At 36.0% G+C, this 53,943-nt stretch overlaps 1 protein-coding gene, 1 long non-coding RNA gene and 1 other non-coding gene across 4 annotated transcripts; 2 read left to right on the forward strand and 1 right to left on the reverse strand.

Moving 5' to 3' along the window:
* The first annotated feature begins 19,358 nt into the window (after positions 1–19,358).
* On the forward strand, positions 19,359–21,587 carry LOC108292708. The gene is made up of 2 exons (XR_001820387.2): positions 19,359–19,451; positions 21,404–21,587. It is a non-coding gene; the product is annotated as an uncharacterized LOC108292708 (long non-coding RNA).
* On the reverse strand, positions 19,806–48,532 carry MNS1 (meiosis specific nuclear structural 1). Of its 2 annotated transcripts, XM_017513768.2 has the most exons (10): positions 48,364–48,530; positions 47,445–47,666; positions 40,458–40,585; positions 33,023–33,125; positions 30,719–30,948; positions 29,921–30,137; positions 29,713–29,820; positions 23,416–23,673; positions 22,320–22,445; positions 19,806–20,228 (listed from the first exon to the last, which is right to left on the reverse strand). In XM_017513768.2, the coding sequence occupies exons 1-10, from the start codon at positions 48,364–48,366 to the stop codon at positions 20,136–20,138; spliced, it is 1,488 nt and encodes a 495-aa protein (XP_017369257.1). In that variant the 5' UTR covers positions 48,367–48,530; the 3' UTR covers positions 19,806–20,135. The 2 variants fall into 2 exon arrangements, with proteins under 2 accessions (XP_017369257.1, XP_037589143.1); XM_037733215.1 differs by lacking the exons at positions 33,023–33,125; positions 40,458–40,585 and having other exon boundaries at positions 19,875–20,228; positions 48,364–48,532.
* LOC119468834 lies at positions 40,250–40,389 on the forward strand. The gene has a single exon (XR_005197606.1). It is a non-coding gene; the product is annotated as a U4 spliceosomal RNA (small nuclear RNA).
* Positions 48,533–53,943: the final 5,411 nt, after the last annotated feature.

A 53,943-nucleotide genomic window follows, 5' to 3' on the forward strand; every position in this document is an offset into this window, starting at 1 on the left:
TTATTCTCTCTTTTCTTTTTTATTAATCTGGCTAGTGGTCTGTCTATTTTGTTGATCTTTTCAGAAAACCAGCTCCTGGATTTATTGATTTTTTTTGAAGGGTTTTTTGTGTTTCTATCTCCTTCAGTTCTGCTCTGATCTTAGTTATTTCTTGTCTTCTGCTAGGTTTTCAGTTTTTTTGATCGTGCTCCTCTAGCTCTTTAAATTTTGATGCTAGGGTTTCAATTTTAGATCTCTTCTTGCTTCTCATGTGGGCACTTATTGTTATATATTTTCCTCTAGAGACTGCTTTAAATGTGTCCCAGAGATTCTGGTATGTTGTGTCTTCGTTCTCGTTGGTTTCAAAGAACATCTTTATTTCTGCCTTCATTTCATTGTTTATCCAGTCAACATTCAAAAGCCAGTTGTTCAGTTTCCATGAATCTGTGCCGTTCTGAGTTAGTTTCTGCATTCTGAGTTCTAACTCAATTGCACTGTGGTCTGAGAGACTGTTTGTTGTGATTTCCATTCTTTTGCATTTGCTGAGGAGTGATTTATTTCCAATTATGTAGTCAATTTTAGAGTAGATGTGATGTGGTGCTGAGAAGAATGTATATCCTGTGGATTTAGGGTGGAGAGTTCTGTAAATATCTATTAGGTTTGCTTGGTCCAGGTCTGAGTTCAAGTCCTGGATATCCTTGTTAATTTTCTGTCTGGTTTCTCTGTCTAATATTGACAATGGGGTGTTAAAGTCTCCCACTATAATTGTGTGGGAGTCTAAGTCTCTTTGTAAGTCATTAAGAACTTGCCTTATGTATCTGGGTGCTCCTGTGTTGGGTGCATGTATATTTAGGATCGTTAGCTCTTCTTGTTGCATTGATCCTTTTACCATTATGTAGTGTCCTTCTTTGTCTCTTTTGATCTTTGTTGGTTTAAAGTCTGTTTTATCAGAGATGAGAATTGCAACACCTCCTTTTTTTTACTGTCCATTTGCTTGGTAAATCTTCCTCCATCCCTTTATTTTGAGCCTTTGTGTATCTTTGCATGTGAGATGGGTTTCCTGGATACAGCACACTGATGTGTTTTGGCTTTTTATCCAATTTGCCAGTCTGTGTCTTTTGATTGGGGCATTTAGTCCATTTATATTTAGGGATAATATTGTTATGTGTGAATTTGATACTGCCATTTTGATGCTAGCTGGCTGTTTTGTTCGTTAGCTGATGCAGATTCTTGATTGTGTTGATGCGTTTTACCATTTGGTATGTTTTTGGAGTGGCTGGTACCGGTCGTTCCTTTATATGTGTAGAGCCTCTTTCAGGAGCTCTTGTAAAGCAGGTCTGGTGGTGATGAAATCTCTGAGTACTTGCTTGTTCGCAAAGGATTTTATTTTTCCTTCACTTATGAAGCTTAGTTTGGCTGGATAGCAGATTCTGGGTTGAAAGTTCTTTTCTTTAAGGATGTTGGAATATTGGCCCCTACTCTCTTCTGGCTTGTAGGGTTTCTGCTGAGAGATCTGCTGTGAGTCTGATGGGTTTCCCTTTGTGGGTAACCCGACCTTTCTTTCTGGCTGCCCTTAGCATTTTCTCCTTCATTTCAACCCTGGGGAATCTGAAGATTATATGCCTTGGGGTTGCTCTTCTTGAGGAATATCTTTGTAGTGTTCTCTGTATTTCCTGGACTTGAATATTGGCCTGCCTTGCTAGGTTGGGGAAGTTTTCCTGGATAATATCCTGAAGAGTATTTTCCAGCTTGGATTCATTCTCTTTTGTCACATTCAGGTACACCTATCAGACATAGATTAGGTCTTTTCACGTAGTCCTACATTTCTTGGAGACCTTGTTCATTCCTTTTTACCCTTTTTTCTCTATTCTTGCCTTCTTGTTTTATTTCATTGAGTTGATCTTCNATATCCTTTCTTCTGCTTGGTCAATTCGGCTGCTGAAACTTGTGCATACTTTGCGAAGTTCTCGTGTTGTGTTTTTCAGCTCCATCAATTCACTTATATTCCTCTCTATGTTGTCTATTCTCGTTAGCATTTCATCAAATCTTTTTTCAAGGGTCATAGTTTCTTTGCATTGGGTTAGAACATGTTCTTTTAGCTCACTGTAGTTTCTTATTACCCACCTTCTGAAGTCTGATTCTGTCATTTCATCACACTCCTTCTCCATCCACCCTTGTTCCCTTGCTGGTGAGGAGTTGTGATCCCTTTTAGGAGGACAGGTGTTCTGGTTTCGGGTGTTTTCATCCTTTTTGTGCTGGTTTCTTCCCATCTTTGTGAGTTTATCCACCTGTTGTCTTTGTAGTTACTGACTTTCAGATTGGGTCTCTGAGTGAACTTCCAGTTTGTGGATGCTGAAGTTACTTCTTTTTCTTAGCTTTCCTTCTAACAGTCTGGCCCCTCTGCTGTAGGACTGCTGAGGTCCACTCCAGGCCCTGCTTGCCAGGGGATCACCTGCAGCAGCTGCAGAACAGTAAGGGTTGCTACCAGTTTCCTCTTCTGCTATCTTTGTCCCAGTAGGATGCCTGCCAAATGCCAGTCTGTTCTCTCCTTTATGAGGTGACTCTTTGGATATACGGGGGTCAGGGAGCTGCTTCAGGAAACAGTCTGTCCTTTATTGGACCTCAAGTCCTGAGCTGTGAGCTCCATTGTTCATTCAGAGTTGCTGGGCAGGTACATTTAGGTCTGCTGCAGCAGAACTCATAAACTCTTTTTTTTTTTTCCCCCCAGGTGCTCTGCCCAGGGAGTTAGGGCTTTATTTATGAGTTTCTATTGTGCTGCTGCCTTTTTTTTTTTTCTTTCAGGGCTGCCCTGCCCAATGAGGAGGCAGCCTAGTCACTGTCGGCCAGTAGAGGCTTTGCTGAGCTGCTGTGGGCTCCGCCCCGCTGCCGAGTGAACTTCCCTGCAGTCCTGTTTATATGGGTGTAGTTAGAACTGCCTTGGCAATGGTGGCCCACCTCTATTATGGCGGACTCTCTCTGTAGTGGCAGATTGCCTCGGCAATGGCGGGTTGCCTCAGCAACGGCGGGCTGCCTCAGCAATGGTCAGACTGCCTCCGTAGTGGTGGAGTGTCTCAGTAATGGCGGACGCCCCTCCCCCACAGAGCTGGACGGTCCCAGGTTCAGCTGTGCTTGCTGTGAAACTCTCAACCCAGAGTGTTTTCATTTACTGTTTTTTTTTTTTTTTTTTTTTTTTTTGTGGGCGGGGGTGGGACCAGCCGAGCCTGATCACCTGGCTCCCTGACTCAGAGTCTTCTTTTGTTGTTGTTGTTGAATGGTCGACTGTTTCCCAGTGTTCCAGTCACCTGCTGAAAAGGCGCCAGGATCTCCCGTGCTGCGACTCACTGAGCCGGCTGAAATAGCGGCGCCGAGATTCCTGGCAGTTTTTTTGCCTAGGAATCTCCTGGCCTGGCTCGCTATTTCAGATGAATTGGCGACTCTGCCGTCTCAGGGCTCCAATCACCAGCTAAGAGGGCACCCGGACCAGTGTCTTTTGTACGGAGAACCGCCGTGCCAGGGCGCGGGCAAAGCAGCCGCGTGGGCCGAAACAGCCGCGCTGGTGACCCGTGGGGCTCCTGCGCCTGGGAATCTCCTGGTCTGTGGGCAATAAAAATCCATCTGGAAATGCGGCCTCCACTCACCCTCTGCACTTTCACTGGGAGCTGCAATCCGGAGCTGTTCCTAGTCGGCCATCTTCCCCCGATTCCCCTATAGCTGTTTTTAACATTCTTTCAACTTTGGAAAATCTGACAATTATGTGTCTTGGGGATGATCTTCTTGTGTAGAATCTTGCAGTAATTCTCTGTATTTCTTGAATTTGACTGTTGGCCTCTCTAGCAAGGTTGGGTAAGTTTTCATGGACAATATCCTGAAATATGTTTTCCAAGTTGTTTGCTTTCTCCACTCCCTTTCAGTGATGCCAGTGATTCATAGATTTGGCCTCTTCACATAATCCCATACTTCTTGGAGGCTTTGTTCATTTGTATTCTTTTTTCTTTTTGTCTGACTTCAGAGAAACAGTCTTCAAGTTCTGAAATTCTTTCCTCAGCTTGGTTTATTCTGCTGTTAATACTTGTGATTGCATTGGGAAGTTCTTGGATTGTGTTGTTCAGCTCTGTCAGACCCATTAGGTTCATTTTTATACTGACTATTTCATCCTTCAGCTCCTCTATCACTTTATTGTGATTCTTACTTTCCTTGGATTGAGTTTTGCATCTTCCTGAATCTCAATGATCTTTTTTCCTTTACATATTCTGAATTTTATTTCTGTCATTCCAGCCAGTTCAGCCTGCTTAAGAACTTTTGTTGGAGAACTGCTGTGGTTGTTTGGAGGGCATATGTCACTCTGGCCATTTGAGTTACTGCAGTTCCTGCATTGGTTCTTTCTCATGTGTATGTGTGGGTGTTCCTTTAACTGCAATGTAGATTGAGTACAGTCAATACATTTCTTTTCTGGATGCTTTCACTGGGCCGATGTTATCCAGGGTGTTTATTTGAAGTTGACTTCTTGTCTCTGGTTTCACAAGAGGGTATGTTTCAGGTATTTTTGGTGTTGAAGCTTTGGGGAATATGATCCTGTAGGTGGCACTTAGGTTCACTGGTCGGTTGGTAGACTCTTGCTTGGTTGTGTGGCTCCCATATGTTTCTTCACAGTTACAGCCATCTTCCTTGTCAATGCTCTGAAAGTGTGGGTTCCTCTCCCCTTGAGTGCTGGCTGTAGATCACAATGTGGCACTTCTGGGTTGCCCACTGCAGCTCTGGAGCTCAGTGTTTATCTTCCTTCCCCAACTTGAAGGGAGCAGAGGAAAGAATCTTAGTAGTGGTTATAAACAAAGGTTGTTTGCTTGTCTCCTGGGAGCTCCACCCCAAAGAGATGGAGGTTAGCAATTGCTCAATGCAATCAGCCCGGGATGGAGGGTCTGTGCTGTAGGCCCAAGCCAGGAGGTCCCTGTCTGGTGATGAGCAGTGGGGGTTAGGGGGTTGTCAGACTCATGGGAGAGAGACTGGCCCCCTCTCCTTGAGTATACTACAGCTTGTTGGAGGTGTGGATAAGTCACTTAGGCTCTTTGTTCCTTCATTAGTCTGAGGGTGGCGGGGCAGTTCCACTGGAGAGGCAGTGGCGGAGAGGCAGTGGCAGAGAGGCATTCATTTGCCCCTGGAGGCTCTGTCTACGGAGTTGCCAAGTTGCTACTGGCTTGATAGCTCTTATGGCGGGTGGCTAGATGCCTAGGCCTGGAGGACCTTCCTGGTGAGGCCGTATGGGAATAGGCATACACATAACAGTCTAGCCACTTTTCTGTAGGGCTGCTGTGGTATGCTGGGGGCCTGCTCCAGTTCGTAATGACCTAGGATTTTCCAGAACTTGGAGGTATCACCAGTGAAGACTGCGAAACAGCCAAGATTATGGCCTGTCACTCCTTCTGGGAGCTTCATCCCAGGGAGGTATGGGCCTGTTGCCAGTCCTAAAGCACCTGTAGGAGGTAGCTGGAGACCCTGGTTGGGAGGTAAAGAGTAATGGGATTGGGGACCTGCTCAAAAAAGCAGTCTGGCTATATTTTGGTACAGTAGCTGTGCTGTGCTGTGCTGTACTGTACTGTATTATACTTTAGTCCCTGGTCACCTCAGCCACTCTGAAGCTCAAAGGTTGGATCGGCTAAGTTGCCCAAAGAGCAGACAGTGGCCTGCCTCTCTTCCTCTGAGAGCACTGTCTCAGCAGGAATTCAGATCTGTTGGCCGGAGAACTCGGTCGGGGTGGTTAGAGGTTCTGGTAAGTCCTGCCTGGTGAGGAGGAGTGGGATCACAGACCTGCTTAAAGCAGTCTGGCCACGTTTTGGTAGAGGGGCTCTGCTGTACTAGGAGATCCCTTCTGCCCCTGCTTGGCTCAGACTCTCCAAAGCCAGATGGCTGGAATAGCTAAGTTGCCCAACAGCAAAGATGGCAGCCCACCACATCCCTCCTTTAAGAAGCTCCCTTTCCACCCCTGGAGCTCCTTCTTGGGGAGGTGCAATGCCACTACCAGTGCCTGGCTGGAGCTCTAAGCCAGTGGGTCTTATGAGGTGCCGTCGAAGTGGGGCCTGCAGGCTATCCCTGCTCAGCCCCCTAGATTCAACCTCTCTTTCCTAAGGGTATGTATATGGGTGTAACCTCCCACTTTGCAGGAGCTACAGTTACTTTTGCCAGAAAGCCTGCATAGCTAAGCTCCAGGGACTCCACACATGCCTGAGTGGCTACTCTGCCAAGACTTCAGATTTGTCTGTCAGACTGAAGGATCTGGTGGGGTACGTTCACAAAGAAATCTCCTAACTCGAGTTTACAAAGATCCCTGGGAGAAGCATGGTTTCCCCGGGGCTATATAATCACTCACTGCTTCCCCGGGCAGGGGAGGATCCCCTGGCTCTATGTTGCTCCTGAGTGGGCTCTTGTCCTGTCTTTTCTTCATTCTCCATGGGTCAAGTTGTTTCCTTGATTAGTCCCCCATTTTGAAATTTAAGTAATGAGGACTTGGTATGTGAACAATTCAGAATAGAACCATCGGTACTATAAAAACAACCTAGAGGTGTTCAAGATACAAATTTCTGACTCCAGCTCTTCACTATGGGTGATTGATTTAAACACAGTAAGGGATAACATTTTGTGTATATATTGCATTACTATTCATCATATTTAAAATTTTATTTTTAAATTTATTTTTTATAGAACAGGGGTGGGTCTCACTTTGTTGTTCAGGCTGGTTTTGAACACCTGAGCTCAAGTAAGCTTCTGCCGTGGCCTTACAAAGTGCTGGGATTACAGGTGTGAGCAACTATGCCCAGAACACTATTTAGTATAAAGTAGACTTTTGATGTCATAATTGTGTGTGTGTGTGTCAGTGTCAGAGTCATGCTCTTTTGCCCAAGCTGGAGTGCAGTAGTGTGAGCTCTGCTCACTGCAACCTCCATCTCCTAGGTTCAAGCAATTCTCTTGCCTCAGCCTCCCAAGTACTTGGGACCACAGGCGTCTGCCACCAAGCCCAGCTAATTTTTGTATTTTTAGTAGAGGTGGGGTTTCACCATGTTGGCCAGGCTGGCCTCCCAAATTGTTGGGATTACAGGCATGAGCCACTGCACCCCACCTGATGTCAGAATTCTTAAATGTAACTTATTTTAAATTTTTAAAAAACTATGTGTCTCAGACTTTTGATTTTTTAATTATTTTGCCAATTTTTTTTTTTTTTGAGACAAAGTCACACTTTGTCGCCTGGGCTGGAGTGCAGTCATGCCATCTAAGCTCACTACAACCTCCGCCTCCAGGGTTCAAGAGATGCTCCTGCCTCAGCCTTCCAAGTAAGTGTGATTACAGGCGCCCGCCACTAAAGCCAGCTAATTTTTTGTATTTTTAGTAGAGATGGGGTTTCACCATGTTGGCCAGGCTGGTCTCGAACAACTGACCTTGTGATTTGCCCACCTCCCAAAGTGCTGGGATTACAGGCATTGAGCCACTGCACCTGGCCTATTTTGCCTGTTTCTAAGCTTTATCTTTGAGAGACATTTTTGGGATATGCAATAACTTTTTCCTGGGAGTGTCTAATCTGTAGATAAATTTTATTTTGTGAGCAGTTGTATTTTTTCCATTTTAATTCTTCGTATTTCTCATTCTGAATAGACATATAATAGTTAAGAGGCAAGTAAAATTATTCAAGTCTATAAATTTAAGAAAATATGACAGGAAATAGCAAGGTTTCCAAAAACTGAACAAGATTACCTCATCATCATCAGAAAGTTAAAGATCTACCTTAAAAAATGATAAAATTATTCTCCACAGAGGTTAGAAAATAAGTGATTATGCTTTAAAACAAGAGTAGCTTTTGAAATTAAACATCAGTCAACTTAAACCAGGTGCTGTAGGAGTGCAGGGACTCTAACTGTCTCATTCACTATCATGTCCTCAGTGCCTGGCACATAGTAATTGCCTCTGAAACACACTGAAGGAAGGAATGATGAAAGTATAGTTTAACTGGAATTCTACCTAAAAACATCGCATTTGGTTAGATGGTTGCTTGAAATCCATTTAAAATATGACACCAGCGTTCATGTTACTTCATTTAGGAATAGGTAATTTCTAATTCTTTAATAATTCACTTAGAAATATTTATGAGGGCCTGCTAGTTACCTGCCAGATCTCTGGTAAAGGCTAAAGATATAAAAATCATTTAAAAAATAGATGTGGTCCTTGTAGCTGTGCACCTTATAATGAAGTTGAATGTTTAGATAATCCATGAAGCAAAACCTAGATAAATATCTAATTTAGATAATCTTATCAAAGCTAAGGTGCAACTATAATAAATGCTCTGGAAAGTACATGGTGCTTTGAACAAGTAACCAAGCCAATAAATGCCCCCTCCTTTTTTTTTTTAAGATCCAATGAGCATTTATTACAATACAACTGGCTGTTCTATTCTTTTGCATTTCCATGTAAGGTTTAGAATCACATTAGCTGTTTGTATTAAAAAAAAAAAAAATTCTCCTGGAGGTTTGATTGGCATTGCAGTGAATCTATAGATTTGAGAAAATTGACATCTTAATAGTGTCTTTTAAATCATGAATAGAGAATATCTGTTTATTTAAGCCTTCTTCAGCTTCTGTAAGCAGTTTCTTTTTAATAGTTTTCAGAATACTGGTCTTGCATATTTTTTCCTAACTTATCTCTTAGTATTTCCTTTTTTTTGATGTTGTAAATTTTCTTTAAATTCCAGTGTCCCATTGTTTGTTGCTATAATGGAGAAATATTATTTATTTTTGCAAATTGAGTCTGTATCCGGAACTTTGCCAAACTCACTTATTTTAGAAGACTTAGGATTTCCTACAGACTTGTTCTGTAAAGGACACCAGAAAATGCTTTGGCTTTGTGGGCTACCTATGGTCCCTTGTGTATTCTTCACTGGTTTTTTAAAAAATTTATTTAATCCCGTCAAAATAAATCATTTTTAGTTGCACTGTTTTTTTAAAAAATTTATTTAACCCCTTCAAAATAAATCATTTTTAGTTCACAAGTTTTAGAAAAACTGACTGCAGTTTCCTGAGAGATCTTATCAGGAATGAATGTAGAATTTTGTCAAATGCTTTCTGTATCTATTGAAATTACACATATATATATTTTAGTCTGTAAATATGACAAATTACATTCGTTTGTCTTTCAAATGTTAAAACAACCTTATATTCCTGGGATATACCCTACTTGGTGATGGTGTTTCATTATCCCTTTTATATATTATTGGTTCCTTTTTTGTGAATGTATGTATACATGGAAACATAATTTTAGTCTGTTTAGTCTGTAGGCTTCTTGTTTTAGTTTTCTTATAAATTATTTTAATCTTTACGTTTTTTGGTTTGAGTTTGTTTTGGTTTCAGTGTAATAGTGTCTTTATTAAATGAATTTCCAAATCATTCTATTGGAGAAGCTCCACTATCAGAGAACTTTTTGTAGGGTTGGTATTATTTTTTCTTTGAATGTCTGGTAGAGTCCACAGGTGAAGCCATCTGGGCCTGAGGTTTCCTTGTGGAAAGAGTTTATACTTCAAATTCAATTTCTTTTTTTTTCATCCCACTACAGATACTGTCACCTGACAGTTACCTGAGTTCAGGTTTGTCTTAGGAAAATTTGTATTTGCCTCCCTGGCAATCCAACTCCTTTTGTTTTTTTCTATTCCAGACATTGTTCAAAATTCCTGGTTCATGGATGTCACTTTGCTTTTTTTTTTAATAGTTTTTAAAGGGAAAGCTCTCAGAATTTTATCATTAAGTCTGATAATAGATTCATGATTTTTCTTTTTTTTTGAAGAAAGAAGAAAGAGAGAAAGAGAAAGAATAATAAAAAAAAAAGAATGAAGGAGAAGAAGAAAGAGGAAGAGGGAGAGAGAACAGGGGTGTTGCTTTATTGCCTGGGCTAGAATGCAGTCTAAAAATGGGTATGCCTGTAATTCTGTTTAATAATAGAGACATGAAAAAAAAAATGAGGGAAGAAAATAACTAACAAGCAGCCAACCAATATTTCATTTAAACCTGTAAATAGGTGTGATGTGGTACTGATAAGTGTATATTTTGTGTATTTAAAGTGGAAAGTTCTATAAATATTAATTAAGTCTACTTGTTCCGGATCTGAGTTCAAGTCCTGGATATCGATGTTAACTTTCTGTCTCATTGATCTGTCTAATATTGATGTTGAAGTCTCCCACTATTATTGTGTGGGAGTCTAAGTCTCTTTATAAGTCTTATATATCTGGGTATTCCTGTATTGGGTGTGTAAATATTTAGGATCTTTAGCTCTTCTTGTTACATTGATCCTTTTATCATTATGTAATATCCTTCTTTGCTTCTTTTGATCTTTGTTGCTTTAAAGTCTATTTTATCAGCAAAAATTGCAACTCCTGCTTTCTATTTATTTTTGCTCCCCATTTGGTTGGTAAATTTTTCTCCATCCCTTTGTTTTGAGTCTTTGTGTATCCTTGCATGTGAGATGGATCTGGATGTCGCATACCAATGGGTCTTGGCTTTTTTTGCCTGTCTGTGTCTTTGGATTGGGGGATTTAGTTGATTTAAATTTAGAATTAATAATAATATATGTGAGTTTGATATTGCCATTTAATGTTAGCTGGCTGTTTTGCCCATCAGTTGATGCAACTTCTTAATTATGTTGATGTTCTTTATTTTTTGCTATATTTTAGAAAGGCTGATACTGGTTGTTCCTTTTTATTTGTAGTGGTTCTTTCAGAAGCTCTTGTAAAGCAGGCCTGGTGGTGATGAAATCTCTGAGTGCTTGCTTGTTTACAAAAGATTTTATTTTTCCTTCACTTATGAAGCTTAGTTTGGCTGGATGTAAATTCTGGGTTGAAAGTTCTTTTCTTTAAGGATGTTGAATATTGGCCCCCACTCTCTTCTGGCTTGTAGGGTTTCTGCTGAGAGATCTGCTGTGTCTGATAGGCTTCCCTTCCTGGGTAACCTGACCTTTCTCTCTGGCTGCCCTCAGTATTTTCTCTTTCATTTCAACCCTGGTGAATCTGGCAATTATGTGCCTTGAGGCTGGTCTACTTGAGGAATATCTTTGTGGTGTTCTCTGTATTACATGGAGTTGAATAGTGTCCTCCTTGCTAGGTTGGGAAAGTTTTCCTGAATAATATCCTGAAGCGTATTTTCCAGCTTGTATTGATTCTCTTCATCACATTCAGGTACACCTATCAAACGTAGATTAGGTCTTTTCACATAGTCCCATATTTCTTGGAGACTTTGCTCGTTCCTTTTTATCCTTTTTTCTCTAATCTTGTCTTCTCGTTTTATTTCATTAAGTTGGTCTTCGACCTCTGATATCTTTTCTTCTGCCTGATCAATTCGGCTGTTAAAACTTGTGCATATTTTGCGAAGTTCTCGTGTTGTTTTTCAGCTCCATTACTTCACTTATATTCCTCTCTAAATTGTGTATTAATGTTAACATTTCGTCAAACCTGTTTTCAAAGTTCTTAGTTTCTTTACATTGGGTTAGAACAAGTTCTTTTAATTCCCAGAGGTTTCTTATCCACTTTTTAAAGCCTGCTTCTGTTAGTGGAACACAGTCTTTCTCCATCAGGCCTTGTTCCGTTGCTGATGAGGAACTGTGATCCCCTGTAGAGGGAGAGGCATTCTGATTTTTGGGTATTCTCAGCCTTTTAAGGCTGGTTTCTTCCCTTCATTATAGATTTATCCATCTGTGGTCTTTATAATTACCGTCTTTATAGTTGGGTTTCTGAATGGACATCCAACTTGTTGATTCCCAGCGCTAAAATCTGAGCAACCCACTGCGCCAGCCAAAACAGCAGCGTTAAGATTGATGGTGCTTTTCTGACTCTGTGCCAAGAACCGCCGCACCAAGGCAGCGGCAAAACCGTCTCGCTGGCCACAAGAGTTGCATTGGCAACCCGTGGGGCTCCTCCGCTGGGAATCTCCTGGTGCATGAGCAACAAAAATCGATCTGAAAGTGTGGCGTCCTCTCGTTCTCTGCGCTTTCAGTGGGAGATACAATCCCGAGTGATCAGCCATCTTGGATCTCTCCTCTGGTGTTAGAACTTGATGGCATTTGCTTGCATCAATTTCTTTAATAAATATAGAAGTATTCTTTTTAGAGGCTAAATTTCATTGTGTTTTGGGTTGTATCTGTCAAAGAATCTGTCTATTTCATTTATGTTGTAAAATTTACTGGCATCCAGTTATTTACACTATTTCATTATTGTCCTTTGAATATTCCTCCTACATTCCTTTGGGTCATTCCCCCCTCTCATTCTCGTATTGGTAATTTGTGTCTTCTTTACTTTTTCTGATCAGTCTCACTAGAGGCTGGCTTACTAATGCTGGTTTTACTGAATTTCCTCTACTAATTTTTTAATTTTTCTTTTATTGATTTCTGGTCTTCTCTTAATTCTTTCCCTCTCCTTACTTTGGGATTCTATTTGTTTTCTATTTGTTAATTTCTTAAAATGGAAGTGGAGATGGTTGATTTGTACCCTTTCTTCTTTTCTAACATAAGCATTTAAACACTGTAAATGTTTCTTTATATTCATTCTCTTCAGAATGCTTTCTGATTTTCTTTATTTCTTCTTTGAGCAATGATGAACTTTAGACTAAATTTATGGATACTCTTTTTTGGCTTAGAATATGGTTTAAATTGGTAAATATTTCATGTGCCCTTGATAGGAATGTACATTCTGTATTTGTTAGGTGGAGTATTCTATAAATGTCAGTTATGTCAAATTGCTTAATAGTGTTGTTCAGGACTTCTGTATCTTTATGTTTTTCCTGTGTCCTTGTTCTATCAGTGTTAAGAGAGGAGTACTAAGCTCTGAATAGAACTGTGAGTTTGTCATTTTTCCCTTTCAGTCTTACCAATTTTTGTACTATATACTTTGAAACTCAGTTATTAGTTATATTAATGTCCCATGCCTAAGAAGATTGTTATATCCTCTTGAATGAATTGACCTATTATTATTAAAGCTATGTTTATTTATTTATATTTATTTTGGTTCTTGCATTCTCATACAAGTTGAAGCCCCTTGTCAGAAATGCTTGGGACCAGAAGTGTTTTAGAAATGCTCCAGTGAACATTTCATCTTTGAGCATCAGCATTCAAAAAGTTTTAGCCTTTAGAGCATTTTAGATTTCAGACTTTTGGATTAGGGATACTCAAATTGTATTACTTTGTTTGATATTCATGTGACTCAAGCTTTATTTTAGTGTTAGCACTGTTTTACCTTTTTCCATTCTTTACTTGTAACTCCTTAGCATCTTCTAGTAAGCAGCATCTAGTTGAGTTTTGCTTTTTTAAAAAAATTCAATCTGATGGTCTCTTTTTAACTGAGGTGTTTACACCATTACATTTAAAATAATTATTAATATGGTTGGGATTAAGTCTGTTATTACCTGTTGTTTTTATTTGGCCCATACGTTTCTTTCTTTCCGTTAATTTTGAATTGCCTTTTTAAAGATTCCATTTTATCTCCTTTATTAGTTCATTATCTGTAATTCTTTGTGTGCATTTCAGCATTTGTTTTATATATATGTTTATCACTCTGTCCCTTCAAGTAATATAGTATTATTTTATGAATAATGTAAGAACATTTTAGCAGTATACTTGTATTACCCTCTGCCACCCTTTCTTCTGTTGTCCTGTTTTATCTACAAACTCTACAGTACATTATTAATTTAATTTTTTTTATTGTGGTAAACTATACATAAAATTTACCTTCTTAAACATTTTATGCATGTAGTTCAATAGTGTGACAAACATTCACATTGTTATACAACCTATCCATGAACTCTTTTCATCATGCAAAAACTGAAACTCTATCAATTAAGTCACTTCCCATTTCCACCTACCTGTAGACCCTGGCAGCCACCATTGTACTTTCTGTCTCTATAAATTTGACTGCTCTAGGTAAGACGTAAGAGTAGAATTATACCATATTTGTCTTTAACTGGCTTATTTCATTTAACATAATGTTCTCAAGGTTGATCAAAGTTGTAGCATGTGTCAGAATTTCATTCCTTTCTAATGCTGAATAATAATCCTTTGTATTTATTTACCACATTTTGTTTATTCATCCATTAGTGGACACTTGAGTTGCTTCCACCTATTGGCTAGTATGAGTTGCACTGCTCTGAACAAAGGTATACAGATATTAGTATCTCCTAGAGAGAAATAAAGGACCATAGGTAATCCATTTTCAGGTTTTTTTTTTTTTTTTTTTTTAGCTCCTTGATGTGTAAAGTCAGGTTGATTTGAGATCTTCTTTTCTAATGTAAGCATTGACAACTATAAATTTTCCTCTTAGCACTGCTTATATTCTGTCCTATAAGTTTTTGGTATATTGTAGCTTTGTTTTCATTTGTCTTATGATATTTTCCAGTTTCCTTTGTGATTTCTTCTTTGACCCCTTGGTAGTTTGAATGTGCTGTTCAATCCCCACATATTTGTGGGTTTTGCAGTTTTCCTTCTGCTGTTGATTTCCAGTTTGAATCAACTGTGATTGGAAAATATACTTTCTATGCTTTCAGTCTTTTAAAATGTGGGGAATGTTCCATGTGCACTTGAGAAAACTGTATTCTTTTTCATTCTAAAAATAACATCTTTATTGAACTATAATTCATGTACCATACAACTCACTTAAAATATACAAATCAGTTGTTTTTAGTAGTCACAAAGTTGTACAACCATCACACATAATCAATTTTGCAATTTTATCACCCCCAAAAGAACCTCTGTACCCATTCATAGCCACTCTATTCTCCCCCAACACCCTGCACCACATTCTACCCCTAGCCCTAGGCAACCACTAATCTACTTCCTGTCTTTACATATATGTAAATTTTGGTATATGATTCTATTTTTCCTTTATTATTATTTCAATTGTTTTTGGGAAACAGGTGGTGGTGGTTTCACGAATAAGTTCTTTAGTGGTGATTTCTGAGATTTTGGTGAACCCAATATGTAGTCTTTTATTGCTCACCTCCCTCCCACCCTTCCTTCACAAGTTCCCAGAGTCCATTATATCCTTGTTACACCTTTGCATTAGAGGAGTATTCTTTATGTCTGTTAAATCTAACTGGTCTGTAATGTTGATCAAGTCTCTTATTTATTTATTGGTCTTCTACCTGGTGGTTTTACCGATTATTGAAAGTGGGGCATTGAAGTCTACTTTTATTGTAGAGTGGTCTATTTCTCCAAGTCTGTCAATGCTTGCTTCATATATTTAGTCACTTTAATGTTTGGTACATATATAATTGTATCAATTTTCTTACTAAACTGGCCCTTTTGTTTGGCCTGTATGTTCTTATATAATGTCCTTCTTGGTATGTTTCAAGAGTTTTGACTTAAAGTCTATTTTGTCAGATATTACTATAGTCATTGCTGTTTTCTTTTGGTTACAAAATTTCACAGATTATCTTTTTCCATCCTTTTACTTTTAACCTGTGCATATCTCTAGATCTAAAGTTAGTTGCTTGCAGAGTACACATAGTTGGATTCCTGTTTTTTAAAATCCATTCTTCCATTCAGTGTATTTTGGTTAGGGAGCTTTGTCCATTTAAAGTTATTGGAAGGCCTGTTGCTATGTATTCATTGTTTTCTGGATGTCTGGAGGATTTTTAGCCTCTCATTTCTTCCCTTATTGCCTTCCTTAGTGTTTGGTTGATTTTATGTAATGGTATAACTTCAGTCATATATAAAGACCACTTCATTTTGGCCCCTCCCTACCTTGTGGTATTGATGTCACAAATTATGTCTTTATGTTACATACCCATTAACAAAGATTTACAACATTGTTAATGCTTTTGTCTGTTACTTCTATAAAAGAATGAAAAGTGAGTTGCCAATGAAAATTAAGATACAGGCCTTTATATTTGTCCAATTATTTTTCCAAATATTTATGTTTACTGGAGAATTTCATATTTGCATATAGCTTTGAGTTACTGTCTGGTATGCTTTTGTTTCAACTTTTGCAGGATTCTCTTTAGGATTTTGTAAGGAAGATATGGTGGTAATGAATTTCTTCAGCTTTTATGTAGGGATGTCTTAATTTCTTCTTCATTTTTGAAGGACACTTTGCTGGATATATTATTCTTCCTGATATGATTTTTTTCTTTCAGCACTTTAAATTTATCATCTTACTGACTTCTGGCCTGCAAAGTTTCTGCTGAAAAATATGCTTATAATCTTACAGATGCTCCCTTGCATGGGATAAGTCATTTTGTCTTGTTGATATCAAGCTTTTCTCTTTGATGCTTGACCGATTAAAATGTGTCTTGCTGTGGGTCTCTTTGGGTTTATCCTACTTGGAGTTCATGGAGCTTTTTGTATTTGTATATCCATTTCTTTCCTTAAATTTGGGAATTTTTCACCTATTACTTCAAATAAGTTCTTTGTACCCGTTCTTTCTCTCTTCTAAGATTACACTGTTATACATATTGGCCCACTTGATGGTGTCCCTTAGCTGCTGTTCAGTTTTCTTCATTCTTTTACTTTTGGCGCCTCTTACCTGCCCATTCCAAATGACCTGTCTCAAAGTTCCCTCATTCGTTCTTATACCTGTTCAACTCTGCTGTTGAACCCTTCAAGTGTATTTTTCAATTCAGTTACTGTATTTTTCAGCTTTAGAATTTGTTTGGTTCTTTTTTGTAATTTTTGTTGATAGTCTTGTTTTATTCATATATAGGTTTCCTGACTTCAGTTAGTTGTCAGTATTCTCCTTCAGCTCATGGAGCATATTTATAGCAGTTGTTTTAAAGTCCTTGTCAAATAAGTGAGAAGCCTTTGTTTCTTTTGGATACATTCTGGATATTAATTTTGTTCCTTTAATATGGTCCATGTTTCCCTGTTTCTTTGAATGCCTTGTGATCTTATGTAGAAAAATGGGTGTTTGAACAAACAGCCACTTCTCCCAGTGTTGCAGACTGGCTGCGTGCAAGAAAAGACCTTCACTACTCAGCATGGCATAAAGTCTTGAGGTCCTCTCAAACCTTTTCTGTGGCTGTGTCTTTCATGGGCCTTTGTGTTTTAATTCCAGTTTTCCATACACATGGCTTTTTTAAAATATCCTAATTACCTAAAAGTGTCACTCCTCCTTACCACAGTTTTAGATGCTATATTGTATTCCATTGCCCGTAAGTTCTTGCCACCAGGTTCCTGCAGTTCTCTGGACTCACTGCACCTCTCACATGCAGTGGTACCCGGCATCCATTTCCGCTGCTTCCAACTGGATATCCAAATGATGCAGCTGTTCCCGTCAGTGCTGAGTCAAGCAAGACAGATACCAGTCCCTCAGGGAGGCTCCATAAAAGTCTGAATGGTGCAAGCACGTCTACTCTTTTCCTTCCATTCCAAGGGAGGAACTGGGAATTGGGTAGCTGGGTGGCTTATTCCTGACTGTGCTGTGCCAAGGAGGATGTGGGGAAGGGTTGAGCCAAAACTATGACATTTCCTACCATATTGAGCATGGCTTTTTCTTAGTTAGGCATTCTCTTGGTTGCTGCTGCTGACTGACTGGTTTTCTAGAGCTCTCCCAAAGCTACTTTGGTCTATGTATCATATATTCAGTCTTTTAATGGGGGAGCAAAGGCCCGGAGCTTCCTAATCCATGATCTTGCTGACATCACTCTTAGTTATCTTTTAAAGATTTTTTATTTTTTATTTTTTTTAGAAAAAAATACACAGACACTGATAAATAGATATCACATTACTCTTGCAGGTTTTTCTCCTTTTCCATCTTTTTCTGTGTGTACAGAGATTCAGATTTCCTTTAACATTTCAAGTATAGATCTTCCTATACTTAATGATTTCTGCTTACCTAAATAATATTCACTGATCCTTTTTCTGCATTGTCCAAATTGCCACAGAGCTTATCCAATCCATTTTTACCAAGATTACAAACTTGGTCTCCCCCTTGTCCTGGAAAGCAGGTAAATTCTCTGCTTAGCTAAAGACCACAACCATTTCCTTTCACAGATGCCTAGGAGTCTCACTCTTGTAAATGGTATTTAGATGTCTGCCAAGCATTTGAGGGAAATACGTATACATATTTTGAGGGCTTTCTTGTTCTAGAATTTCCTACTTAAAAACTTGCACCACCCTGCCAGCCCTGCTCTCCGACTCCTCAGTCCAGTAAGACTACTACTTTTTGCCTGTGTTCTAGCTCTGTGAACCCACAAACTGGAAAGTGCTTTCAGGAGAAGCCAGTTGACTGTGGATCTCAACCAGTATTTCTGTTCTTTCAAGAGTCATATCACTTCCAGTTTCTACTTATTAATGATTACGCATCTATGCTTTTAAAATTCATAATTCCAGAGTTTATGTTGGTTCAATACAAGCTACTTTGCCGTTACTGGAATTAGAATTATTTTTAAAACGTTTTTTTAAAATGTGAAAGACCTGAGCATGACTAAAAGCTATTAAATTCCAGTAAGTTGGTAATGGAAAGCAATTTTATCTACAAAAAAATTTGTATTTCAGTTTTAAAAAGTACTTTTTATTACTGTCGTGATGATAGTCTATAATTCTTTCCATTGAAAGGCTATATATTAAAAAAGAATATATGGCACTTTTTTTTCTTTTTGTAGGACATAACAAATGAAGACCACAAAAAAATTGAAGTGTTAAAATCAGAAAACAAGAAGCTAGAAAAACAAAAAGGAGAATTAATCATAGGGTTCAAGAAACAGTTAAAATTAATTGATGTTTTAAAAAGGCAGAAGGTGAGTCTGTCATTAAAGTTAAATCATACTATTTGTACCTTTCTTACTAAAAAATTTAGCATTTTTCACTTTAGGTATGTTTAATTTTTGACATCTTTAGGCACCAAACTTCATACAAAAATGCATTATATATACATAAATCTCACTATATATGTTAGATTTCGTATGTATGATGTGTCATCTAAGCTAGTGGATATTTTTACGTAAGTAAATTATTGTAGAAAATGGGACTGGAAAATACAGTATAGGTACTTCTCAACTACAGAAGGTACCAAACTAAAGAATGACTATTATCTTAGGGGACTGACTGCTTCCAAACCACTATTGCTGCTTTCTCTAAAAGTTCATAGTTCTGACACTTTCCTTCTTTGCAAAGGTCAGTTATTACAGTATCACTGAATTACCCTAAAAGTAAGTTGGTTAAATACTACTGTTGGGAACAAAGTCTTTTATAGGTTGGTCCTTGAATGTAATTACCATTTTAAGTATCATGCTTATTGGAATTAAGAGTGTACGTTACTACAACAGAAATTACATGCTGACAATATATTACTCACACATTTTTACAAATTTCCTGTTGTTTGGTGGCCTACTCTTTTAAATCAGACAATACTGATTTTTTTTTTTTTATCAGATGCATTTTGAAGCTGCCAAGATGCTGTCTTTCACTGAGGAGGAATTTATGAAAGCACTTGAATGGAATGGGGAAATAAATAAGTGATCTACACTTAAGTGAGTCTCTATGACAGTATGTGACGGATACCCATTTTACTTGCTCTAATGGTTTGAATTATTTTTATTCTTAAGAAATGAAGTTCTGGGATTATGAAATTGAAATAATTTCAAAGAATTCCCTGTTTAGATTTGAGAGATACAAAACTGATGCATTATTCTGATATGTAGTTATTAGAAAAAATTTTTAAAACAAAGCAACAAAAATTTAACTTCTGACTCGCTATCTTATGACCTTTTATGTTCTTTTGAGTTTGTTTTCTAAGTTCTTACTTAATGTGACAATTAGATAATAAAATTCTTCATTCTTTTCATTTACAGTTCTCTTCCCTTACAGTAGAACGAAAAAGATGCTTTATAACAAAATTCCAAACATTTATTTCCCTGGCCAAATCAAGTAAAGTTCCAAAACACAGAAGTTAGTTCACTGTGTAGAGAATTGTATGTTAGTATAGCTAAATAAGGATGGGGATGCAAACAATCCTCTGGAATGCTGTAATTTCAAATTATCAATACAAAAATAACAGTTTGATTTTTATCTGATAATTCTTTACAAGTTATGAAATTCAGTGATGATTTACAAAATCCAAATAGACAATGGATACCTAGTGCCACTGAACTATAAAACAAAAGTTATGCTGACATCTAGTGGTAACATACAAAATTTACCCAATTTTGATGATATCATTTCTCTTCACAAATTTCACTTCTTTGCTGATACGCTTTCCTAAACTCTTCACCAAGCAGATCAATATCATCCTCTTTTTTAAATACTCCCTACAAGAAAAATATTTTGTGGGTTACTTTTGTACCAGAATATTTCACTAAATGTTTTTAAGACTGACAAAGACATGATGTTAGTAAAGTTAGTTACCTCCAAGGTAATGAAATCTATTCAACAGATTAATGAAACTTTTAAATAAAAAATCAATCCTTTCCAAAAAGTGACTTGACATATATATTGAATATTCTTAGACTGGCCCAATTTTCTGATTTATCAGTTCTCCTGTGGGAGATTGTCATAGGAAGCTGAGCTCTTCTACAAGTTCTACTGCGCTTGGCTTGCCTAAGTACTTCTGCTTGGATTACCTAGACAGGAAGGAACTTAATCTATACTGTAACCTACCCGTCGCTTAAAATAGCTTTATAATATAAGAGAGCATCGATAGACTTATACATGGGATCAGTTCTTTATGCCTCAGTTCTATGGCTAAACAATCAATCTTGCAGAAAAGAATCAAGGTTTAGAGTTAAGCCATTTAAGCAAACCCTTTGGAATTCTTCACTCTTACATTTTTCTTTTCTTCTACAGTATACAACAAAAGGTTCTTTAAAACAAAATTATTTACTTATCTTGCAAGCTAAAGAATTTTAAGGATAACTAACTGAGAACATTTGGGGCCATTAGGACCTAAAGGATAATGGCCATTTTTGGGTATCAGGTTTATTAATCCCTCCTCCTGCCTCCACAATTATTTCACCTATGAAAATATCAAATCCCAAAGACATTCCTAGAATTTATAATTTATGAAATTTAGTAATTACATATGGATTTTATCATTAACACATAATTTTGTATTCCTTAATCCTGTCTAACCAATTTAGACTATCAAGTCCTGTGACCAGACAATAATTACCTATATATTTATCTTTTTCCTTCCTTAGCACGAGACTGAATATAAAATATGCACTTGATTTTACTGAATAAAATATGAAATGGCATTTCTATAGCTGAAAGATGGTGATCCTATATGAGTCTAGATGTTTATGTAGCCTATCAAACATTTTTTTGAGACAGGGTCTCACTCTGTTGCCCAGGCTGGAGTGCAGTGGCAAGATCATGGGTCACTGCAGCCTTAGGTTTCCAGATCAAGCAATCCTCCCACCTCAACCTCCAGTGTAGCTGGGAATACAGGCATGCATTACTACATTTTATTTTATTTTTTTTGTAGTGATGCAATCTCCCTATGTTGCCCATGGTGGTCTTCAACTCCTGGGCTCAAGCGATCCTCCTGCCTCAGCCTCCCAAAGTGCTGGGATTATAGGCATGAATCACTGTGCCCAGCCAGTTATTATTTTATTTGCAGTCACGACGTGTGTCGGGTATACATTAAAATTCACTATCTTCTAGAATTTAAAAAATCAAGTTTAACTAGTTATACTTCCTACTATAAAGCAGATATGTCTCAAACTCAGTTCAAGCACATGCCTGTTACTGGTGTTACCAATTACGATGTTTTCAAATATAATCTTTGGCATGTAAGTATTACAGTTGTTCTAGAGTAGCTTTAGATTTCCTATACTAAAAGAAAAGAAAAGGGCCTCTAAAATACAAATTCAGGCCAAGCATGGTGGCTCAGGCCTGTAATCCCAGCACTTCGGGAGGCCACAGAAGGTGGATCACCTGAGGTCAGGAGCTTGAGACCAACCTGGCCAACATGGTGAAACCCTGTCTCTACTAAAAATACAAAATTAGCTGGGTTTGGTGGCAAACGCCTGTGATCCCAGCTACTCGGGAGGCTTAAGCAGGAGAATGGTCTGAACCCAGGAAGCAGGAGAATCACCTGAATCTAGGAGGCAGAGGTTGCAGTGAGCCGAGATCATGCCACTGTATGCCAGCCTGGGTGATAAAATAACTAATAAAATACAAATTCAATTTAAAAAGCTCATAATGTGCCAAGACCAACTCGCTCATTTTAGACAGAGTGAAATGGGCCCAGAGAGGGTCAGTGCCCGGCCAGGATCCCACTGCTGCTTCGTAACAGAGCAAGAAGTGAGCAAAACCTAGGCCCTCTGAAATCCAAATACCATAGTTTTTTTCACTATTAGAGGTCATGAAGATTACAACTTGAGATAAATCTCACTTACTTTAGGGAGATAGCCTAGTAAGTTTGTAGCATGCTCTTTGAGAAGTTTCAGTCTTTCTTCTTCAATAATTGCATTAATAAATCCTTGCCGCCTTTGCTGCAACTGCCACTCTTCCAGTTCACGTTGCTGGAAATGCAAATCAAATTTTGTCACCACAAACTACATTAATCTCTTATGAAGTTTTCAAATAAACTACTCATGCAATGAATTTGATAAAACTGATGAAATATTTATGACACTTAAAAAGATTCTAGATAATATATATTTTAAAATATATATTTTATGTCTGTATACTTATCTGTATATCTTTTTACTATCATTATTCCTTTAAAATGGGCAAACAAATACTTTCAGGCAAGTATCTTCATTACCAAGGGAAAAAATATTCAACGGAGTGACTGCCTAATACAGTAAATATTTGCTGAATACTTACCATATGCCAGATGCTGAAGAGTTTACAGTGTAAAACAAACAAATACAAAATACTGAATAAAGAAGATCAAAGTTATCTGAAGGATAAATATTTTCATATATAGGTATATATCTTTTAAAAGATGATATGAGGCATGAGAGTTCTATTAGTATTTCTTAGGAAAGAGCTCTTGACTACTCTTAAATAATTACATCAAAATTCTGGGCCATATGGAAAAAATGACTTGAGCTGTGTGACACAACAGTGAACTATCTACTAAGCCACTGTTAATTTGAAACTGTACTTGCATTCAAACCTCATTCTATCTTAATTCATCCATTCCTTTTAAAGGGGACCACAGCTCTATAACCTATCATGTATATGACATATTTATAATTACTTTTTATATATTTTTCTTAACCAAGATCATAAATTCATAGATAGCATGGACTTAAGTTTTACTTACCTTTTATGTTCTCAGTATTTAACCAGTGTTTGGTACATAGAAAACATCAATAAATATTTTTTAGAAGCATAAATGCTCAGAATTTTCTAGTATACTAGTAAACATTTATCTAACATTGTCTGGCATGTAAAGCTTCTCAGTAAATGTTTAGTGGATGATAGATGAGCTAATTGCTGTTTAATGATAATGACCCAAAAAACCCCACAACTTTTTCTTACTTTGTCTGCAAGGAATTGTTTGCGACGCTCTTCAATAAGTTTTTCCACAGCCCTCCTGTGTTCCAGCTGCTTCATTCTTTGTTTCTGAGCATTCATTAATTCTATTCGATCATCCTCAGCAAATTTAGCTAGCATGGTTTTTCTAAAGTTCTCCTCTTCCTCTTTTGCAGCCTGTAGCACTAATTCCTTCAAGGCTATTTGTTCTTCAAAATCTTGCTTCATCTCTTTTTGCTTTCTCAGTTTCTCTTCTGCTTCTTCCTAAACAACAATACAGCTAAAAGTTAATTTAGGAACCACTTCCTTATACCAGATTTATAAAGAAAGAGTGATAGAGTTTGGTTAAATTTAGTATTATAATATGAAATAATGCAAACTGAAAAAGGTTTTTCACGATACCACACTTCCCCCATCCCTTTAAAAGTAGCTGGATAAAGAACATGTTTACCTTTGGGTTTTCTGTTACTCATGAACAAATTTTAATTCATGTTTATCATCTTGTTTCTCAGAATTAACCCGTAACTGCTTTGAAAAGAGCTGATCAGAAAAAATTTTTTGGACACCTAAGTTTATTAATCTGTGGTCTATGGTAAATATCAGTCATTCTAGAGTCTTGCTTAAAACAGCTGTCCAAACCACAGATAAGTATTTTTCAGTTTCCAACTTCCTCCTCAAAATCAAACCCGCATTTACCTGTCTCCAGTCTTCTAATAGTCCCTTCATTCTCCAAAATTCTCTAAAATTTAAAAAACAATTATCTACCAATGACAATCAGTACTTCTTTAGGGAAATTCAAATTTACTTGGATCAGTTAAGTCCTTTCCTCTATGTAAGCTTTTATTTTCTGAACATTTTATAATGAAAAATTTCATACATACCAAAAAAGATAATTTTACAATGGTCACTCACCTCTAAATCAAAGAGGGAATGCCAAGGAAAATGAATACATTGTAGTTAATAAAAATGAGGGAGCAAAATTTGTAAGATGCTGCTTAAGCAATACTGAAAGACATTTAAAGCACTAAATGCATACATTTAGGAAAAATGCATATATAGCACTAAGCGCATGGATGTGGGGAAAGTCTGAAATCAATAATCTAAGCTTCCACTTCGAAACCTATAAAAAGAACTGCAAAGTAAACCCAAAATAAACAGAAGAAAATCCAAAAAAATGTAGAAATCAATGGAATTAAAAATAGAAAACAGACAATTATCAGTGAAACAAAAGACTGGCTCTTTAAAAAAAAAAAAAATCAGTGAAATGGACAAACCTTTAACAAGGCTGGCCAAGAAAAAAAAAATGAATGAATAAACAAACTACCAATATCAGGAATAAAACACAGGACATCACTACAGACCCTAGAGACATCAAAAGGATAACAGAGGAACACTACAAATTTTTATACATACATAAATGTGGCAACTTAGATGAAATGGATCACTCCCTTGAGAAACAAAAGCTACCAAAACTCACCAAATATGAAATAAGGTAATTTGAATAGTCCTATCACTATTAAGGAGAGTGAATTAATAACTTAAAATTCCCTGAAAATAAAACTCCAAGTCAGTATGGTTTCACTGGAAAATTCCATCAAACATTTAAAGAATTAACACCAATTCTACATAATCTCTTCCAGAAAACTGAAGAGGAGGAAACATTTCCCCATTCATTTCATGAAGATAGAATTACCCCACTACCAACATAAAAAAAAAATATAGAACAATATTCCTCGCATACATGGATGCACAAATCCTTAACACGGTATTAGAAAATAGATCACACATTAAAAGAAGTATAAACCATGACCAAGTAGAGTTTATTATAGGGATGCAAGGCTGGTTCAATACTAAAAGAAAATCAGTGTAATATACTAGGTTAAAGAAGAAAAAGGACATAATCATATCAATAGAAAAAAGCATTTAACAAAATTTAACACTCCTTCATGATAAGAAGCCCTCAGAGAAACAGGTAAAGAAGAAGACTTCCTCAACTTGATAAAGAACACCTACAAAAAAACCTGTAATTAACATTATAGTTAATGGTGAAAAACTGAATGCTTCCCCTTAAGATCATCAAGAAGGAAAGGTGATGACTACCCTCATCACTCTTATTCAACATAGCACTAGCCAGTGGTGCTGGAAATTTTAGCTAGCATGTAAAGCAAGAAAAGGAAATAAAAAGTATATACAGATCAGAAAGTAAGAAACAGCCTCTACCTATGGGCAGAAGACATGCCTGACTATGTAGAGAAAAAAATTTCTACAGCTAACAAGTGATTTCAGCAAGGTTGTGAGATTCAAGGTAAACATAAAAATATCTATTCACTAGCAATGAGTATGTAGACACCAAAATTAAACCTAACATTCCATTTACAATTTACAATCGCTCAAAAAATGAAATACTTAGACATAACAAAACACACAGAGGATTCATATGCTGAAAACTATAGAATCCTGTTGAAAAAACTCAAAGATCTAAATAAAGGGACAGCCAAATTGTTTTCATGAACTTAATCTCTAGTGCATTTATCAATTCTCCACAAACTGATACTCAAATTTAATGCAATTCCTATCAAATTCCCAGCAAAATTATTTATAGAGACACGAGTATTCTAAAATTCATACAGAAAGGCAAAAGAACTAGAATAGCTTAAAAAAAAAAAAAAAAGTGTTTTAAGACTTATTCTATAGCTGCAGTATTCAAAACCGTGTAGTATTGGTGGAAGGATGGATACATACACCATCAGAAAAAAAAACAGAGACCCCAGGAATAGACTCACACAAATATCCCCAACTGTATTTTAAGAAGGATGCAAAAGCAATTCAATGTTGGAGAAGCAACCATTTCAACTGATGGTGTGGAACAACTGGACATCCAATGGCAAAATCTGTATTTGACTTAAGTCTCATCGTTTTTGTACCAAAAATTAAAACATATCACAAACTGAAATGGAAAATGGAAAAGCAAGAAAAAAAAACCTTACAGAAAAAAAAGGAGAAATTCTTAAGGAACTAGGCAAAGAGTTTCTAGAGTTGACACCAAATCATTATCTATAAAAGGAAAAATTGATAAACTGAATTTCAAAGAAATGGAAAACACTTACTCTAAGAAAAACCATGCTAAAGGTATGAGACAAAGTTACAGACTAAGAGAAAATATTTGCAAACCACCCACCTGACAAAGGACTAGTTATCTAGAATATATGAAGAACTCTCAAAATCCAACAATGAATGAACAAACAACCCAATTAGAGAATCAAAGCAAAAGAATGAAGAACTATTTCATCAAAGAGGATCTTACATTGAAGAGGATGGCAAATAAACATATGAAAAGATGTTCAGAATCATTAGTCATCAGGAAGATACAAAATAAAAATGGAAAATGCAAAATAAAACTACAAGATATCACTACATGGATATTTAAAAGTGGCTTTAAAAAAACTTGAGTTTCTGAGGACAGAGGAGAAAAAAATTTAAAAATGGTGGCAACACCAAATGCTGGTGAGAATGCAGAGAGAAGGCATAACTCATACATTTCTGATGGGAATATTAAATGCTACAGCTGTTCTAGAAATCTCTTTGGCAGTCTGTTACACAGCTAACATGTAATTTACACAAAACTAAGCTAATGTACTCTTGAGCATTTATCGCAGAGAAATGAAAATTGATGTTTACACAAAAACGTACACCTGAATGCTTATAGCAGATTTACTCATCAGAGCCAAATATTGGAAACAATCCAAATGACCTTTACTGGGCGAATGGTAAAATAAATTGGTACATACATACCCATGGAATGTTACTCAGCAATAAAAAGGAACAAATTATCAATACAAGCAACAACTTGGATGAATTTCCAGGAAATTATGCTGAATAAAAAAAGCCAACTCCAAAAAGTTACATATTGTTTGATATCATTTATATAACATTCTTGAGGCACTTACTTTTTAATTAATATATAATTAAAGGTTCATCCATGTTTTAGCATAATCAGTCTGTCATTCTTTTTATAGCTGAAATAACATTCTATTACATGGATATATTTTTTTATCCATTCATCAGACATTTGGGTTATTTCTACTTTTGGGTTAGTTCTACTTTTTGACTATTATGAATAATGCTGCATAAACATTTCTGTAAGTATTTGGGCAGACATAGGGTCATTAATTTTTAACCATTCTTTTTTCTAATATATGCATTTAAAGATACAAACTTTCCTCTAAGCTCTGCATTAACTGCACGTCACATATTTTGGTATGCTTTTTTTTAAAATCATTTAGTGTGAAATATTTTTCTAGTTCCTATTATAATTTATTCCCCTTTTCTCATTGCTTATTTAGAAATATATTGTTTAATTATAATATATTTAAGGATTCTGCACGTAAATTTTCATTACTGATTTTTAATTCCACTGTAGTCAGAAAACATATCTGGTATTAATTAAAACCTTGAAAACTTACTGAGACTTCATTTATGTACTATAAGATTATCTATTTTGGTGAATGTTCCATGTTTGAATGGAATTTGTATTCTGCTGTTGTTGGGTGGAGTATTCTCTAAACGCCAGGTGAAGATACTGCTTTCAACACTATATCCTGTGGTTCTGACTACTTCATCTATAGATTAATGAGAACTGTGCATCGAAATACCATTCTGGACATAGGATCTGGCAAAGATTTCATGATGAAGACTCCAAAAGCAATTGTAACAGAAACAAAAATTGACAAGTAGGACCTAATTAAACTAAAGAGTTTTTCACAGCAAACGCAATTATCAACAGACTAAGTGAGACCTAATTAAAGAGTTTCTTCACAGCAAACACAATTATCAACAGACAGCCTACAGAATGGGAAAAAATATTTGCAAACTATGCATCTGACAAAGGTCTAATATCCAGAATCTCTACGGAATGTAAACAAATTAACAAAAAATAACCCTATTAAAAATAGGCTAAGGACATGAATCGACAGCTCTCAAAGACAACATATATGTAGTCAACAAGCATATGAAAAAATGCTCAAAGACACTAATCATTAGAGAAATGCAAATCAAAACCACAATGAGATACTATCTCACATCAGTCAGAATGGCTACTATTAAAACGTCAAAAAATAATGGATGCTGGCAAGGTTGTGGAGAAAAAGGAATGCTTATATACTGTTGGTGGGAGTATAAACTAGTTCAAACATTGCGGAAAGCAGTGTGGTGATTCCTCAAAGAATGAAAACAGCATTACCATTTGACACAGCAACCCCATTGCTGGGTATATACCCAAAGGAATATAAATTATTCTACCATAAAGACACATGCTTGTGTATGTTTATAGCAGCACTATTCACAATAGCAAAGATACGGAATCCACCTAGATGCCCACCAATGGTGGACTGGATAAAGAAATGTGGTACATATACACCGCAGAACACTACACAGTCATAAAAAAGAACAAAATCACACCCTTTGCATCGACTTGAATGGAGCTGGAGGTCAATAGCCTATGCTAATTAATGCAGGGATAGAAAACCAAATACCACATGTCTTCACCTATAAGAGCTAAATATTGAGTACAAATGGACACAAAGAAGGAAAACAGACACTGGGGCCTACTTGAGGGTGGAGATGGGGGAAGGGAGAGGATCAATAAACTACCTATCGAGTACTATGCTGATTACCTGGGTAACAAAATAATGTGTACACCAAACCCCCATGACACACTAATTTACCCCTCTAACAAACCAGCACATGTACCTGCTGAACCTAAAGTAAAAGTTGGAAAGAAAAAAAAACAAAAAAAACCTTGAACTCTGATTGTGGATTTGCCTATTTCTCCTTTCAGTTTTTGTCAGTTTTGCTTCATGTATTGTGAAGCTTTATTATTTAGGTTCACACACCTTTAGTACTATTACATCTTCTAGATGAATTTACTGTATTATCATCATGAATTGCTTGTCCTAAAGTTGACTTTGTCCCATATTAACATATCATACTCCCACTTGCTTTTGGATAGTGTCTGCATGTTATATATCCTTTCACCATCCTTTTGCTTTTAAACTATATGTCTTCATATTTAAATTGTGATTACAGACTACATAGGTGCATGATGCTTTTTATGATACAGTTTACAAATTGATGCCTGAGTTTATCTTTTCAGCCAGCTTGAAAATTTGTCTTATAAATGTAGTATACCATTGACATATAGTGTAATTACCAGTATCATTGGATTTAAATGTACTCTCTCTTCTGTTTCATCTCAAAATTATATTCTTCTTTATGTTAATCATTCTTTCCATTTCTGAAACTTACTTTTAGCTTCCTCTTATATATTTCAGCTTGTTCTTCCTGGTATAATTCTTGTCTCACTTGTTCCAGATCCTCACGTTGCCGCAGCATTTCTTCCAATTTTTGTGTCAACTATTAAATTTTTAAAAAAACATAAATGTTCATAGGACCCAAATTCTATAACTAATATTTCAGAATTTTACTAGTGTTAAAGAAGTGATTATTTTAATACCGCATTCTGACGCTGTAGCCTTTTCTCCTCATTTTCTTGAACTTTTGCCATCCGATCTTCTTCTCTTTGCTGCTGCATGTTAGCAAACTCTATGATTTTTCTGTTTTCTTCTTCCATCTCCTCACGTTTCTTTTTTCTCCAGAGAGCCTGCTCTTTCTGAAACTCTTCTATATACCTTCGCAATGCATTTGTTTTTTCTAACTTATGTTGTTTTTCCCTAAAAAGCAATAACAAGCACAGATTTGTAGTAACATAAACAATAAACTATAAAAAAGTAATTTCATTTTGTTAATAGTGTACAGAAAAATGCTATCGTTTTTTCATTCGTGCATACAACAAACATTTTGAATGCCTACTATGTGCTAAATACATGAATTTTTCTTTGGGTAAAATACTATGATGCATCTCCTCTAACCTATTAATGAAGTTTTATGCATCTTATTTCATAAAGGCTACAATCTGTTAACATGAGCTTTGCAGCACTCTACACTTAAGTTGTCCGCAAAAAAATTCATCAGAATACATGTCCTCTGACAAATGATATAAGCATATATAAGAAAAACAAAGGTTTAGGTCATTTAGTGACTTAAGCATTTATTAATCATCAGATAATTCATTTATTAATTATACTAACAGAGATGACAAGGAGTTGGTTCCGATTTATGTGATCATAGCTAATATTTACTGAGAACTTACTATGTATTAGGCACTGTTCTAGGTGCTTTAGCTCCTCACAACAAACCTATGCTAAATCTAAAGTAAACATTTAAGTATGTGAGAAAGTTATGATGAACTTACAACTGATCTTCTTCATAGATCTTCCTAACAATTTCATCAATCATGAGTTTCTCTTTTAGCAACTGCTCGTAAGCTTCCTGCTTTTTTTTTTCTTGTTCTTCAAGTTGTTTCTCTAAGTCAAGATAGTATTGTGCTTTCACTTTGGTTCGTTTGTCTTCTGCAGCATTCTCTTCCTTTATTATTCTCTCGTGTTCTTCCATCATGGTTTTGGCTATTTTGGCATCACGTTTCTGTTATTAAAACAAAATTCATTTTTCCATTTTCAAATCAGAACACAGTATTCAGATTTGGTGTAAAAATTGGTATATTTTACACCAACATTATTGAATATTATAAAGTCTGATACATAAATGTTTTCATCTGTCTAGGTAAAAAACAAAAGTAAGTTATTATTACCTGAAGAGTGTGAATAATGAGTCAAACCTGCTAAAGCAGTCATTATCTCATTATTTTATTTGTAAATTCATCTAGACAATTTTCACCATTTTTAGCTTCACTGTTTATCAGCTGCTATTTAAAGATGGTACTAACTTTTTCTTACAGGTCTGCTATTAAGTGGCTTTGAGCAACTCAAGTTTCTTCTATCTTAAACTTTCTTTCCTGCCATTGGCCCTTGAAGTTTCCCCTTTCTGATTTATTTTAAGGCCATTTAACGGAAAAGAATCACAGATGCTACTGTGCCTATTTTCTGCAGCTTTTAATTCACTCAAGACCATTCCCGTTGTCAAAAGACAGTCTTCCTTCTTGGATGGGTTAAACCCCTTAATTCTTTTGAGTATTTTTCAAAAGATTTAATAAAGTAAGTTTTAAATGAAATATATTGAGGCACTTTTTTAAACTATCCTTTACCTTTATGATCACATCCCAAATGATGGAATCAAACATAAGGAGTAAATAGATTAAAATATGAATACTAAATGTCATTCCTGACGTCACTGAAGCCTTTAACAAATACTCTGATAATATGAATTAACCAAAAATTTTTCTAATTATCTTCTTTGTAAATGCTGTACTAAATTCTTTATTTAAAAATGGGATGAGATGACAATAACATTTCTGTGTAGATTACCACACACCAATAAAAAACAATGTTCTCCTTTTACAGATAAGAAAACTAAGGCTCAGAGAAAAAGCCAAAAACAGTACTTACATATCCCAACACCTAGTCCAGTCCTAGGAGTATTCGGCTTTCATTTTGTGGATCAATTTTTATTTAGAAAATAGCAGCAATTCTCTTAGGAGTCAGATTAAAATGTCTACAACTACCTTGAATAATCTGAACTACGAGGATCATTAAAACTGCAAACCACTGGACAAATAGGATATTGTTTGTGCCACTTTATTTTTCAAGGGACAGAACTATGTGGCTTAGAAAATGAAGTCTCTGCACCTTCTCTTATCACCTGCCACAGCTAAAGGTATTCCTGTTAACAGCATGTTGCGTACCCGCTAGACATTTTCTATATTAACACAAATGTACACACATAATACACATATATATATGTGTCATTTATGGCAACTATTCTTAATTGATACCCATATTGCACTGCCCTGGTTAAGCATTTTGGTATCACCCCTCTAAGTGTGGATGTGTAAGTATGTGTACATATGTTTATGTTGACATAAACAATAGATATGTGTATATATACATTCATATATAATTGTCTGGCCCTTCTGTGTGATAATGAGAGCTCAAGGGATGATGTGCACCTGGCTTTTAATTAACTGTTAATTCAATAAACCCTATTTTATATTTATACAGCATAACACTCCTAGTAAGTATGCCCGAGACTCCTTGGCCCAAGAGTAACTCTAATCCTCAACTTGGTAGCATGTCAGGAGTTAGCAAGGGGGATAAAAGCAGAGAACATGAGAAAAAGAAATGGCTTTTATAAAACAGGAAAGTTTCCTACATAAAATTATCAGAAAACAAGAAAGCTTCCTACATAAAATTATCAAGTCATTTACTCTTAAAAACATTTAAAAAATTAAAAATTTAGTAACATTTAACAATTTGTACTGTACTAGTTTGTCAATGAATAATCAGTTAGAGACCATAAAGAATGCTGGGAGTTACTGAATATAGCTGGTCATTCTAAGCAGCAGCCTGTGCTTCTTAAAGGCTCTAATAATAAAAATGAAATCACCCAGGATTTCCTACATCTTAAGGATCTGAAAATTTACAAACATTTAAGAAATCTAGCAGTGTAAATTATTTGTAGAATATAAACAATTTTTAAAGAAACAAGTCTAATTTTCATTTTTTAATGAAGCTAAAAACATAATGACCAGAAACATTATTACCATTTGTTCATATTTAATGGCATCCTTTTCAGCAATCTGAGCTGCCCTTTCTTTATTCATATAAGCTGCTTTTAATTTCTTCTCCAATTCTCTGAGCTCAATGCTGTTAAAAAAAAAATTTAAATTTTAGGACCATTAAGAGAACTAAAACCTCACAGAAAACTGAATGACTGTATTTTTAGTTTTCACACAGAGAAGATACAGGGGGTATTATTTGATACTCATAGGAAAGATAATTCATTACATTTAATGAATGCCGTTAGGGCATGAGGGCTTACATTTTCTGGTTGAAAAGGATTGCTGCTCTGTTCTATTTCATCTATTTGCTTATCCTATGTCAATACCATACTATCTCAACTACAGTAAATTATAATATTTTCATATTCTGGATAAGTCTCCAGTTTCGGTCATCTTTTAAACACTGTCTTAGCCATTCTTGGTACTCTTCATTTCCATATATATTTTAGAATTAGCTTGTCAGACTTCAAGATAAACAAAACTGGCTATGTTGTACTGAATTCATAAATCAATTTGGAGTGTACTAATAACTTTACTGAGTCTTCAATAAACATAGTATATCCTTCTAATTATTTAGGTTTTTAAAAAGTCTATCAATAATGTTTATATCTGTGTTTTATTTTGATAAAGTAGTTTTATACTTTTCATTAGGTATTTGTTATGTTCTTGTAAAGATTATTTTTCAAATATCATTTTCTAATTGTTGATCATTTACAGAAATACAATTAATGTTTACATACTAACTTTATATCCAATATCACTGAATTTACTATTTTCTAGTTTTCAGTTTTATTGATGTACAATATTCAATAAACTTAACATGTTTAAAGGATACAGTTTGGTAAGTTTTGACATATGTATGCACCTGTGAAACTTTCACCGCAATCGAGGTCATGAACACATCCCAATCGTTTCCTTATAAACCTGTGGTACCTCTCTTCCACCCCTTTATGTATGCACTTATCCTGAGGCAAACTAATTTTTTGTCACTTTAGGCAGTATGAATTTCCTAGAATTCATATAAATGGAATCATATAGCAGGTACTGCTTTTCTCTGGCTTCTTTCAATCAGAATATTTTGAAATACATCCATTTATTGCATATATTAATTGCTTACTCCTTTTTATTGCAGGATATTATTTTAGATTATAGATAGCCACTCAGATTGCTTATCTATTCACATGTTGATGGACATTTGAGTTGTTTCAAATGTGGACATTGCAAATAAAGCTGCCATAGAAATTTGAGTACCAGCTGTTTGTGGTCATATGCTTTTGGATAAATACCTCAGAGTGGAAAGATTAGGTCATACAGTAGAAGCATGTTCAGCTTTTTAAGAAGCTGCCAAACTGTCTTCTAAAGTGGTTTTTATTTTAATTTCATTATTTATTTCAACTGTTAGATATTGGAGGTACCTGTGCAGACTTGTTACATGGGAATATTGTGTAATACTGATGTTTGGAGTCACCAGGTAGTGAGCACAGAACCAAATAGATTGTTTTTTAACCCACTCCTCCTCTACCCTCTCATAGTCCACAGTGTCTGTTGTTCCCACGTATGTCTGTGTGCTCAATGTTTAGCCCCTACCTATAAATGAGAATATGCAGTATTTAGTTTTCTGTTTACTGTGTTAATTTGTTTAGGATAACATCCTCCTGCTCCATCCATGTTTCTGCAAAAGATATAATTTCATTCTTTTTATGGCTGTAGAGTATTCCATGGTAATATGTACCATATTTTCTTTATCCAATCTCCCACTGATGGGCACCTGAGTTGATTCCATGTCTTTGCTATTAAGAATAGCACAGCAATTAACATATGAGTGCATATGCTGTCGTGGTAGAATGCTTTATTAATTCTTACTTACTTGTAGATTATTTTATTTTATTTTTTGGAGACAGAGTCTCACTCTGTTACTTACGCTGGAGTGCAATAGCGTGATCTTGGCTCACTGCAACCTCCACCACCCAGGTTCATGTGTTTCTACTGCCTCAGCCTCCTGAGCAGCTGGGACTACAGGTATGTGCCACCACATCCAGTTAATTTTTTGTATTTTGAATACAGACAGAGTTATACCCTGTTGGCTAGGATGGTCTCAAACTCCTGACCTCTGGTTATCCACCCATCTTGGCCTTCTCAAAAACTTAGTTTCCAGACACCAGCCAAGGACCAAACTTACAAGAAGGACTTTCTAAGATAGCAGCCTCATGCCTATTATGTTAATTCTTTTTTGCATGACTTTTTCAGAGTCATCAATTCCTATTATCATGTTTTATTCTCTACTAGTCAGTTATTTTTTCTATTCCAAATTTTTATTATAGATATTACAGCATGTTTGTTTCCAGTTGAATAAATTTATCATTATTATTTGACAAGGAAAGATTCTGGACTTTAACTTCATTTACTTCCTGTCTCATTTTTGTCATATTTTTAACTCTCTACATATTTTAAATCCCAAAAGACATAATAAATGTTTTATGCATTCAGATTTCACCTAAATTTACTACACATTTACCTCTTGCAATTCTGAAATTAAACTTGGATTCATTTTTTTCTTCTTCTATTAATACCTAATGAAGAACTGCTAGAATTCCCTTTAATGCAATATTACTAATGATCACTCTTCTGTTTTTGCTTCTCAGAAAATGTTATTTTGTGTTCTTTTAATTCATCTCATCTATTTTAGTTTGCGAATTAACAGCTTATCAGTTCAGAACATAACTGTAGTGGTATTAGCAAGGTAATGGTAATAGTATCAATAAGGAAAAACTGTCTCTGCCTTTTCTTTGAAATAGTTTAGCTGAACTTATATATAAATGATATATGAGGTACTTGTTTTTACTTTCATAAAAGTATGTGTTAACTATGTAATAAATGCATTTAATTGGTTGGGCAATTAATTATATAACTATTAATTGTTTAGTGCCATACTTTAAAATAGGATTCCTAAAAATAAACAGTAAGTTTCCCAACTCCAGTTAAAAACAGCAAAGGTAAAGTATCTTTTAAGTACTTTCTTGGATTACAAAACCATGTGCTTAAAAATCAATTAACAAGAGTCTTATGATTTCTGAAATCAAACAAATATTTTCAAAATAAACTTCAAAGATTTAAAAAATATACCATGCATTTTAAAAAAATCTCTTTTACAGTAAAAAAAGCTTGATCTTAAAATAGGTGATTTTTAATTAATCGGGATACATTTTAAGCACCAGAGCAAACAGTTCCCTGAATTTAGACCTGCCAGTTTGCACATGAATATACCAATTTGAAATATGGTCCATTTCTGCATGGCAGTCAAAATTTTAGTATGGCTTGTGCACAAAACAAAAAAATTCTTAGCAATTCTGACACTGCGGAGAGGAAGCATACTCTACGTGAAAGAGTACTCAACTGAATGACTTTTAGTTTGAAAAAAAATTTTACGAAGTACAAAATTCTGGGTGAGTTGTAAATTTTTTGTATATACTCAAGCACTTTTTTCCTTTTAATTTTTGTGAGTACACCACAGTATATATCTGTATATAATTATGGGGTGCATGAGATGTTTTTATATAGGCATGCAATGCATAATAATCACATCAGGGAAAATGGAGTATATCCGTCTCCTCAAGCATTTATCCTTTGTATTACAAACAATCCAATTATACTATTTTAGATATTTTTAAATGTCCAATGAAATTATTATCAACTATAGTCACCCTGTTGTGCTGTCAAATACTAGGTCTTATTCATTCTACTTTTTCTTTTTTGTACCCATGTAAATCTTCTATCTTCTAATTTCTACTGTTCCTATTCAAGATTCACTCGTACTTCTTACTGCTGCCTCTTTGGAGGTAAAAGTCTTCTTGGTTCTGGCTGCTTTTATTTTTTTATGATTTTCTATTACTTTTGGATTTTAAAAGTCTTATTAGGATGAGTGAAGATACAGTTTTCATTACTTATAATTTTCTAAAAATTCCTGAGCAGCATCTCCTCAAATAATGCTTCTATATTACCCTCTTTCACCTCTACTACCAGGACTAAAGTTATATTACTACATCTGCTAGAATTTTCTACCATAGCCCATATCTCTTTTAAATTCTCATCTGTATTTTTCTATCCTTTTGTCTCCCTATGTTTTATTCTGAATATTTTCTAGAACCTGTTCAGATTATCCCTTCATCTGTGTCCAATAAAATCTAATTCTATATTACTGAAGTAAAACATACACTAAAGTGTACAAATCTTAAGTGTACAGCTTGTAGAACACTGTTGAACATAATACCATGTGTTTATTGGCCAAGCTCTGCTTCACTCAACTCTCAGCCATTTTGGAGAATCAGCAGAAACCTCTAGAGGAAATGCCGATACAAATACCAGGCTCACATTCTGGATTTCTGCCTTTCACAGATCTTAATTTTATACTTTTCCCAGACTTTATTTTCTCAGGAGGAACATTTATCTGAAAAATCTAATCTGCAATTGCTAAAAGTGAAAACTCTTCTATTTAATTCTTGTTTTCAGTGAATTAGAGATAAGAAATATTTTATCTTCAGATGCTAAAAGCTATGAGTCATAGCTAAAAATTACTGAAGAATTAGGATCCAAAAAGAGAGTCTGAGACTAGAACAATATGCAGATTTTAGCAGTAATTCTAAATTTCTTTTCTAAGAATCGGTAATCTTAGAGAGTCCGATTAGAGTTGTGGAGCCAGAAAAATAAACGTGGAAACATTTGCCAAACATATTAATATAATTTAACAAGGTTCAAAATCCCTCATCCATGGTTACTATAATATTCTATAGATGTCCTGCTCAATTAAGATAAAATGCAACGACTATCAAAGTAAATTTCCAATATATTCTACATAAGTACATGATGGACATTTACTTGTCCCTGAGTTTTAATTAACAGTGTGACAAGGCTGTTCCCCAAAATTCAACCTTAGGCAGGATCAAGAAACATTCTAGAATACTGTCCTATCATTTGGAGTACCTGACAGTCTTTGCTGGAGTATTATACAGAAGTGTGGGGGAAATTAAGGAACATTAATAATTTAAACTGTCATCAAAAAAAAAAAACAAGGATAGTGAATAAACTTAAAGCCAGGTTATATAAGAAACAGCTGAAGGAACAAGGGATAGTTTACTTACAGAAGAAAACATTTTGTGGGTTCATATGTATGGAAGGACATCCTAAATAAGACAGATCCATGAAGTTACAGAGAAATTAATTTTAAAACAATATGGGGCAAAAGATTATTTAACATTAATCAAGCTACCAATGACCTTTTTTACAGAAGTGGAAAAATCCACCTTAAACTTCAAATGGAACCAAAAGACAGCCCACATAGCCAAGACAATCCTAAGCAAAAAGAACAAAACTGGAGGCATCATGCTACCTGACTTTAAACTACACTACAAGACTACAGTAATCAAAACAGCATGGTACTGGTACCAAAACAGAGATATAGACCAATGGAACAGAACAGAGGTCTCGGAGGCAACACCACACATCTACAACCATCTGATCTTTTGACAAACCTGACAAAAAGAAGCAATGGGGAAATGATTCCCTGTTTAATAAATGGTGCTAGGAAAACTGGCTAGCCATGTGTAGAAAGCAGAAACTGGACCCCTTCCTGACACCTTACACTAAAATTAACTCCATATGGATTAAAGACTTAAACATAAGACCTAACATCATAAAAACCCTAGAAGAAAACCTAGGCAAAAACATTCAGGACTTAGGCATAGGCGAAGACTTCATGACTAAAACACCAAAAGCACTGAAAACAAAAGCCAAATAGACAAATGGGATCTAATTAAACTCCAGAGCTTCTGTACAGCAAAAGAAACAATCATAAGAGTGAAATGGTAACCAACAGAATGGGAAAAAATTTTTGCAATCTACCCATCTGACAAAGGGCTAATATCCAGAATCTACAAAAATGCAAAACAGATTTACAAGAAAAAAACAAACAAACCCATTCAAAAGTGGGCAAAGGATATGAACAGACACTTTTCAAAAGAAGACATATATGAGGGCAACAAACATGAAAAAATGCTCCTCATCACTGGTCATTAGAGAAATGCAAATCAAAACCACACTGAGATACCAGTTAGAATGGCGATCATCAAAAAATCTGGAGACAACAGATGCTGGAAAGGATGTGGAGAAATAGGAACACTTTCACACTGTTGGTGGGAGTGTAAATTAGTTCAACCATTGTGGAAGACAGTGTGGCAATTCTTCAAGGATCTAGAAATAGAAATTCCATTTGACCCAGCAATCCCATTACTGGGTATATACCCAAAGGATTACAAATCATTCTTTATAAAGACACATGGACACGTATGTTTATTGTGGCACTGTTTACAATAGCAAAGACCTGGAACCAGCCCAAATGCCCATCAGTGATAGACTGGACAAGGAAAATGTGGCACATATACACCATGGTATACTATTGCAGCCATAAAAAAAAAATGACAAGTTTGTGTCCTTTGTAGGCACATGTATGAATCTGGAAACCATCATTCTCAGCAAACTGACACAAGAACAGAAAATCAAACACTGCATGATCTCACTTACAGGTGGGTGTTGAACAATGAGAACACACAAACACAGGGAGGGGAGCGTCACACACTGGGGTCTGTTGCGGCGGGGGTGGGGGATAAGAGAGGGACTGTGGGGGGTAGGGAGGTTGGGGAGGGATAACATGGGGAGAAATTCCAGATATAGGTGACAGGGGCAGAGGCAGCAAACCACTTTGCCATGTATGTACCTATGCAACAGTCCTGCATGATCTGCACATGTACCCCAGAACCTAAAGTACAATTTTTAAAAAGACTAAATTTTTAAAAAGTTCCTCCTGCAGTAACTAGAGGTACTGAAACACAGGCTCAACAGTCATTCCAGAAATACTATAGAAAATTTATGTAGAGGTATAAAATTAAACTAGTCATTACCTAAGGTTTCTCTTAAGACTAGAAATTCATTTTTTATAAGAGGTCACTTTAAAATTTATGTGTAAAGGAAAGAACAAGGGGACTGATACTTATTTTTCACTGTAAATATTAACACTTCCATAAATAAAAAGTCTTTTCTCAAATAAATATTTATAGGCCTTAAAGCAGTAAGTATTTCCAGGCAAAACATTAACTAAGTGAAATGATACAAACAAAATTCACTTTCAGGTGCGCTAAGAATTACATAAGAATTAAAGATAGCTTTGCGCGTGGCAATATCATAGCCAATGAGGTTAATCTGGGGAGCAATTATTGCTAATTCAAAACTTTTCCCAATACCCTACCATGAAGACTTGCAATATAGTCGGCATTGGCAATTTTTGACAGTCTCCACGGAGACTGAATTTAAAAAATAAAGAGTTTAAAGATAAAGACTAAATAAATGAAATTTAGAGAAACCAAGATACCTGTTTTCTCTTACTTGTTGCCTCATCTTTTCATCCTTTAGACTTTCATGTTTTAGTTTTGCCAATTCCATAGCCAATTTTTCTTCTTGTTTAAGCTGGAGTTCTTTCAATCTCTTGTTTTCTTCTGCCTGAACAAAAAATGGAACTTCATTATTTGTCCTCTAGAATCAGATTTTTTTTTCATCAAGGTTGATTTTATAACAGAAAACTGAATGGTTTAAGGGCAACAATCAACTATGTTTTCTTTTAAAATGCAAACTATTGTTTCAGTAAATACTTTTCAAAACATTTTATCATGGAAAATTTCAAATATTGCCAATAGTAAGAATATTAAAATACACTCTCAGGAACACATCACCCATGTTTTCAAAAAATGTCAAGATGCTGCCAATCTTTTTTCTCTACCTTCCATTTCACTCTTTTTCCCTTATTTTTTTGCTAGGTTGTTTTAAAACAATCCTAGACATCATGTCACTTACCATGTAAATAATTCAGTATGAATATCTAACTGATCAGAACTTCTAAATTCTGATTAACAATCATGTCATTAACATGTCTAATTAACAATAATTCCTTTCTTAATGCCTACTACCATATCCATATTCAAGCCTCCCCAATTGTCTCAAGATACTTTTTTTCTAGTTGGTTTGCTCAAATCAAAATCCAAACAAGATCCACATATCTCATCTAATTATTATTTTTCTTAAGTCTCTTTTGTATTCTGTAACAATCACCTCACTACACACATTTTTTCCCCCAAGTCACTGATTTGTTATAGAAATTAGGACATACATCCTGTAGAATGTTCCACATTTTGCATTTGACTGATTGCTTCCCCAGGATATATCACTTATTTCTCTTTTATACTTCCTGTAAAACGGCAGAAAAATCTAGAGGTCTGATTAAATTCAGTATCTAATAAAGACACATGAAAAGATGTTCAACATAATTAGCCATCAGGAAATGCAAATTAAAATTACAATGAGATATTACTATGTACCTATTGAAATAGCTAAAATTAAAAACAGTGGCAACACCAGATGCTGGCAAGAAACTATTACTCATATATTGCTGTGTGGGAATGTAAAATGGTACAGGCATTCTGAAAATCAGTTTGATAGAAAACTAACATGCAACTGAGCATGGTGGCTTACACCTGTAATCCCAACACTTTGGGAGGTTGAGGTGGGAGGATTCTTAGGGCCAGGAATTTCAGACCAGCCTGGGCAACACGGACACTGTCTTTACAGAAAATTAGCTAGGTGTGGTGGCACAAATTTGTAGTCCCAGATACTCAGGAAGTTGAGGTGGGAGAACCACCTGAAACCAGGAGTTAGAGGCTACAGTGAGCCATGATCATGCCATTGTACTAAGGCTGCACAACAGAGCAAGACCCTGTCTCTTAAAAAAAAACCTCCATGCAATTATCACGCAACTCAACAATTTTACCTTTTAAGCATTTATCCCAGTGAAATGAAAACTGCTTATTTTAAAACCTGTAAACAAATGTTTACAGCAGATTTATTGATAATAGCCAATACTGAAAATGCTCCAGACATCATCATGTGAATGGTCAAATAAACTGTGGTACATCCATACTATGGAATACTATTCAGCAATAAAAGGAAATGAAGCAATAAAAAAGAATGCAAGCAAAACTTGAATGAATCTCCAGGAATTACACTAAGTGAAAAAAGCTAATTCCAAAAGATTACACACAGTTTGATGCCATTTATATAACATTCTTGGAACATGTTTTTTTTTTTTTTTTAGTAATTGATATATAATTTATATAGCATAAAATTCACCTTTCACGATTCAGTGATTTTGTATATTCACAATCTTGTGTTACTGTCACCACTATTTAGTTCCAGAACCTTAATAAAAACAGACACTGAAGTTTGGGGTTCACAATAAAATTGAGCAGAAACTACACAAAGTTCTCATATACTCCCTGTCCCCACACTTGCTCAGCCTTCCCTATTATTAACCTCCTCCATTAGACTGGTACATTTGTTACACTCAACCTGTATTTATATTACTTAAACCTGTGCATCATTATCACCCTAAGTCCACAGTTTACATTAAGGTTCATTCTTGGTGGTGTACATTCTATGGGTTTTGGCAATGCATAATCGTGTATCTACAATAGTATTGTACACAATCGTTTCACTACCCTAAAAATCCTCTGCACTCTGTTAAACCCTTCCTCCTTTAAAATCCCCAAAACAACTGATCTTTTTACTTTTTCCATAATTTTGCCTTTCCCAGAATGTCATATAGTTGGAATTATACATAATGGAGCCTTTTTGGACTGGCTTCTTTCACTTAGTAATATGCATTTAAAGTTCCTCCACATCTTTTCATGGCTTGATACCTCATTTCATTTTGGCACTGAGTAATATTCCATTGCCTGGATGTATCAGTTTATCCATTACCTACTGAAGGACATCTTGGTTGCTTCTAAATTTTGGCATTTATGCATAATGCTGCTATATATTATAAACAGTTGTGCTATGGCAGCTATAAAGCTACCATGTTATAAATACTATGTTTTTATATATGCCATAGATACATATATAGGTGATTGCATGTACACACTATATAGAACACATCTGTTTGTACAATTGTGTGTGGCATAAAATGTCAATGCTCCAGAATGTTTACATCACCCCAAAATAAACCTATAACCTGTCAGCAGTCACTCACTACTCCTCTCACCTTTTCCCCGAACCCCTGGGACCCACAAATCTATTTTTTGTCGTCTCTGTGGATTTGCGTATTCTGCATATTTCATATAAATGAAATCACATGACGTGGCCTTTTTTATCTGGTTTCTTTCACTTAGCATAATGTTTTCAAGGTTTATCCATGTTGTAGCATGTATCAGCCATTTATTCCTTTTTTATGGCTGTGTAATATTCCACTGTAATGATGTAATATCTTTTGTTTATCCATTTCTCAACTGATTGGCATCTGGGTTGTTTCTGTTTTTGGGGTGTAATGAATAATGCTGCTATAGATACTCATGTATAAGTTTTTATATAGATATATGCCTTCAATTATCTCTTGGAAATATATTTAGAACCCAGCTACGCCACACCTAGATTTCTGACTTACAGAAACTGAGATAATAAATAGGTGTAGTTTTAAGCCACTAAGTTGGTGGTAATTTGTTACTTAGCAACAGAAAACTACTACAGCAACTAAAGTGTACTCTTCAAAATTGTTAAGGCCATAAAAGACATGAAAAAAGAGGAGACAAAGACTGGAGGAGAAACAACTAGATTTAAAAAATAGTTATAGTTTATTCAAGCGCAAAGCTTGAGAATAGCCACTCAGGAAACACAAACTCCAAAATAACGGATCATTGTTCCAACGCGGGAAAGTTAAAGTTTCACTCATGTAGGCAGAGACAGAGAAGCTTAACAGAGTTGCAATGTTTTCCATATAACGTCAGTGTATCTATTATAGCAATTTAATTGGTTATAGCCTGCTGCATTCCAAGGAACGTTCCCTAAGAAGGGGTAATGATCTTGAGGGGTTTTAGCTCTAGTGTCTTTCCTAATCATTTACAGAACAAGAATAAGGAAGATTTAATCAGTAATTGGAAAAGCAGAAGTTGTAGCAGCATGCTATGTGACTCAGGACACATAACCACATTCCTCTCAAGGCTAAAAATAATTTAAAGTTCCAACAGCTATACGTTTGAATTATTTAATATCACAAGACTAACGAGACATGACAACTAAATGCAATTTGTGATCCTCAAGTAGCAACAAAAGATATTAGTGGAAAAAACAATTAAATCTGAATAAATCTCACAGTTATCAGTACTTCTCCATTTTGATAACTTTTCTATGATTTTCATCTATTTAAGATGTTAAGCAGCAGTCAGGTGAAAGGTATATGAGAATTTTCTACACTATTTTTGCAGCTCTCCTATCAATCTAACACTATTTTTGCAACTCTATCAATCTAAACTTATATCAAAATAAAAGTTAAAAATATGCAGATTTCCAAGATTTCTTCACTGAAAAGCCCCAGAAGAAATGATAACCCTAGAATTATGAGTACTGTATACTTATGAGTATACAAGGTAACACCCAAGTTACCTTGAAATATTATTTCCACTAACTGATAACAGGGCCTCCCGGAGCATGGCTGATTCCAGGTGTAGGACAAGAAATATACTAGATGAGCTTTGTATTTCTCAGGGTTCTGTGAAGTAAGTGATTATGGAGGCAGGCAAGTTCTAAGATCTGCAAGGCGAGCTGGCAAGCTGAAGAACTAATGGTTTTGTTCTAGTTTGAGTCCTAAGGGCTGAGAACAAGCAGGTTCAAGATCCAGAGCCAATGTTTCAGTTTGAATTCAATGACAAGAAGAAAAAAAAAAAAAAAGCAGATGTCCCAGTTTAAAGGCAATCAGGTATGAAGAATTCTCCTTTATTCAAAGGAAGGTCAATCTTTTTGTTCTATTCAGGACTTTAACTGATTGGATGAGGCTCACCTACCTCATCCAGTGTGCTTTATACTCAGCATACCGATTTAAATGCTAATCTCATCCAAAATAACCTCACAGAAACAACCAGGATGATGTTTTATCAAATACCTAGGCACTCCAAGGTCCAATCAAGTTGACACACAAAATTATCACAAGCCTAAAAGATTTTGTTTGACAGAAAGCAAGGAAGGTATCAAAGATCAAGGAAATCTTATCAAAATGAAACAGAGGGCTGAGCTCAGTGGCTCACGCATGTAATCCCAGCACTTTGGGAGACCAAGGCAGGCAGATCACTTGAAGTCAGGAGTTCCAGACCAGCCTGGCCAACATGGTGAAACCCATTTCTACTAAAAATACAAAAATTAGCCTGGCGTGGTGGTGTAGGCCTGTAATCCCAGCTACTGGGGAGGCTGAGGGAGGAGAATCTCTTGAACCCAGGAGGCGAAGGCTGCAATGAGCCAAGATGGGAGGCAGATGAAGACTCTTGTCTCAAAAAAAAAGACAGAGGCAATATAAAAAGGCATCCATTGGCCAAGGATAAGATCATTGGAGCATCAAAAATAATAAATGCAATTAATTTAACTTCATAACATCTATGAGTCCATAAAGGTATTTTTAAAGAGAAAAAGTCAAAAACTAAAGAAAACAAAATTTTTAAAACCACAACATACGTAGACACCAATGGAAGAAAATAGGGCAGCAACTCTTTACCCTGAAAATTAACTGTCTCCTTTTTCAGTAAGAATAAATAACCCTAGTCTATAATATAAGTTCTTTAATTTTTCTCTTTTTTGCGGGGTATGGGGGTAGGGGCAGGGGAACAGGGTCTCTGTCCTCCAGGCTGGAGTGCAGTGGCAAGATCATAGCTTCAATGCTGCCTTGAACTCCTGGGCTCAAGTGATCCTTCCATCTTGGCCTCCCAAAGTGCTAGAATTATAGGGGTGAGACATTACACAGGCCTGAGGTAAAGTTCTTTACAGAGGAATTTTAGCTAATTAAATGTGAAAGGAATAAAAGAATTAGAAAATCAGTTTTTGTAACTACTAATGAAAGAAAAAATTCTCTTATGAAACCACAGATGACAGTTTGATGGGAACCTTTAGAATGGAGAAACCAGACTGTCTCCCTAAACCCATTGATCAATACTGGTATCACTAAAAGTGAAACAACCAGACCTCATGTGTTCCCTGATGTGACACAATGACAAGGACAGCATCACCTATGGACTATTCTTGCTAAAAAAGTTGGACCTCAATCTAATTGTGTCTCAATCTAGGTTCTATTTAGAGGAAATATAAAAGATAGGGAAATAAAGGAACATGAGGAAGCAAACACATATATTCAGCAAGTGGGCTGCCTGATAAAACAGCTGGCTTAGTTTAACAAGCTAAAAACATGAAGTCAAAAAAAAAATGGTGAAGGAGGGGCTGTTTTCAATTAAGACGGACTTCAACATAACCACCAAATATACTGTATGAACCTTGCTTGGATCTTGGTTAAAATAAACCAACTGTAAAAGCAGATTTTTGACACAATCACAGAAATGTGTTTATGGAATGGGTGAGATAATAGTATTATGGTACTCCATGTAAGAAACCATCCATATTTTGTTAGATGTACACTTAAGTATGTGGGAGACAGTTGGTACGGTACCTAGGATTTTCTTTCAACTTAAAAAATAATAAAAAGAATAAGAAAAACATCCAGTCCCTAAGATCTGCTTTCTCAGAGTTAAAAAAAAAAAAAAAAAAGAAAAAAGCTTCTGAATTTGGAACACAGAGGGGTGGATCCATTTTTTAAATTTGCTTTTGTTATTCTCCACAAAATCTTCCAAAATGTTTAATATACAGCAGTTACTCAAAAACTGACATATCAGACTACCTTTTTTGTATTTATGAGAATTCATTTTTATCATACATCTCAATTCTTATTAGTTCCCTTTTCTACCACTCCAATCCCTTAAAATATTGAGAAATACCTAAGTGTTGATTTTCTACCACTTAATAATGTACACGTTAATTTTGATAAATTTTTTTAAGGTGTTCTTAAATTTTGTCTTTAGAAATTTATGAAAGGCAACACAATTGTACTTGAACAAAAGTGGAAGTTAGTAATTACGGATTTCATATTTATGTTAAAAAAAAATCTGAGTGCTTATTCTGTACCAGGCACTATTCCAAGGGCCTTGCATGTATTAATTCATTATTAAAACAATCCTAAGTAGGAGATACTATAATTTTTCCCAATTCTATAGAAAAAACATAAAAAGTAAAAGCAACGTGAGTCCGTAGCTAAGGTATAGCAGTAGCAGAATTCAAAGTCAGGCCGGCTCCAGAAACCCAGCTCTTAACCATTACACTGAGCTGAGGCACAATCAGGCATCCCCTACCTGCTGCTGTTGTTTATCTTCTCATTTCCAGCATTAGCAGCTCACTTTCATTATTTCCAAGGTGCAAAATGAAGAAAAAAAATAGTAAAACTTACCTTATGAATGGCTTCTTCCATATCCAACTCAAACTGTTCATTTTGTAATAATCTGAGAAACTGCTTGCGCTCAACACGGTTGTCATTTTCATTCTGTACTATCTGATTCCTAATTTGACTGTTGATGTTTTTCAGCGCTTGGACATGCAATTTTTTGCAGTAGTTTTCATCTACTAATTTCTGATGTCTTTCACTACAGCTCAAATTTCTCCTTTTGGAAGCCTAAGAGAGAAGAAAAGATGCAGATTTTGATATTCCAAAATATAATTTATAAAAATGTATTGATATAAATCTTAAAGGATACAAAGAGTCTGGCTTCCTTCCTAAATTCAAAGGAGTATATCGAATAAAAAATGTGGTAGATGAATATGTTGATATATCTAATAGGTAGTGTTATTATCTATTTTATAGATGAAACATGAAAATAACTTTACCCAAAGTTCTGCAGCTAATAAATAGCTGTACTAGGATTAATCGCACCCTACAGACCCAGACCTTTACTACCACCAGGTAATTTCTCCTCTCTTCATTCCACCCACCACCACCACTACCACCACAGGGCCATAAAGTGCTGTTCAGAAGCTGGTCAGGTTTGCCTAATATAAATGTAATAGGTCAACTCGCTGCTATTTATTCATTCGCTTTCTCCTACACTTTTATTTCTACTTATTTCTTCAGAGGTTCTACTGGGTAGATTTAAAGTTGTATTTAATACGCTATGGGAAAAATGCCAAAAAGGCTGGAAGCCCCACCGCAAGCGTCCCTTATCTAACAGCACCTGAGGCCTCCGAAAACAAAGACAAGTTCCCCACTTAATGATCAGATTAGGTTCAAATCCTTTTTTCAGAAGCAGGCGAGCTCTAACTATAATTAAATCAACAAATAAACAAGTAGTTTCAAGTCCCCCCAACTGGCTCACCATCTTAGCTGACGAAAAATAACCCCTCTCGGGCTCCCGCGGCCACCACCTCCCGCCGCAAAGGCAGCAACTAGCCGCGCCAAGGAGCGCAACAGGCTGCGGTTGCTCGGTGTTTACGCGGCGTCCTGGCAACGGTGGAGCAGCGCGCCTTCCGCGCGACCAAAGCTGACCCAAGCAGAGCGTGGCCTCCTATTGGATGCGGTAAGATCCAATCGGCATTAAGATTCTTAGGACCCGACAGGATGGCTACTTCTATAGGTCTAAATTAGAAAGGCGGGAAGTTCAGATTGTGGTTTGACCCAAGCCCTTTATAGTCGGCTACAGGCTAGATTTCCCTCCAGCGGCCAAACTCTGGTTTGAGTGGGTTTGGGAGCCAAGTTGAGGTCTGTGGAAACTACGCACACGGAAATAAACTACTGTCTAATACATGGAGCCAAAGTTAGTTTCCATGCATGAAGCATCCTGCACGCTAAGTGCCTATTCAGCCAGGTCTGTGCTAGGGACGATGACTGGTTTCAACCTCAGCAGTGGGAGTCCAGGTCGCTGTCCCCCTTTGCTGGGCTGTGAGGCACTGAGGGTTACACGAGTTTCAAGGAGGCTTCACTTCAACCCCCCCCACGCCCTTCCAGAACCTGGTGGTAAATTTGGGGGACTAAAATGTATGAGAGCTACATGAATCTTACTCTGCTCTGTGGTCTAGGTACCAATAGAGAGCACCTTACATGATGGCGGGATGGTGGGCTGGTTCATTTCATAGGCAGGTTAGACAGGAATGTCCATTTTAAATGGAAGAGTTTAAGAATGAGAATGTATCAGAGAAATTAGTCAGATGTACTGATTTTAGAAATGATACATTCAGAGAAATCTTGTCAAAAATATTATTATGATTATTATTTTTTGAGACAGAGTCTCGCTCTGTCACCCAAAGCAATGGTGGATCTCAGCTCACTGCAACCTCTGCCTCCTCATTTCAAGCAATTGTCTGCCTCAGCCTTCCGAGTAGCTGGGATGTCAGGCAAACGCCACCATGCCTGGCTAATTTTTGTATTTTTAGTAGAGATGGGGTTCGCCATGTTGGTCAGGCTGGTCTCAAACTCCTGACCTCAGGTGATCCGCCCGCCTCAACCTCCCAAAGTGCTGGGATTACAGGCATAAGCCACCACGCCCAGCCAACACTAAAATTTTTTTTAAAGGTAATTAGTGGCATAACGTTGTGTTATTCTAATTTGAATTCTATCTTCTGTAGCAATATGTCTGCTTAAAGATAGGACTTCCAGTTTCAGTGCTGATATGCAAAAGCTTGGAAGTCGTCACCCCATCCTTGCAACCAGAAAAAAAAAAACAGAACAAACTAAAAATCAGTGACGTCTCCTGATTCCATCATACAATTAAGGTTGCTGCTCTCTGTCCTTGGTCATTTATCACATGGTTGCATATCTATGTTGTCTCTACTACTCTACTCATGGCCATCACTGTCTGAGAGGAAAAGAGAGAAGGCATAAACCCGCTCTCTTGGTGTTCTGTGTTAACTGATCGGGGATGGAGCAAAGCAGGCAGCCTGCTATAGATTTCTCTTCTTGGCATATTCATCTCCCCAAAGGGTTGGGCCCTCTAGAGAAGGGATAGGAGACAGGTATGGGATCAGGGTTAAACAGGGTATAACACATTCAACAGAGTGTGGGTTTGAATTTGTTAATTCCTAATAGTGAAATAGTGACATTGCAAAGTATTTCAGCAAACATGTATGTTTTTCATTGTTTGCTTCTCAAATTGAGAACTTTTGGTTCTGAAAGGAACTTCAGTAATTCCTCATTTCCAGTATACCCTTGGGTATTGCAGAAGGGCTCATGTAATTTAATAGTTGATCTGTCTGAAAAAAGGATTTTGGCCAGAATATTGACCTAAATCCAAGACAAATGTAATCAACTATAACAATGAGCTGATTTTAACCTTTAAAAAAATTAGCCTAACAATTATTAAAAATTTTAATAGACTTTATTCTTTTTTCGAAGCAAAGCATTAGGATTACAGAAAAATTGACAGAATACAGAGAATTCTCTCTGTTTTCCCTCTCTTCCTCACCATACAATTTCCCCCATTTTTAGCTTACACATTAATGTAGTACATGTGTTACAGCTGATGAACCAATATTAATATTATTAATTAAAGTTTGTAGTCTACATTAGGGTTCACTCTTTGTTTTGTATAGGTTTAAGGATTTGTTTTGTTTTGTTTTCTGAGATGGAGTCTGCTTCTGTCACCCAGGCTGGAGTGCAGTGGCACAATCTTGGCTCACTGTAACCTCCACCTCCGAGGTTCAAGCTATTCTCCTGCCTCAGCCTCCCAAGTAGCTGAGACTACAGGCTGATTTTTGTATTTTTAGAAAAGACAGGGTTTCACCATGTTGGCTAGGCTGGTCTTGAACTCCTGACCTCAAGTGATCCTCCCACCTTGGCCTCCCAAAGTGCTGGGATTACAGGCATGAGCCACCACACCTGGCTGGGTTTTGAGAAACACATAATGTCATGTATCTGGCCAGGAGTGGTGGCTTATACCTGTAATTCTGGTTATTTAGGAGACTGAGGCAAGAAGATTGCTTGAGGCCAGGAGTTTGACACATAATGACATGTGTCTATCATTACAGTATCATACAAAAAAGTTTCATTGCCTAAAAATTCTCTGTGTTCTACCTATTCATTTCTCCCTAACTCCCTCCTCCCAAACCCTTGGAAACCACTAATCTTTCTACTGTTTGTATAGATTACCCTTTTCCAGAATGTCATATCATTGGAATCATACAGTATGTAGCCTTTTCAGACCTGCATCTTTCCCTTAGCAATGCTCATTTAAAGGTTTCTGAAAATCCTTTTGTGACTGATAGCTCATTTATTTTTATCACTAAATAACATCCCATTGCATGCCATTATTAAAAAAACAATTATTACATTTAAATATTATTTCTGGTGGTAAATTATTACTATCATCAAAGATACTTCATTGTTAAGGGAGGATTTATGCCTTCCCAACATTAAAAGCAAGTCTTCTGGTTGACATCCCTCTTGAAAATAGCTTTTTATCTACAGGTCTAGGCTCAAAGGTCTAGAGTACTGAGGGGAAGGAGCTTTTCCTTATAATAAATGAATTAAACTGATTAATGTTCCCCAATAGTTACAACATAACAGTTACTGATCTGAAATAAAGCATGTTAATAGATGTGCACTGTAACGTGTAACCATACAGTAAAATTATTTTATTTTACCAAAATGGTATTGCTTTATAAAATGAAGCAATTAGAATAATTTTCCTTTCGTTCAGAAAAATGCCCAAATCTAATCTAATTTGCTGCAGCTGGACACCACCTGCAGATGACTGCTGAAGTACTCTGAACATTACACACTTATCTTTTAAATATTGATAATGCCATTCTTCATTTCCTTGACATGAAATCCCAGAGGGAACAATTATGCTAATAAACCTTAATGATTCTTGCAAATAAATGATCAAACCAAATTGCTGCTGTTGATTTATATTAATGGATGCCTTTAGGATGAGATTTGCCAGTATGGTGCTGCCTCTTGAATCTCAATTCATCTTATTTAGCTGAAGAGGATACATAGTTTGTTAAATAGATGAAGTGTTTAAAATATAATGTGCTTGTGCAGTTTTTGCACTTCATAATGTTCAAGTATTACCATCTTGCCTTGTGGCAAATCTGCATTTAATGGTTTCACTGTATATAACTTCCTTTAGTACTTTTTCTGTCTGTCATATGCAGTTAGAAAGTGACTGCTTTCTGGTTAATGCAGAATAGGCTAACTTCCATATGTTCAATCTGATTGTTTCATTAAGATAATAAAATCTGTTTCTGGATATTTTAGCCACCATAATCTGGGAATCATATGGACTGTGTGATGATGTGATCAAGTGCTAATTGTTTGGGGTAAAGGGACATGATTAAATGGTTGGTGACCTCATTGAAACCAGGCTTAGTGGATGTCTTTCTTTCCTGTTCTCTCACTTTCGCTCTTACTCTTGCATCTTCACCATGTCTACAGGAGTAGGAGATTGGTGACTTTATTAATTCTAAAAAAACACTGAGAGAGAGAGAATCAATTAACTGAAAGACCAAACAGATAAGAACAGTCCAGCAGTTCTGTAACAACCTTGCCTTGATAATAGATGACAAAGCACATAAGGAAATGTAGTGGAAAACACTTGATTAATATTATTAGAAAACATTATCCTGCTACCTTATCATTTATTGATTTATTGAGTGCCTCCTACATGCCAATCACTTCACATATAATTGTCTTTACTTAGCAGAACAACCCCATTCACTTTAATATGAAGAAAACAAGATTCAATGGAAAGAAGTAACTAGGCAAGCTTGCGGAATGGAGTCATAATGGGACACAGATTCATACGAAATCTGTCTCTCTAGCTCATCTTTTCATGAATCCAGCATTTTTCAAACTATGGATCACAAAAAGTATTTAAAAAGAAATGGAATAGAATAGTCCAGAAAATATAGAGTACATCAAATCTAGTTAACTAGGTATTATTTTGTGACAATTTTTAGCTCTAGATAGATGATACATTCACCTATCAATAGAAAGTATACATTGGATCATGATGTAAAATGTCTATCTTACTAAAGGTGAAGGTCACAAAAGGTTTGAAAATGACTGGATTGGACCATATTGCCTTTCTTTCTCAATCTTAGGAAGATGCTTCTTTGAATTATAGCAAATTTCGCATTTTAAGAATTTTTCCCACAATGTTGAGGGCATCACTCCACTCCAAATAATTTTTTCAAAGAATCACTGAATCCGAAATATTTGAAGTATTTTCAACAAATTGTACCAATCCTTCCAATGATTACCGAGTAGTAAATCAAAGTGTTTCTTCATTTACTCTTTCCTAGGCAAACCCAACTTTGTTTTATTTAAATATGTATAATTAATGACTCTAACTGTAATAAAATATATAATATGTTAACAATATCATAGATGATATAACACAATTTATATATAATGAAATGTGATGTGCTCATAGAGCATTATATATGTTCTACATAGCATTTATACAACAATAATGACAACTACTAAATTTTATTGAGTATCCAGTACTTGCTGATTTGTGTCCAGATCAGTAATAACAATGACATTTTTTAGAAGCAGGTACTTCCTAATTTGAAAATATGGGGAATGCTAGGGAAAACTGATGTAAGCGTAGCATCTAGAGAGAAAGGAAACAATGGTTTCAATACAAATTTTGTATGTAGGCAGTGCCAAGGAATCCAATTAGATGAACAGATACATGTGAGGGGAATCAAGGAAACAGACCCTTCCATCTACCCCATCCCACTGGAGATGGTGGGTAAATGTAATTAGTTTGCTTGGTCCTCTACTTGGTGATTTCTGTCCACATATCAATGAGAAATTCAATATACAGAGTGCAAACCTACCCTATCATAGGTCTCTTATTTTTATAAGATATTGCTGTGAGGATGACAGAATAACCAGAACAACAAGGTAATTGTGGCCTCTAAAGCAGCATTAGTCATAAAAGTAGCAAAAA

The sequence above is a fragment of the Cebus imitator genome, unplaced genomic scaffold (genome assembly GCF_001604975.1).
Source record: "Cebus imitator isolate Cc_AM_T3 unplaced genomic scaffold, Cebus_imitator-1.0 Scaffold501, whole genome shotgun sequence".
Lineage (NCBI taxonomy): Eukaryota > Metazoa > Chordata > Mammalia > Primates > Cebidae > Cebus > Cebus imitator.

Coding starts and splice junctions, on each gene's coding strand:
- MNS1 (XM_017513768.2), bottom strand. Junction 30,949..33,022: donor CCATTAAATATGAACAAATG/GTAATAATGTTT, acceptor TTTTAATAACAG/AAACGTGATGCCAAAATAGC. Junction 30,138..30,718: donor ATCTATGAAGAAGATCAGTT/GTAAGTTCATCA, acceptor ATTGCTTTTTAG/GGAAAAACAACATAAGTTAG.